The 72089-nt window shown below is 37.5% G+C and overlaps 3 protein-coding genes across 4 annotated transcripts; all 3 read right to left on the bottom strand.

Moving 5' to 3' along the window:
* Window positions 1-23267: 23267 nt before the first annotated feature.
* Window positions 23268-41552, bottom strand: RNF212 (ring finger protein 212). The gene is made up of 12 exons (XM_051619353.1): window positions 41441-41552; window positions 39848-39909; window positions 36126-36200; window positions 33369-33425; window positions 30300-30358; window positions 28509-28573; window positions 28350-28419; window positions 27430-27475; window positions 26042-26105; window positions 25173-25245; window positions 24226-24422; window positions 23268-23305 (listed from the first exon to the last, which is right to left on the bottom strand). Exons 1-12 carry the CDS (start codon window positions 41550-41552, stop codon window positions 23268-23270), a joined length of 918 nt encoding a protein of 305 aa, XP_051475313.1.
* A 3580-nt stretch (window positions 41553-45132) lies between these two features.
* Window positions 45133-50264, bottom strand: LOC127384318 (transmembrane emp24 domain-containing protein 11-like). Its single transcript, XM_051618517.1, has 5 exons — window positions 50135-50264; window positions 49137-49237; window positions 48563-48688; window positions 46130-46276; window positions 45133-45282 (listed from the first exon to the last, which is right to left on the bottom strand). The coding sequence occupies exons 1-5, from the start codon at window positions 50262-50264 to the stop codon at window positions 45133-45135; spliced, it is 654 nt and encodes a 217-aa protein (XP_051474477.1).
* Window positions 50265-54995: 4731 nt separating this feature from the next.
* On the bottom strand, window positions 54996-62090 carry LOC127383991 (spondin-2-like). 2 transcript variants are annotated; one of them, XM_051617822.1, is made up of 6 exons: window positions 61853-62090; window positions 60812-61036; window positions 60236-60459; window positions 59776-59967; window positions 58538-58712; window positions 54996-55994 (listed from the first exon to the last, which is right to left on the bottom strand). In XM_051617822.1, exons 1-6 carry the CDS (start codon window positions 62022-62024, stop codon window positions 55816-55818), a joined length of 1167 nt encoding a protein of 388 aa, XP_051473782.1. In that variant the 5' UTR covers window positions 62025-62090; the 3' UTR covers window positions 54996-55815. The 2 variants fall into 2 exon arrangements, with proteins under 2 accessions (XP_051473782.1, XP_051473781.1); XM_051617821.1 differs by having other exon boundaries at window positions 61857-62090.
* Window positions 62091-72089: the final 9999 nt, after the last annotated feature.

The following is a 72089-nucleotide window of genomic DNA, read 5'->3' as shown; positions in this document are numbered from 1 at the left end:
TCAAGTCACTCACCAACTATGCAGAAATGGAAGACTTGAATAATTTACTAGCATGAACATTACACCCATCACTGCTAATCAACATCACCTCATATGGCTGAAACGGCAGTAGAATGTTGGAGTGTCTTTGAATAAGACTAAGTAACAGAATGAACTTCAGAAAACAAAAAACAAGTCAAAGTTTTGCCAAATCCTGTTACATACAAAGGGGTGCCTGTGAGAAACTGGGAGGGAAACAGTAATAATCAACTGGAGGAACAGTTTTCATAGGATAAAAAATGAATTGCCAATAGCATGTATGTCAGACACACTAGTTCTAAAACAGAAAACTGTTCCAAAACAGAAATAAAATGAGATTATGACTGGGAAAAATAGCCTCTTTATCCTTAGAAAAGGAAAGACTCTTTCCTAAGTAAAGGATTAATTTGTTAAAAAAACTTGGGAGTTCAGGTGTCATTTATGTGACAAATTAAAAATCATATATATACAGCCACTCAACTACCCCAAAATCCCAAGCCTCTAAAAAGATACTACACAGAGTCTGGGTCCTGCAATGGCCAGACAAAGGACATTCAAGAGCCCACCTGAAACTGGATTAGGCACAACTAGAGTACAGAGCTAATTCTAGAGCAACACCTTCCTCAAGAAAGAAAATTCTGGGAATTCCTTCATTTACTAGTCACATGTGTTGAAAATGCCTGTGCCAGCTGTGTGAGGCTGGAGAAGTCATCGTGGACAATAGAAAATGGAGATGGATGCAGATTCTGTGAAGGAGACAGAGGAGTTAGTACCTTCCTGTGAGTCTCTTCCTCCCAGTGCTTCTCAGGAAGGGCTGGTAGAATGTGGAGGCTTAATTATTTCAGCTTGTGTGAGTTTGGTACTTGGGAGAAATACTGGAGTGGCTTGTAATTCTGAAAACTGGAAGCTGCTCTGCCAAAACCTTTGTTAGTTTGAAGCCAAGGAAGCCACCTCTGTATACAGCAGCTGGAGATGTAAAGGAGATATAACTAATCAACTGGATGGAAAACTTCATCAGTCCTCACATCCCTCTGATCCCATGCCACTGCATTGACCTGTAGATCACTGCTAAGGAAAGAGTAGATTGTCTTTTTTTAATAACTCTGCTGAGACCACTGCAGGACAACCACGTAATTGGAACACCTGGTAACTGAAGACAGAATGGAGGTTAATCATCTCATTTTGAATGGGCCACAAGCCCAAATAACATTTGCATTTATTATCAGGCTGGGTTTGAAAAATAGCTGGGTTTGGAAAACAAAATTGTGTCTCTCAACAAGCCCCAGGAGCCATCCTGTTCAAGAAAGAAAAAGCACTGAGATATCATGGTACTGTAAGAGAAAATATAGAATCCTCCTTCTTGAAATGTATGTCTAAAGTTCAGAGCTGTCCATCTTTGGTGGAAACATTGTGCAGGCCTATAGAAAACAAAAGCTGTGTGTGGGTGCCCAGAAACACCCCAGGAGCAGTCACAGTTAAGTCCAAAAAACAATTTCCAGAATTCTTTGAGGTAGAGCAGTGATAACCTGCATCTTCAAGGTCATTTCCAGCCAAAACAATTGTATGTTTCTATGATCTTCAGACACTCATATTGACACATCCTCAAAGATGATCAGCAGCAGTCTTGGAATCCCTCAGGACTCCTGATGTTCATGGCAAAGCCTTGTAGAACTGAAAAGGGCTAAAAAAAGAAAATATTCCTTAGAAATTAGTCTGTAAAACAATGTCATAGAGAGTGAAAGCCTTTCTATAGGAAACCTAAAATACCTGCATTAAGGATGAAATTCTGTAATAAACTCCCCAGAAGGATTTAACTACTGGTTCAAACGTAACCAGTTTGCACTGCTTGGGGTAGTAAATAATGTTCTGATGCAAAATCAGTGCTTGTGTCTGACTTCTGTAGAGTTACTGATTATTGCCTTCCTTTTAGCCAAAGTGCAGTTCCAGTGGTGGCCAGTAAAGGAAAGAAATGCTTGAGAAGCAGAAGGGCAGCTTTGTAACAAAGATTCATCCAGACAATTTGGTATCCATTACAAGCTGAAGTCAGCTCTGTATGCAAATGTGGGGAGCTAGTGAAAGGGAACCTCATACACCTAGAGAGGGTCTTTTTCCCTCATTAGCATTTACAAAGTAACTAAGTGACATAAATTTGGGATCTGATGACTGGGAACATGCTGGACATGCCCTGCATACCACAGGGCTCTCAGGCCTCTGTAACACCATGTGCTACTCTCATGTTCAGGTGCTCTCTCCATCCTTTTGAATTTAAGGATTACCTTTGTGGAAAGGGTCTATAATCTCACATCAGTAGGAGATGCCTGCTGCTGCACACAAGGAGAACCTTCGTCCTTCAGTTTCTTGTCCCTTGAGCAGAATGTTTGCACTTAGGGGAAGGCAATTAGGATATTCTCAGGTGCCCTAAATCCTTGGCCATACAGTCTATGGCTGGAAAGCAAAGAAACCAGAAAGAGGGTGAAAATCAGAAAATGACAGTGCTTGTCCCAAGCCTCTCAGTGTTTAAGAGGCATTTGAACAATGTTTTAACTGTTGGTCAGCCCTGAAGTGCTCAGACTGTTGGACTACGTTATTGTTGTAGGTCTCTTCCAACTCAAATATAACAATCTGTTCTGTCCTATCCTGTCCTATCCTGTCCTATCCTGTGCTACCTGTCCTGTCCTGTCCTATCCTACTCTGTGCTGTTCTGTGATAAGGGTGCAATCCAAGGAGTTGTTTTTGCCTTCAGATCATGTCAGGAAAACAAGCCACAAATTGCTAACAGAGCATGGCAGCAGCAATTAGTGATATAAAATCACTTCTGCCATGCTCTGTGCCCACTGTGAGTGCAAGAAGGGATGGGAGCAAGGGAGGAAGGCATCAGGCAGCCTTGCACCAGGGCTGGGGATTTTGAGCAGCTTCCAGATGGCACCAGCACAGTATGTTTTATCTATCTCATGAAGAAAGTGGATCTGTCATTCAAGCCATTCAGACAGGTTTTCTTTTCACCCTCCTGGAAGTGTTTGACTTTACCTGGAGGTTTTCTTACTGTTATCCACAAAATAAAGATTTTTATCAGGTACAGTGGAATAGCCAGAACTTCTTTATTGTCAGTTCTGTTGAAACAGGAGTCCAGTGATGACTGGAAGAGCTGGCAGCCTGTACAGGCTAAAGTGAAAAATAATTTGCTGAGCTCTGTCATTCAGATTAGGACAAAGGACCCAGTCTGGTTGTGGGGTAAGAGTGCTGCTTAAACAAAGGTCTGCAGTTTTGGAAGAGCCAAGGCAGCAATGGGGCATGGGTGGGGAGATATTTCTGAAGTGGGGATTGCAGAAACAGCACCTAAAACACAAAGCAGAGATGGCAGATAACTATAAATAAGCTTACAAGATTTTGTGCAGAAAGGAAGAGACAGAAAATTCACACTGCAAGACCCAAAGTACAAAATTTTCCCACCACTCTTCTCTAGTCCTATTATTGCACAGAGGTGCAAAAAAAAAAGGAAGGAAGGAAGGAAGGAAGGAAGGAAGGAAGGAAGGAAGGAAGGAAGGAAGGAAGGAAGGAAGGAAGGAAGGAAGGAAGGAAGGAAGGAAGGAAGGAAGGAAGGAAGGAAGGAAGGAAGGAAGGAAGGAAGGAAGGAAGGAAGGAAGGAAGGAAGGAAGGAAGGAAGGAAGGAAGGAAGGAAGGAAGGAAGGAAGGAAGGAAGGAAGGAAGGAAGGAGATATTTTGGGTACAGCTTCAGAACATACAAAATCATTTCCTTGAATTTACACAAAGAAGCTGGTTTTAATTTCTCTGCTGAAGTGCTTTCTTTTTCTTGATGTCTGTAAGTGGCCAGAGCAAGACAGCTCAGAAGAACAGGAGGAAGCTGTGATCCCAGACAGGAGTTAGCAGGGACAGTAATCTCTGTGTCTTTATACCTAATAATTCCTGTTGACCCAGGAGTGGAACTGGAATACACCATTAATAAGTGTTACATGCCATACCCGAGGAATAGTACTTATGTACAAGAAATATTTTTATAATGCAGTAGCTCCTGCCTTGGTCTCTTCATGCACAAATCGCATGAGACAACACAACTCCCACAAGACTTTCAACAAGCCAGACAAATGTGGGTTTTTTTTCAGAGAAAAGACAAAAAATGAAATCTGATAAAGGCTGGGGCAGGGGAGATGGAGGGGAAGGAGAGGGACTGGGGGCTGATAAAATGGTGAGTACTGAAAAGCACTGGCTGTGCAGAGGGATTAGCAGGGCTGTGGCACCTTCTTTTTTCACAGAATCACAGAATTTTTATGGTTGGAAGAAGACTTCTGAGATCACCAAGTCCAAACTTCCATCCAGATGGAAAGAAGAAAAAACAAACCCCCAAAAAAACCCAAATAAAACTAAGACAAAAAATACATCACAACACCCGCTAGAGCATGTTTATGCAGCACATGGTAGCATTTGGTCACTTGAAGGACGAGAAGAACCAGCACAGGGACCTCCTCCTGCATCTCCCACCCTGCAGACCCCATCACTGCTTCATTGGACTGTGACAGCAGCAGATGAACATGATATTACTGATATTAAAACATTTAAAGCCTGGATTCAAACTAAACTGCTAAAAAGCATTTCATTTTGGTTTTTAAAGTTTTTAAATCTCAAAATATTCCTTGAAGGCATTTCCTCAGCAGGAGCTGAAGGAAAATAGGCTGGTTATGGTTTAATGAACTAGTCCCAGAGAGCCCTTCATAAAATAGTTACAACATTATAAATGAGAAATGTTGTAAGAATAGCTAAAATGGGAATTTACACAGGGTATGGTGCCTTTTATTTGCATATGACCTCAATGATTATGTGCAAGATTTGGCCTTCTTCACAATAAGTGCCACATTCTAGTTGGAGAAATACGATGCCTTTGTTTTGGCAGAAAATAAATCTCTCAAGGTAATCAAAAATTCATGTAACATATTCTAAAAATATCCCCTCCAAAACTGTCTGTGCCAGACAAAACAGGAGAAAAATATTTGCCTTTGACAGGGATATTGATCTGCAAAATGTTTCTTTTCTTCTCCCTCCTTTGCCCTCTTGATTTTCTTCCAAGTTCCCTTTTTTCTGGTGCTTTCAGCAGAGCGAGGGCTTCTTCTGGGAAGGAACATCATGAAGCACAGCTTTGCCAGCTATTGCCTGATTTTTATTTACACTGAGGCCCGTTGCACTGTTCTGGCAATTTCCAGAGTGATTACATCCATTTTTAGCTCTTCAGACTTCCCCCAGCATGTATAAGGACCTTTGTAAGAACAAGGACTTAATATGCACATTTTTGCAAAGTCGCTTTGGATGCCTCTTCCCCTGCATAGAAACAAATGCAAGTGAACCTGGAAAAAGCATTTCACTTCACAAGAAAATCAATCCACCTAGAAAGGAATCCTTGTAAAGAGGAATACTGCTGGAGGCAGGGATTTCTCTGAATAAATTAAGTGTCTAGGTGCTCAGGAGGTGGATTTCCCTTTCACTGGTGTACACTAGTGGCTTTATAATATTACGGTGACACAAAGCACTTATGCTAGCTTAAAAATACCAGGTTTAGGATCACTGGAGCTGCAGTGCAGAGCAGCCTAGATGGGATTTCTGTACTGGTTGTAGAAGCTAATTTAGACGAGCTGTGGCTTCCTTACATTGGTCACTGCTCACCTCTCACATCTTTTTCAGCTGGGGTGAAGGAGAAATTGCACCACTATACCCCACCAAGAACAGGATTTTATTTGATTTCCACATTTCTTCAAAGGCTCAAGAGTGTAAAAAGAAAAATCTGCTGCAGGTCTCTGACTGATATGATTACAAAACAGGGTGTTGGGGGTTTTTTTGGGTGGAGTGAGGTTATTTCTTGTCAAGCAGAAAACAGCAAGTCACTGGGGGCATGGCATTTCCAAACAACAAATACCCCACCTGTCTCCTTAACCTGGCACCCTGACACACCAGAAAAGTGATGGATTAAAGCTTTCGTACAGTTGAGTGTTGTTTCTGAGTCTCATTTTTCCACCAAGGGCTCTATTTCCCCATTAGCAAATGTTTTTCTTTTGGGCAGACTACAATGCTTTGTTTGTGTTTGTTTGGCAAGCCCTGGATATACCTGGCCAAAGGAAGGTGGAGACACAACTCATCCCTTCTGTGACTGTCTTTTAACAGCTCTGAAATGCTGCTGAATGGGAACTGTCCCTTCTGCTCCCACACTGTGCTTCAGGCAGACAATTACTGATATAACCCATCAAGCATGAGATGACATATGGCTTTTGATGGACAAAATCAGATAGGAAAGAGTTTAAATATTGAATCTACTTGCACAACCATAATTTCTCTGTAACACCAGAGAAACTTACTCTGAACTCAGTCAATCATTTCAAAATGCAGTCAATAAAACTGGTGTAAAATAGCTGCTGCTAACCACACCCATGTTTCAAATGAACCATCATATTTTCTAGGAAAGAGGATGTAAGAAAGTCTGGTTATTGGACCATTCACTTTCCTGGAATACTAGACATCTAAAATAGCAGGTTAACAAAACATCACAAGGATCAAGGGACATTTGCTGTCAAAGAACAAAGGAAGCACAGCGTTCTGAGACTGAGGGTCCTTCAAGGTCTAGAGGAGCACTGAAAATGGTGTTTTGGTTACTCTTTCTCTCCTTTCTGGTCTATATTTTTATTTGGAATTACTTGTAGAACTGGACCTTTCATTCTCCTGAGTCTCAACTCATTCTTTCAGATGGAATAGGCTTAACATTAGTTCAAGATTCATGACATAAACTAGCATTTGGAAATCTGAAAGTTTACACCCATATCTTTGTGCATACACATAAGTACATGGAGAGCAGGCAGCTACTCTGCCAGCTGTTTCAGAGTAAGGATTTCAGCCTTAATATTCAAATAAGTCCTTCAGGTCTCCAGATTTTGTGATATGGCTTACTGGTTTCAGTGACCTTTGAGAAATACTATCATGTTTCTGGTCCTGCTTTCCCTGCAGCCCTCAGAGATGACAGGTCAGCTTCCTAATTGCTTGTGCTTTTGTATTTTATGCAGCCAAATACTAAGGAATCAGAACTCAAGTATGACCTCTTATAACCCTTTGGACTTTTTGTGGTTTTTGTCCTGTGAATAACTTTCAAGAAAATTCAATGAAAAGATGGGTGGGTCATCTGCATCCTATAACCTGCCACCTTCTCAATGCAAGACCATGTCTGGGATCCAAGACCAGGGCTAAGCACAACCCCATGCAGTGTCAGTTAGTTGGAGGCACATCACACAGAACTGTAGCTCTGCTAGGGTCAAGTTTTTGGCTTTTGATGAACGGAAAACCACTTCCATCTCCTTCTTGCTGCCTGTCATGGCCACTTAGTGGGTGGTTGGGTATCCTGACAACATAAGCTGCCAAACAGCTTCAAAGTGTAGGCCCAAGACCCAGCTGATCACACCTAAGCCTGAGATCACTGAACCATCAGAATTTGGTAGTTTCCACCTTTTTCTCATCAGGGAGAAGATGGTGCAAATTCCTCATGTGAAGAATAAGGGAAGCCATTGCTGCTGCTCATGAAAATCAGCCATGCAAGAAGAGCTGGGAATTTCACGAGTAGTAAGAGTGATTAATGCATTCAAAGGTGTTTCTTTCTTGGGGAAAGCACCCTGCATGCCATTGTTTGTCCAGTAAGCCAGTTAAATTGCTTTGAGGGACTGAAAGGAAACAATATGCCGTCCTGAGGAGAACATGAGGTCTTTCCTAATGATACCACAATTTTTCCTTAAGTATGTGTCCAAATGAAGTAATTTGCAACTTCTGTTGCAAAAGCAGGAAAGAATTGGATGGAAGAATCACCCACTGCATGGAAAAAGTGGTTTTGCACAGTTTGGTTGAGTTCCTTTCTCCACCCTCTTCTTCTTCTTCTGAACTAAAATTAATCCCACAAGACTATCTATTACTGGCAGTTCATTCCACTAATTTGGATGGGATTCTTGGTTTCGATTTAGAACTGGAGATGGTTCTACCATTAATTTTTTCATATTTGTCCAAAAAACACAGCCCTGTGCGAATGGGTCATTTCAAGCAACAAACTACCTTTCACTGACACTATTGGTTTGTTTCATCTTCTACATAGAATCACTCTCAGATTTTATTTCAAAATATATAAAACTTTCAGAGAGCACATAGAAACTCCTTCACGCTGAGTTGCTCTTAGAAGATGGGTCAAACAGTGTGATGGCAAAGAATTATGTCTGACATCCTGACCTTCACATCTCCAGGACCAGTGTTAATAAATCTGTGACAGAGACTCTCATTAATTGTTTTTTAAGTTTCTCCTTCTATTACCGGGGCCATATTTTTCTATAAATTTGCAGAAACACAGCTGTGTTCAAAACTCCTCTTTCCGAGATTTGCCAAAGTTAAATATTCTGTAAACTGTAGTTGTAAACTAGTCCTTTTTCCCCCCTGGAGACACCAGTATTTTGTAGTAGAATTTTGCATGCCTGTGTAAGATCTGGTACATGTACAAACAGAAGCATATACTATTGCAGGGTTTGCCTTTGAATGGAAATTCCCATAAATTAAACTATTTCACACAAGTGAATACAGCACAAATACAATTACACCAATGTGTTTCTTACATATTTTGGCTAATTAGTAGGATCTGGTTATCAAATTTATGATGTTCTGCTCCTGTAATAAATAATCTGTGAACCCATTAAAACTGGGTTTCTAGTATGTCATTAACTACAATAGACCTAGCACATGTGGAAGCATAATCTCTTTCCTAAGGCCAGATACTCTATATCAAAATTCAGAGCCTTCTATGTGGCCCTGTGACCAAGGGAATTAAAATGTTTGCTATGTATTTGAGACCTATAAAATAATGGGTTCATTTCTCCAAATGTCAAGTAAGTTTTCCACTCAACAGATTCAGCTGAGTTTTCATTCAGTACCTCCCACGATCAGATCTGAGTCTTAATCTGCTAATTGTCAGCAAAAAGCAACCCTTCCGTTTTTAACTTGCTCAAAATTACAGGTAGATGAAATATTTTCTACTAATATAACATCGTCCAGATTCAGCCTCAACTTACAAATGTCAACCCACATCTATCCTCTACCCTTGTATCTATCTGTTTTACAGCCACTTGAAGGTAGTTTGTAATTTCCTAGTATCCTGCAGCAGTTTATCTTCAGACAAGTTATAACATTTGCCTCCCCCATAAAAAAAGAAAAATAATAAAATTAATTAATTAATTAATTTAAGTAAAATCACCTTCATAGTGAAAAAACAGGCAACAAAAAGGTTACAATTGTTTGCTCATGGTTGCCCTGGAGCTGAGTGGTAAAGGCATCTTGCAGGAGTGCACGACCAAAAGGCACCTCTCCTTTGGGCAAGAAGCACCCACGTTTTTGCAAATACCCACGAATTCACCCTGAGAACAGTGTTGCTCTTCCCACCAGAAGCACCACCGCTCGCTGCAATAGAAGCAAGCTGCAGTTTGAGTAAAGTCTGGTAATTGTCAGCACTCTGCAGCACTGAGCAGCAGTAAAAGCTGCACTCAGGATTCCCAATATTCATCTCTCCCTCTAGCCCACACTCATGTGTGAAATTTCGTTTCTAGGAACATTTTCACCCTATTTTGTTTCTGACCAACCTCAGAGAAGAAGCATCAGTGATATTACAGCCATCTAGCAAACCATTTACTAAATAATTCTTCATTACATCTCTTGATTGTTTTCTTTGGAGGGAAACAAACATTCTTACAAACAGAGCAGATGACATATGAAATGATTAAAATGCCTATTGGGTAAATGAAAGATCTCCTTTCTTCTCAAAAACATCCAGCTTTATAAGTCTAATGTGGAGTTCTGTACTATGCCAGATACATTTGGAAACCATCCCAACTATCACTTTGAAACTCTGCCTGTTTAAAAGTTTTGGCAGCTTTAATCACAGGCACAAAAGCTTCAGCAAAATTGCTGTTTTAATGAGGCCAGCTCTGCCAGGAAGCGACAAAGCAACCGATGCCATCTGTTTGCATCTACCCACTTTTAATATATTAATGTAAGCAAAACTTACAGTCATCAGAATTGTTTTCCTGGTATCATTAGCTGGCCTAAAAATAATCTATGGGTCTTATTCATTGCTGGTGTAACTGCAATCATCACTCTTCCAACAGATAAAAGTTTGACCCAATGCATTTTTGGCCAGAAAAGAAAGCAGGAAAAGTTCAGCTCCATATGCCATGAATACAAGTGGTCCTTGGCTAAGCAGACAAATGCCTTTTTCATACATGCATTACAAGCTGAGAACAAACTACACTTGTGGGTCACAGAGACTGTATTCTGAATTTCTGTGGAGTTAAAATACAAGGAATAAAAACAAGTTAAAAAAAAAGTTACTATGTTCCTGCACTACTATCAAGTTTCTATTCAGTGATCCAATATGCAGTAGCTAAATAAACCCAAATGGTTTCTTTTTTATGCAAGTCTTAAGTCCCTCAAGATTTTTTTTTTCCATATAATTTCCACAGTTACAAAACCTTTGGACTATAGCAATGATAAAACATGGTCATTACTGTCTTCCTTACACTTCAGTGCAAAACTTCAAACTGAGAATTGATTTGACACTCGAAAGAAAGACACTGGTGAGAAGTGCCAACTTGCATTTCATAGAATCATAGAATCATAGAATGGTTAAAGTTGGAAGGGCTCTAAACCTGACCATGAGCTCCAGTTACAAGCCAGCTTTCATCCAGGAGGTACCACAGGTATAAATGTCGACTCCCAACCTCCTTATTCCACCCTCCCCGAGTTTGCCCTCATTTTCTAGCCTCTGGGACCCTGGCACATGGATTGAAAACAGGCCAAAGCAACATCCACCAAGACCCCTTCTCTGGTTAGCACCAGGATTGTGGAGGTGCCTTAAAGCACACTTGTCCTGCAGTCTATGGTAGCTTAAAATGCTACAAAGCTTCTTGAAATGCACACAAGGCAAAGGCGAAGGTTTTCAGACAGGGATGGTGTGACCTTGTGAGGAACAGAGAGCATTATCATCTTTGGTTGACAACAGACATCCTTCCTTCTGGTGTATTTAAGCTTAGAAAGAGGAATTCTTTATTATATTTTCGATGGTGTGAGGCTGTACACACATAAAGGGAGATGGACAGACAATGTCTGTGTGTTGTTTTAGACAAGATTAAAGCAAAAGAAGAGAAACTGTCAGCTTTTTAACAATGGTAGGATCTGGACTAGGACATTTCTAGTGGATGGACCAGGAAGTTTTCCTGGTTTCCTACTTGTTTTCCACACATAAGAACAAATGTGTGTGGAATCACTGTTCTCCAGAGCTTTCAACCATAGTTCACTACAAGAAAGCTGTTCATTTGCTGACTACAGACATTTCCCTGCAATAGGGATAATTCTACCCAGTTCCTTGGGCCTTTTGTGACTTTATTTCTTACTTGTTCAAAATGACTTATAATTACCTATATCCTCTGAGTTAATGGCACAATTTTGTTGTTGTTTGAGTAGTTTATGTTATGATCTCTGAGACAGTACTGGATTTAGGGATTTCAGTTTGGTCTTTAGTAGCTCATATATATCACAAATCTAATACATATCACAAGGCACAGGCTAATACAAAATGTGTAACTGAGGCTGGCATTTCTGTAAAAGCCCAGAGAGCTGCAGTACACTGGCAGGCTAATCTGTTGTGACTAAGAATTATTATATTCATAAGTCTATACCACACAAACTAAATCCTCTGATCTAAATGAAATTACACTGGTTTCATGGCAGTGCTACTTAGATTGCATTACAGTCCATTATCCATGGCGTTGTCTGGCTATAAGTAATGACAGATTCTGGTGCTCTAGAGAGCTATATTACCCATTTACTTTCAGTGTTAGAACAATGGGCATAAACAGGTGTGTTTTGTGAAGATTTGGTACAGCTTGATTCACATATCTACCTCAGCCTCCTCTCTGGCAAGTACTATATTCTGCTTTATGATAAAACTTCTTAAATATATCAGTCTTCTCTTTTTTCAGTGCTGCTCCTTTTCTTTTGTGCCTGGTTCTTAATCATTAGGATTTCACTTAGCAGTGGCATGAGCAAAATTTTACAGCATTTTCCAGCTCCAACTCATGGCTTTTACACCAGCCACTGAAGGAAAAAAGGTGCTAATGAAGGGGGTTTAGGGTAATCTCAAGAAAATTTTTACCTAACCCACCAAGTCAAGGCATTAGATTAAGCCTTTAAAAAGATGCCTAGCAAATAATTATGGAGAATGAGAATTTTAATTTATTTTTTTTTAAATGTTTAGTTCTGCATTGTTTTGTCAGTACAAGAAGTTTATGCTGGCCTTGGGCAGCATGGAAGAGGGGTGGCAGCAGCAAAGGCAAGGGAACACTTTGAAGTAGTAGCACTGAGAAAGGAAAGTACACATTACTGATAACAAGCACATTTCTGCACTTTGGATACTGTGCTGTTGTACAGCAATGCACAAATAATTCCCCTTTACCCACTGTCCCAAACCCTGCCCTCTAAGATCCATAAATACAGACTGTAGCCTCCAAATACGAAAAAGGGAAATAAACTACGATCCGCCTCATTTTAAAATAGCAGTGTAACAACTGTTATAACAGCCTCTGATATTTATTTTCCAAGGCTAAATCCAGACCACCAGCCATATTTAGCAAGCACTGGAGCATGAGCAGCCTCTCCAGCGCCGGTTCCTCCGCACGGAGCTGGAACACCGCAGCAATGAATCAGTTACACGCTGCAGACCACGCTCCAGCTGTCTCACAAGCAACTAAACTGCAGCAGCAGCTCCAGAAGTTCACAGTAGCGGCACTAATTTTTACCAGCTGAGGACTTGAGCCTTTATCTCTTGTTTAGATTTCAGAACAGACCTCAGATTTCTGCAGCGCGGGACTCCTCTAAACAAAGGGCTGGTCTCCGGGTTTCCCCCTGTGCTCAGCCACTCTGAGAGCCAGCAAGCACCCAGGACCTTTAACCCAGCAAGTGGTGGGGTGTTGGCACAGTTTGCTTGACCCTGGAGAGCACGATTTCCCTCGAACTGCACTAGCATGTAGCTCTGGTGACAAAGTGACATTCAGTACCTGGAGAAATGCTGCCATGGATGCAGGAAATGGAGTGCCTACCACATGGGTGCTACTGAAATGAAAGTGGTTCCATGAGCCAACTTTGCAAAAAGAAACACTTTGTTTCTGCCTGGCCTTGGCAAGATTTTGACTCTGGCTAATTTAATATTAAAGCTACACTAGCTGTCTCAGATCCATATTGTTAAAACCAGCTGGAGATGCCAAAAACTACACAGAGAGCCAGCTTTTTGCCTAAGCAAATAATACCGACTGTCACTTTGTATCAGGATTTAATCCTTTTAATGACCGATAGGTGGGGTAATTTCCCCTGTTGAATGCATTTTTTTCAGAGACATTTCCATTCACTGCATCCCTGTCTGGTAGCCACATGATACACACAGCAATCCTGACTTCACTCTTGCTCAGCAGTTTATTATTTAGAGTGCCTTTTGCTTTTCCATCAACTAAAACCCTGTTCCTTGTACCATGGCCACAAGGAAATGCTGTTCCTATTCATTGCAGGACTTACAAGATGCATTCAGATTTGCACCAGGCTGCAGATTCCTATTTTGTGTTGTGTAAAGGGTTTTTGGGAGGTTTTAGCTGGTTTCACTCTAGTCCCACTCTGCTGTACTGCATACTGGAAATTTTATGAGGTTCAAATAAGAGCAAAGAAAATGAGGCAAATTCTCTGGTTATTCCACTTCACTTTCTAAGATCTCTCTTTGTGCTGAATAGAAGCAGTCTTGTGGATTAGATAAGTTTATCATTGGTTTAGATACAAATATTAGTCAAGAAATGCTATTAATGCTAACAACAAAACACATTTTTCCTTCTCTTGTATGTTGCTTTAATACGATCTCACCACATTTTAATGGATGTAGAAGCAACAGAGAGAGTTTTTTCTTCATTTCTGAAAACAAATGGTAGAATTTATTTCCCTATTTATGACACATGGAAAACCTTGGGAGGAAAATCCTGCATTACCAAAGGAAAAGATGCCACCTCAGACCCCTGGAAACTGGGGGAGTAGCTGCTCTCCTAGTGATCCTGCTTAGGTGCAGCAGGCTGGGTGAGTCATGTTTTGGTCAAGTTTTCCTATGTGACATCCTGACTTTCTTCGGTCCACTTGCTCCCCCAGGAAGAAAAAGATGGTAGAGGAATCAGCCAGCATACCTGTTCACCTGTCCTCTGTATAAGAACACACTAGTTCAGTAAAAAACATTTTGGGCTTATGATCTTCCTTTTTTTCATTGTCAAGTGGAAACATCTGGAAAAACCTACATATTTTGGAAAACTCTTCAGATTTACTGTGAAATCCAGTTCTGCTGCTGAAAGCTGCTGATTGAGGGAGTGGAACTTCTTCCTGATGAGGAAAGGCTGAGGGAGGTGGGTCTCTTTAGCTTGGAGAAGAAGAGACTGAGGGGTGACCTCATCAATGTTTACAAATACGTTAAGGGCAAGTGTCAGGAGGATGGAGCCAGGTTTTTTTCAGTGATAACCAGTGAAAGGACAAGGGGCAATGGGTGCAAACTGGAACACAGGAGGTTCTGTGTAAATATCAGAAAAAACTTCCTTCCTGTGAGAGTGACAGAGCACTGGAACAGGCTGCCCAAAGAGGTTGTGGAGTCTCCTTCTCTGGAGACATTCAAACCCTCCTGGACACGTTCCTGTGTGATGTGCTCTGGGTGATCCTGCTCTGGCAGGGGGGTTGGACTAGGTGATCTTTCGAGGTCCCTTCCAACCCCTAAGATTCTGTGATTCTGTGTGAAAACCAGATAAAGAGCAGTGCTAGTTCCACCTAAATTCCCTGGGCTGTACTGCAAATCGATACCATAAACGGTTGCTTGTTTTTAAACTAAGTACTAGACAAGAAGGGCTATTTTGGGTTAAGTGAACAAGCACCTCTTTGAGTACAGGAGCTAATAAAGGGCTGGTCTCCAGCAAGCAGCTATCTCAAGCTTTGTTTGTTTTTACCTGCATTAGATTAGTGCTGCAGTGCAATTTCACCCTTATTAGACACTGGGAAGGCTACACAATGTAGCACTAAGCTCAAGGAAAAGTTCAGACAGAGTTCATGGTTAATTAGACATTCCAGGCTCCTCATGGCAAAGCAACCTTGATGGTGCAGTAGATTCTTGCTTGTCTGATATGACTGAGCAGCACAGGCATGGATTCTGGCTGTCACCAGCCCACAGTGTTTCTCTGGTGCCTGAACACTGTTGCATCCAGCTGGTGGCTTTCCCTCAACAGTGAACTTGCAAGTCCTGTCTCTCCCCCCCAAGTTTGTACAAGATGTTTACTGTGAAATCACTGAGAACTCTGTTAAAAATACCAGAGTTATATGTCACATAAATATTTATGACAAAATAGCATAAAGAGGCATAACTGGGGCCCCAAGAAAGGATATATGGAGCTACTACTATTTAGGATAACTTTTGTCTGACTTTTCTAAATAAATTGTAAGGCTAAAGTGAGATGTGATTTTTTGTTCTCTCTCTTTTTTTTTTCTTTTTCTTTTAATACTATTTTTAGGCTAAATAATCAGATGTTAAGGATATATTTAGTATTGCCAAAGAACAATATCAGGTTTACAGAAAAGAATTCCAACATAACCCCTACGTTTGTCAAGCAAACGTTTGTATTAGTTACTTTCCCAGTTACAACAATCCGATTGCCAGAATTTTGGTTATTTATGAATTTATGGGACCCAATACATGCACATATCCCTTTTTAAACCACCAAAACCCAGGATGTGGGTAGGAACTGTGAGCGTGGCCAGCAGCGTTTCACCCCTGTTTGACTTGACTAGAAATTGTTTCTTTCCCTTCAGCATAAAGGAGACTTTTTGCTCTATTTTAATAGTAATTGTTGGCAGCAAAGAGTTCTTTTTTCAGGCACCTCTGCCCAAAAAAGCTTCATGGAGAATGAAATTCCCTCTTTCTCAGATGCTCAGGCTCACATATCACTTCTGCCCTGCTTGGTTGTGTTTTGAGTGGGAGACCACTGGCTGACAAGCTGTTTGCTGACAGTCCTTTTGGACTAAATTCACTGCTGGGTGCTGGGCTCTTCGATAGCAAAATCTGGTTTGTGCCCACTGATTTATCTTTAGCCATGCTGGGTTAATACACTCTTTTAAGGTCTGCTTATTATTGCTTAAAAGGAAAACATAAGAGGTTGTACTCCCAGAATAGTCACAAATTTCACTGTCTTGGGGTACAAAGAATGTGGATTAAACATTACATAAAGTTGGGGAAAAAATAAACTAGTAAAACAGTATCTCAATAACCATGATCTATGCAGTAATAGGACATTACATATGGTGTATTCCAACAGTTCAATACTGTCAAATGGCAATTCAGGTAAAATAAAACATCAATTAGCATATCACAAGAAAGCTGTCAAGCACTCTACACAAACTTCTCTGTTTGTTGTTTTTTTTTTTACACAGGAACTAATTAATTTTTTGGAACCAGGCTGCATTTATGAATTTTGGAAACAAAATGAAGCACAGCAAGGATTCCACTTTATTGCCTAATAAAAACTATTACTCCTTTAACAGTTCTGACAGGCACCATCTTACAAGACTATTATCTTTTTTCCAACCCTTTTTTTGTCCCCTCAAAAACTGTCACCATATTAACAATCAATGTAGAAAATGTAGAAAATTTGCAGTTACCTCATCAGCATATTGTAGGGAGCTGATTTTCTGATTTGTATCTTTCCTAACTGATTCTAAAGGAACAGTGTATGAATCAGCTATTGCTTTACATGCAGTGTACATATATCCATGTCTTTTTTGTTTAGCTTGCTTCTTTAGGGAGACAAATTCATAATATTTACAGTTCCATCATCAAAACCCAAGGCTTTTATGGGCATAGCAGTTTGAAGCAAAAATTGTCCCAAAGAAAGTTCACATCGATACATCACATCAAGTTGTGACGTATTAAAATGTTTGCTCATGTGAAAAATACTCATGAAGTCACCCCTTGGTCTGTGTCACAGAGCCAGGATGCATGGAGCAGATTTCACAGTGGAAGTGTTAAAACAATTAATCATGGGCTGTGGGAAAGTCACTCTGAGTGTTACAGGAGGAGAAGCGCAGGGGGCACCACCATGAAGGACTCCAAAGAGGTTTTCATATGCACGGAGAAGACTTTCTGGCTCATCCACACATTCCTACAAAGACTGCCAAAAGCTGCCAAATTCAGCCCACCAGTGAGACTCTGAACTCCTTATTCCTGAACCCCAAAAAGCTGCTGTCTTGTCCAGAATGCCAAGAGACTTCAGCATTCTGACAGCTCAGCATTAGTATTAGTAGCTGGCTGGGATTTGTGGTGTGAGGGAGAGGGACTATGGCAGGCATGTGGCTTGCTGCTTTCTAACTGGAGTTGAACTGGAAATACACAGCAGCTTTCCTCTAAACCTGCAACTACAACATCAACATTTACATGAGCAAGTGAAGATACAGATCCACCATGTCTGTGTGCATCCATGGCAGGGCACCAGTTCAGCGCTAGCAAACCCACTCCTGCCTTATGCATGTCCTGCAAAATGTGAATGAATGAGCTCTTTAACAAAGGAATTACTTTGGGGACTCATGTAATTCTTTTAGGAGGACAATATTGTACTACCCAGCACACACTGCATGGCACAGGCTGTGAGAACACTTAGGTTAAAGGAAAATTCCTCCCTATATGTAAAACCTGCTTCATATTTCATTTACACATTTTCCACAAGAACTATTGAAAGCCCTGACAAAGTAATATATGAGCAAATAAAACGTGAGTTTACTGCATACAGACTCAGACTTTCTGATGCTTTTTTTTTCTCAAAACTCAGTGCCAACTGTTTCCCTTGCCATTTTTCTCAAAACCCACTGTGCCAACCAAATGTCATTGATATGTGACTTTCCATACAGATAGATAGTATTGCAATTTTTCAAAATACTAAACTAAAACTATTAAGCATATTGCTTTAGGCTTGCACCAAAACCAGAGGATATGCAGGAGGCAGACAATTGGCAGCACTAGCTTTTCCACCACATATGTCAGTAAGACCTAGAGCTTGGGAAAATGATGCTTCCTGGAGTACAGCACTGATGTATTTACCGTATGTGGTGCTAGAAGCTTTTTACATTCATGCTAATAATCTGCAAATTTGGTAATTTCACACACACACAAACTAGAGCTCTCTTTTTATGTTTCAGCAAGCATTTAATGTGTAGTGCTGTAACATTACTGGGCTGTGTTCTTTTTATCCACACACTCTATAGACTGTATTGGTAAGCTGTGAAATGCTGTCAGAAATTAACAGTAACTGCACTATGCTTGTGAAAAAGTGCAAGTCCTATATGTTAGGAAGGTTATTGGCCTTGCTTCTTATGCCATTATCTGTTTATTCCTTAATTAGAAAAGCTGCATGGTTTATAAAAGACCTGCTAGCTATTACTGGGAACTTTTGAGATTTTAGGGAAAGGAGAAATAAATATGTAGGAAGGTGGAAATGCCCATTACAGAGCTCACAATGAAATAAATAAATAGGGAAAACTATGTCTGCATATCTATTCCAAGAAGAATTATAACAAAGCACAAAACAGCAGAAGCCTTGTCCAGGGGCATTCAACCAACTCTCCTTTAGGTATTCCAGAAGTCTTCTGGGATCAATCCACCACTACAGTTGCATGAACAACAGCAAGTGCAGGAACATCTGAGTACACACAAGGAGAGAAGCTGAGCAAGACTGGAATGAGGTTATTTACACTGAAAACATCCCTTGATGCTACTGGCTGCTTTTCTTCTTCCTCCCTTTATCCATCCCTCTATCTCCCAGCAAGGGTTTCCTGCCCCTCTCCTGCACTGTCCCCCTGTTTGTAATGCTCCCATGTTACAGAACACATACCCCATAGCGAGCTGTCCCCCATCCCAGGCTGGCTCCTGTTTGCAAATATAGGTCAAAAACATGGTTGAGACTGGACTGGGTAATCCCAAATGGCCCATCTGTTTCTTACTCCCACCACACAGAGCCTTGGCCATTGTCACCCACTGTGAGTCTTGGAGTTCTGTCTTGTCTGTTCCAAATCAGCTGAGTTCAGAGGACCTGGAGGTGGCCGAAATGTTTTTTTCACCATATTCTGCACAGCCAAATGCATAAAGATGCAGATGTACTTAGACCATCTCCAAAGTCAGCTTCTGTTTGGCTCTACACTGAGCTGGGCAAGGATGTCAAACATGGCTAAAATGTGCACTTGGTTAAAGCAGTGGCCAGAAAAAGCCTTTAGGAATGTCTAGTGGGACTGTTTTCCTCTTCTCTTTTGTGTTGCTTCCTCCAGATGCCTTAACACAGACAGACAACACTTGATCTCACTGTGGAAGCTGCTCTGATAGGAAATGTGTTGTTTGCCTTGCTCTGAGGCCCCGTGTTGGTTCGGACAAACCACCCTCTGCCTGTGGTGATTCTCCAGAGTGCCAGAGCTGAAGTGGATTCTCTCAGCTTTGCTGATCTTCTGCAGAGGTTTTTTTGCATACAGCAGCACAGCTGGGGTAAGTGCTGGTGCTTACTGGGGTAAGTTGCAGAGCACTGCGAGGTGGACCAGGATGTAGAACAGCCTCTCTGGTGGCTTCTGAACAGCTCTGTAGCAGCAAGGTCAGGGGACTACTGTTTGCTCTCGGCAGGGCTGTGAGGGACCTTTCCCAATCCTGCTTAGAAAAGGAAAGCAGCTCTTCCATTTGAAGAACAGGAAGAGTTTTCCTCTTCTGCTGATGGTAAATTGTGAGTAACTTAATAGCACAGCTTGTTCACTGATTCCTAACACTGAAAAGCCTTTAACACACACAGTCACATCCTTCCCCACCTTGACACCACAAAAACATCCAAGAAAGTTAATTCCTTCTTACAGCTGACACCCTAGTCCCTAGTACTACTGCAGCATCATGAGTCCAGGACAAACACCCAGTATCTTTCCAAGGGACAAAGCGCCAGGGCTTTAAATGTAATTGAGGAAAAAGCTGACCAGAGCTCATGGGGCACACCAGCCAAAGGAAGCTTGGGGCAGGACACCACTGACCTTCTCCATCCTTTTGTTATTAAGGGCATTGGTGCATATTGGTGCAAATTGGTGCAAATCAGGCACATTGTCCTGCAATATGTTGTAGCAGTCAGGGGTGCTAGTGATGCAGGTGATTTAGTGATTGCACAGTGCTAAAGCTTGCTGGAGATAATGGGATATCTAGAAGTCCTGAAGGTGCAATGTGAAAGAACCCCAAACACAGCATGGACATGAACAGTGTCCTCCTATCTGCACAGATGATTCTATCTGCATGGAAGACAGCCGTAGAAAGAGTCTGGCATAATGACACATGTCTGACCTGATGCTCTGGAGGCACACAAAGCTGATCTACAGACTGAAGTAGGTTGGCACTTTTGACACAAAGACCACAGAAGAAGAGAATTATCAAATTGCATTTCCTCAAGTCATGAGCAGGTTAAATTCTAGAACTATCGTAGATAAGCTGACAGTGCTGCATCTTGATGAGTTGTGGCATTCTTTCCTGACTGCCAGAACATGAGAGTTCAAAAATAAGTGGTAGCAATTTCACATTATAATTGGCACAATTGTAGAAAATGTTACTTGGCAAGTATCAGGTATTATGTCTAACAGATGAAGCATTTGCCTACAACAGACTGCCTTTGTATAAATAGACACGATGCTACCTTATATGGTGTGTCACCTTGTGAAAAGATAAGTGACGACTGTGAAATGAAGCTGAAGTTGGCAATGATAATACAAACAAGAGGATACCTTCAGCATTGCTGGTGACTCCGTTGCATGGACTCAATAGCATTATTTTGACTTGTAATAGGACCTTATCCCATTGTCTGTGTGTGCATAAAACTTTCTTATAGGGAAATATATACTCAGTGTTGTCTCCTAGAAAACTGCAAAAAATTAATTAATACCCTCTTATGACTTAAAGCCAGAAAGCTGCAGACAGAAACTCTGAGAACTTGAGGCAAGTTCAGTCTCTGTGTTTCTCAAAGCTGTACACCACAGCTTTAGCACTGACACCTTCCTCTGAAGTCACTGTGATGTTGCATTGACCCCAAGAGACTGGTGCATTGCCCAAGTGTTCTGTTAAGAAAGTTGCCCAATGTCAAGTCTAAAATATCTCTTCCATCAGACCCCTTCTGCTTGTCCCACCCGTGTGACTGAACCCTGCTTGCATTTTTACTTTTCACATATCTGTGTGATCTGCTGCCTGTTTTAACTTCATTCAGACTCTCACATTTGTTGTTCTTCTGAGGGTGCTTTTCTGATGTTTTACCTTCAGACTCCGCATCACTTCATTGCCCTTCTTTTACTAAATGTAGCTTTTCTATATCAATTCTAAACAACATAATTCTTTATATATATAATTTCTAAAGAACTGAAAAGGCCAGAATACTACAGATTTTACTCCACTTACCCAAGAATGATGACCAAATAAATTTGTTTAGAGGTAAGTTGGCACCCTCTGGTGCATCATTAGTGTACTGCAAATTTCCTTAAAGGACATTAATTCCTCATGAAAGCAAGAAAAAAATCGGTGAAAATGGATGGCAAAGAGATGACTACAGAGAATTTTGTACTTATTGGCAGATAGAGGAAACTTTGAGGATTTTCCTTCTCCTCTTCTTAAAGAACAAAACAAGCAATGAATTAAGTATTTTAAACTTCTTTTTTTTTTAACAAATAAAAAAGCATTAAGCTTGGCAAATTACATTCTTCAAATGGCTTTTTTCCTTTTTAATTATTTTTTTTTTCTAGCGATTTTTTTGCATGTTATGAGAGCCACTCAGCTGGAACTTCTGAAGCATAAGAATATTGGGGAGGAGAAAACACAGAACTTTCCCATGTTAAACAAAGTAAAAGCGGTTTTACATTGAAAGAAAGGAAATGTGAAGTGTAAAATTTGTTACAGAAACCCCTATTCCAGAGACATTTACAAACCATGGCATTTCTCCATCTATTTTAGTCTCATTCAAGGGCCACACTTGCCAGATAAAACTCATCACAGTAGCTACCTAGGGACATGATGTGAGAACCATTAAATCCATTTCAGAGACAGTGAGAACAACCATTCACTCTCCCCTTTTTTTCTGGGGGGGGGAGGGTTAAATTAACACTTTGTCTCAGCAACACAAAAAGCCTCCTTTATACTCCCCTTTCTGATTTAATTTTTATGCCAAGCAAAACATTTCAACCCAAAATAAAATATTTAACTTTCTTAGGGGACTTGATCTAAAAAAAAAAAAGAGCTTTTAGTTTTATTATTTTAAAATAGTCCAGGTGACTTTAGGGCCAAACCAAAGGTGTATATTTGATGACTTGGTGATACCCAAATTTTGCCATACATCCATAGTAATGGTGGGAATTTCAACATCAGAGTTATTCTCAAAAGAAAAATGTGTTCTGATGTGCTCTGTTCAGAACCTCCAGTTGCTCTTCCTGTGTGAGGGTAAGAGTTGTCTCCACTGGGTTCTGTGTCTTCAACCCAGTTCTCCCATGTCATTTCATTTTGGGAAGAAATCATTGCTACTTAAATCAAATAGTAAACTTCTTGGAATGTGGGATAAACACTGTATGATGAGCTGGGCAGAGCCTACTAGAGTGTAGCATCCTTCAAACCTTACTGCTGTCAACTGTGCCATCAAAATGTGACCTATTAAGTAAGAACCAAAATGTGGAATTCTGCAAGCAAAAATCCATCCATTACAAATTTTTTGAAGACTGGGGCTTATCTCTAATAATATGCAGGTGCAACCATATAAAAACAGAGTTCTACTGCAGCTCAATGTATTCACAGCAAGAAATCCTCACTGAATATATAATCATGCTCTGTCTTAACACTTAGTTAATAAAGGCTGTTTATTTACACAATATGTTTCAAGTCAAGATTTCTAAAAACAAGAAAAGGTTGTACTCCTCTGTAAAACTACTGTAGATATTAATCAGCAAGATCAGTGATGAATAAATACATTATTCATGCTGAATGGTTAGATGTTTTAGGCCAATTTGAGATTTTACAGAAATTACAACTATTTTGATATCCAAAAACTTTGTAGGGCTTCTCCAGGTGTTGACTGACCAAAACAAATCACAGATGTTTATCTTTCTGTTGAATGTCCTCCAAAATTAGTTGATCCTAGAATAAGAATAGAAGTACAAATGGAAAAAATTAGTAAGACTAAAGGAAAACCTTGTTTATGTAAATTATTTTGGGAACTTATTCAAGGAGGAGAGAAAGTTAAAATGATCAAAAATTAAATATACAAACCATACATTTTTATAAGAACTTTTGTATCTCTCATTTTATGGATCTAAATATGTTTTTTTAACTTAAGTTTCTACATTATTACAGATTCTATCAGGTTCATGCACTATTTCACAAGCTATAGCACTGCCCAGCTGCCTAATACTTCACTTCTTACTCTCAGAATATTGCAGTTTCCTTTTATGTTCCTTTTTTTCTCTGCTGGACACAGTGAGATGTCAACTGTCACCCCCTTTCTACCACACTCTATTCAGTCACACAGGAACTGTCTCCCAGTCCTTCTTTTCATTAAAGATCATGTTTTCTTTCTTTCCCATGTGTCAACTCTACTATTCTTCTTTATTAAAGGACTCCCATTGAGTATCTCAGACTTGCTATTACTCCCACTGAGTTCATTGCACTTCCTCCACTGAAGCTGTTCTTTTCTCTATTCCTTTGTTACAAGATTAGTTTTTTTTCCATATTATTACATGTTTTGGATTATTTAGAACTGGTATTTTTCTAGAAAATAATTATGGAAAATATATGATTAAAATGTTATCATGAGGTGAAGCCAGAAAACATTTTCACAGCAGATATTCTAATGCACAAAAGGCAATGGCTAAATACTGACAAGAAACATCAACATTTTTCATTTTTTGCTGATAGCCTACTTCCAATTTTGAATTGTTTGTTGTTGGTTTTTTCTCAGTTAATTTCTTATTTACTGTTCCTCAGCAAATAAGCAATAGGCATGTTATGAAGAAAAGTTTTCAGGAAGAGCTGAATGTTATTTTACAAAATATACTTGCCTAAATGTTGTCTTTGCAGAAGTCCAGAGATGGTGATTGGATGTCTTGATACAGATGGCTGTGGGGAAGGGGATGTAAAGGGATACAGCTGAGGGGTTCTGAAATCAGAAGCAGCCCATGACCCTCTTCTACTGCTTTGTGAACCAGATGATGATGTAACTGAACATCCACTATGTGGTAGTCTTATGGGTGTGGATCTGTGAATGAAATTAATGCATGGATATGATTTGAGGCTACTTTCATAGTACGAGAGATTTCAGACCCCCTTAAATTCATAATGCTAATATTTTAATAGAAAATGCTGTAAATTATTATTTTCTACTATTATTATCTATATTCCAGCTGTAGGACAAAAAAAATATAAGACAATCAGAGATGGAAAAATCAAATATTTTGTTCTATATGTTTTACATTGGTGTCAGGAAGATGCATTAGGCATTCTGATTATAGAGAACAAGAGTTCAGTTTTTCTGGAACCATCTTATGTTTTTTCTTGGTGCTGATAATTCTCACAGTCTGAGATGATTTCAATGTTTAGATGAAAAGCCTGAAACACCTGCTACATACTGCATGAAGGTGTTAAGGTTATTCAGAGAACAGCTCTTGCTTTGGTATTGTGTTGTCATCTCTGATTTTTAGAAGAATTATAAAGCAGACATGTTGTTGCACTTTCATACTAGAAAATTGCTTTTGTATAAAAGTCCCATGACTGTAGATATCCCCATCTACAGGGACACAAATTACCTCTGCACATTTTTTAAGAAAGTGGTTTCAAAATCAAACCTTCCAACAACAACAAACACAGTCATATAGGTGACAGCTGGACTGCACAGTAACATTTCTTCAGATATAGAACGTAACTTTAAGTGTACAGATTAAAGCAGGGCAGACGAGACATTTCAATCTCTCCTAGGAAACAGTAACATCTCTAAAAGATATTTAACTACCTTGTAGATCCTGCTCTACTGTTTTGACCTGACATTAGTCCAGATGACTGAGAACTTCTGTAGGATACACTACCTGTAAGAATCAAATTTTTGAAAACAGGACCAACATGAATTACCTATTTTACTTATGTGATAACTTTGGAAAGAAAGATTAGTACTTTAGTTGCATTATTTGGGACAAATTCATAATCAGATTATTCAAGAATTAAAAATGGTGCACAATTACAATAGACAATGAAAGATAATGTATTGGATGAGCAAATAAAATTACCATATTCCTTGAGGAAATATTAAAATAATGCATATTTACAATTTAGTACACACAAGACATCTGCTGAGGCATGAGTTGTCTTCCAGTACCTCTTACTGGAAGAAGATCCAGCAAAAATGAATGCTATCAAAAGGCCTCAGCAGTATTCCAACAGAGGGTAAAGTTTAAAAGTTATGAAGGTTAATAGAAGGTCTACAACATGCATTGCAAGCCTGTTCTGTTCAATCATACACATGGTTACTGCATTTTATTTGCAACAGTTGACTATGATTGCACAGCAAAAATTATTTTGGTTACAAGTAATTATTCACAGAACAAAGTAGGTCAGTACCAGAAAGACTTCTTTCATTTTTAACCACTTGTTGTCTGCTGGATTGATGTCTACATGATAGGTTTTCAAGTGTTTTTTCCAACAAAAACAATTCCATGATTGTATGATTATAAAACTGGATCCAGGCTGAGAGCTAGCATACATGACTGAGCCTGTGATTGTACAATTCAAGTTTGCTCAGTAAATTTTTAATGTATGGCATTTCATTTATTAACACCCTTAACATAATTCAACTGTTATCCAGTTACAAACTTTATTTTTACTCACCCATACGTCCATCTTGTGGTGGAGTTATTACAGATAATCTTGCTGGACCAGTTGGTGTCTCAGGCTAAATGAATGGCAAGGTATTAATTATAGTGTAATGAGCATATTCATTACTGAGGTATTTTGAAAAATAGTGTTACATTCCTGAGGTTTACAAAGCCTGCAGATTTCTGACACGCTCTGTTGCCAGGTTTTTTCATAGAGTTAAAATGCATTTAGAATTAGGTTCCTGCTATTTTTATATTATTCTTTTTTGGGTGGGGGTGGGCAGGGAGCATATGTATTTTAGTTTTATTTCAAGACATTTTCTCCACCACAATCAGATGAGAAAAATATCTGGCACTTCCATAATTTTCTGTGCTGACATTCCATTCCTAAGCTAGCATCTCTTCCTGGATGTTACCTCACCTAATCACAGTACTAATACTGTGAAAATCTCCTGCCTTCATTCTCATCTTAAAGATGCCATTGAAAGCTTGCAGTCCCTACTCAAGTATCAGGGCAAAGACCATTGACTTCTAAACCCAGTTTTTTTGTTAACACCTGAAGATACTATACACACTTTGATGACCCTGAGCATAGACAGAAGTAAGACCAGATGGTCAAGGAGTAAAGAAAATTGTTATGAAAGGTGAAAGATAATGAGTGGCTTGAAAAAAAAAAAAACAACTTGTATCTATAATAAATGAAATTTCAGGAATGTTTTGAAAATCAATACAATGTGAAGTTAAAGATACTAAGTTATTCACCTCTAAGTTCAGACATCTGCAATGACAGCATTTATATCCAGCCTGACCCCCTTTATGGTCAAGGAAGAGAAACAGTAATGAGATCAATATGTGTCCTTCAGGATGATATGAATCAAGCATACTAACCCATAGATTATACCTATGGATAGAACTCTAACTATGGGTATAACCAATCCATAGGTTATAAAGGAAACCCTTATGTGCTAGCACAGATGAAGTGAAGGTGAAAATCTTACATGTATTTCTATTCCCAGATCAATTAGATCTTAAATGTAATTGCAACTCTCAATATCATGCATTAGCAACTTTTCTTTTGGAAACAGTTACAGAATTTTACAATGTTAAAAACATACTGAGATATCAGGAATTCACCATTTAATTTAGTATCAGAAGTTTAAAAGCCTATTATGTGGAGAACATCATTCTGGAAATCAATGTGATTTAATTTCTTTTTTGTTTCTAATAAGGATTAAGCATGGCTGAAGTCAGCATACACATAAGTTTTGAAACATATACATCATTGTTTAGAAAGAAGGGGAAATCCTATGTTTTCCAGTGTCAACAGAGTAGGAGAAATCAAAGGCTTATATATGAATATATACACATTTATAAATACATATACACAAAAATCCCACTTACTTTCCTCATTGGTGAAGGTACAGGATCAATGTCCATTGGCTCCATTCTTATGAGAAAGATCAAAATAAGTATGACATTGTAACAGAACTAACAAACATTCATTATGACTAAAATTACATTCTATGCTCATGTTAAATTTTACTAATAATGGCAAAGTGCAATACATAATGCATAACACATATGAATATTTAAGACTTGTTCCAAAACCCACTAGCAGTGAGAAAAATCTATTAATTGATTCTAAGCTTTGATTTAGACATTTACGGAGAAAGTTATTTTCTGATTAGCATTGTTATTCTTATATATAGGTCAGAATAAATATGCATATTTATACATTTGTCATTTGTTTCCACAAGGGATTCCTGAAATTTTATTTTTTTATCAAAAGTAAAGACAGTCATAGGTATAGAAAGCTTTTAGATTGAGCAAGCTGGCTGTCCAATTTATTTAAAATTTTATTAGCCTTACTGGAGCTCATCCCATCTAACTTTAGACAATGATATACATAGGGGTGTCCTTACAAGTAATTTAGTTCTCTGCAGTCAATAGAAAGAGTTCCTCACTAAGTTATCTATCTGTCTGTCTTCTGTCTGTCTGTCTATCTGTCTATCTATCTATCCATCTATCCATCTATCTAATCCATTTTATCTATCTAACCAGAAAGTCTTTAGAATAAGGTGCATCATGCCTTAGAATTTTTTCCAGTACCATGTCAATGTAAACAAGTACTTATTATGTACACTTGGCTAGATCAGACCCTCCCCAGCTCTTTAGTGTGCAGAATCAAAGCAGAAAATCAGAGAAATACTTATTTAAAACTCATTACAAAAAAAAATAAAAAAATACTTTGTAAGTAAAATATCAGTATGTTGTCACTGTTATGATTTTCATTGAAAAGTAGCAGATTGGTTTGTACCTACATTTCAGAAGTGGAAGGATGACTAGGATGAAGAGAATATGAAGAATAAGCATTCTCTTTTCTTGAAGGAACTAAAGTCATTAATAAATGTAATATTAGAACATAGCTACATCCAGTGATATATATTCCATAGTTAGTATCTTAAAACCACACTTCTTACTGGAAAGTGGCTTTCTACTTGTACTGGAAAATGGTAGTTGTGGAGTTTGTTCAGGAGGTTTCATACTAAAGGGGAAACAGAAGAAACAACAGATATAAATTGAAAGCTGGTTTGGCTAGTTAATTTGTGTAGTTGACTAATAAAGCATTAAAGTAAAGCATTTTATCCATCAATAGCTGATTTTGACATGACACTATTTGCCATGAAGCAAAACAAGAATCTTTTTGATAAGGTATTTACTTCTTCCTTGTATAATAATGTCTGTATCAGTCATTAGATGCCCAACAATATCCATGTAGGATAACATTATGACACAGTCATTTATGAAACAACAGATGTTAAAATACAGCTACAGCTGAGCCAAAAATCTTCATTTTTATATGTATATTTCACAAACTTTAAACAAATCTATTTATCAAAAGAAATGTTGGTACATTTATGCTGCTCACCAACAGCTACGTAAAACTGATACCTTTGTCAGTAACCATAAATAGGAGCAATATATCTACAGCCTGCAAAGAGAAGCCCCAGGTCACACTGTCTTGGTCAAACTCTGAAAAATCTGAAATTCAGTAAGAGTTCTGTATTTGATACGACCTGGATGCTATTTTTTGGAGATGCAGAAAACAAAAAGGAGGGAGTGGATAAAAATATATAAACTATGACAATCCACCAAATACACAGTTTCCTTTATACTGTTTTTATTTCTTTTAGAGAGCACAATACAGTGTCATGTGCATCTCTGAGCCAAACAAAATTCTATACTAAAAAAACCCACAAAAAAGTAATAAAGATCAACACAACTTTGCAACTAAATTGCTGGCTTCATGAACTGGCTTATTAAGGAGATTCCAGAATCCTTGATCACTGGTATTCATAAAGTGACATTCATGAAGGGTTTCTCTCAAGAAGACAGATCTACAGGGACAAGTGCATTGTAACTATACACTAAGTGCTCTTAATACCCATATTCACTGAAAGGGAAAAGCAGATCAAGCCTGGTGGATTTTTTTCCCCAGTACTTTTTGAAATGTTAGACAATGGGAAGTCAAAACAGGACATAGAAACAAATGTTCTGAGGATAAAGTTGCACACTACTGAAGAGAACTGAGTAATTATTTTGCATATGTGACATTTTCAAACAAATAATTGAAATAAAATGTCGTGAAAGGGAAAGTAGTAGCACAGAGTGCACTTAGGGATCAGTAAGAACTTTGGCTTTCAGTTTGAAATAAATAAGATTAAAAGATTTAGGTGTATCAGACAATAGGCAGGGGGATAACGATGAGGTATCTCTTGACTATTTCTTTGATGCATTTGTAAAAAAAATTACTTGAGATGAGTCAATAAGTTGATTTTTACCAGAAACAGAGAAGATGAGAATCATGTTATGAAACTCTGGTAGTTTTGAAAATGGGCTAAATACTAGGAAAGATATCACAGTATTTTCCAGGCAGATGCTGGAAATCACATTGGAAGAAACACAAACAGGTTCATGCAAATAAAAAAATTAACATTGAATATCTATGTGATAGAGATTGCTAAAAGCCCATCTTTAGAGTAACTACTGACTTGAATTTAAACATAAAAGGATTCCTTCCTGATAAGCTTGATTAATGTGAAGAAAATGGATCTCATGAAAAAAATCACTATTTATTTATTTCTGTAAAAATATGCTGCTTCTGTTTATACATGATACTTGAGAAAGGCAAAGACATGACTTTTTTTTTTTAATCAATTACATTTACTGTTGTTTGATTACAAAGACTATTTGCTTTTGCCATCTCTTACCATTGTAGCTGATGCATTTGTTGTGTTACTTTCTTGAGAGATTCTTCCAGCTTCGCTGTCTGTGAGACAATCACAGATTTAAACAAAAACTATTGGTTTGATATACAATTTTGTTTTCATACAACTAGCATTATAAAGTGCTGAAAGGCTGTTTTCTAACCTTATATACCATTGCTATTACAGATTTATTGGGACAAGACTATACTTGTAATATGGATCCATTAAACAGTAAGACTGAAAAAGTTATGCATCTTTTTGGAAGTTACAGACTTAGTTTGATTACATTTTGTTAAAGTGTACTGGTAATGTTGGATAAGTGAATAAAAAGAAAAGCGTTTTAAATAGTTTGCTTTTATTTTTCTTCCTCTTTTCCATATTTGATATAAAAGTTACATTGCATTTCATATGGAATTATCTGAACAAATACCAATAACTGTGCAAAATACCTAATACCATGTTCTCATATTTTTCATTTCAGACAAAATATTTATTCAGTTCTTTGCAATATCTATTTGTAATAGGCTTATGTGAAGAGTGTTTCTCATTTTATTTTATTTTTTATAGATAGCCAAAAATATCTCCATTAAAGAATGTTAGGAGCTTGCAAAATCAGAGAACATCAAGGTCAAGAACATTAGGTCAGCTCCCTAGTATAAGTATTTTTTAGTCTTTTATCACATGGTCATACATTATATTTTATGAAGGATATAAAAGCTTACTCAATAAACTCAATACTCCATCCATATCCTTTTTCTGAAGTTCCATTGCATTACCTTAGTACTTCACAACTTCATCCTATTCATATTTTTATTTCAGATAAATGATTAATTTTCGTGTTAACTTTTCATGCTTCTTCTCACAATACTATTTAATAACTTTATCTGATGTACTTTTATAAAATCATACTGTTTGTGGGAGACATTAAGCTGTTTTTGCAGATGTGAAACTCTACAAAACAGATTCAAGACAAAATCTAATTTACATAAGATCTGATTTTTTGCATTCTTCTATTCACTTTTTTAAAAAGTAAAAGAGAAAGCTGGGTTTGACTAAGAAAGTGACCAGTACAGGTGTCACGAACAAAGCACTTTACCCTGTCACTCCACAGAACTTGATTCTTTTAAGGCCAAAATGCCCTAAGAAAGTTGAATAACTATTTGATTTTCAGTATCTTTGTGTCCTAGCACAACATGGGGTCTAGACTTGCCAGGAAAATGGACAGCAAGTGTCCACACCACACACCATCATGAAATACTGCACGAGTATTTATATAACTCAGAGAAAGAGCAACTAAAAAACCTTTTCTCAAGGTCATGAAAGTTTTTGGTTCACAGTGACAAGGATGACACACTAGAAATAAGGAAGGGGACCACAAACAAGATAGCCAAGTGTTAGAACCTGGTTGTGAATCTCCTTACGCAGAACTTTTCCAAAGGCGAAGACCTGCAGAGTGGAGAGTGACAGGAAGAGGCACTTGTGCCAAAGGGCAGATTAATTCTTCCTCCTTGGGGGGTCACTGCACTTTGCCATACTGTTAATACTGTAAATAACTTCATCCTTTCCCCACACATCTTCATCTCAAAACCAGTGGTAGGAAGACTCAGATGGAGATTATAACCCTGACTGTGAGCATCTACTCCCACTCTCTCATCCTGTGTGCCTCTGCCAGCTGTGACCTATCCTTCCCCAGATCCTTCAAACTCCCTCCCATTAATCCTGAAACAGGGAGCATTGCTAACTGAAATTCACAGGAAGGAGATAGGCATATAATTGCTCAGAGAAACTCCTCCTTGCTCACCTCAGCCTCACTGTTAAACCATTCTTTCATCAAAAAAGCCTCATCAGTGTCATCATAGCTGCACATAGAGTGTTTAAGACAACCAGCCTCTTCTGACCCTGATGCAGCGCAAACAGTCTTAAAATATTAAAAAATACATAGAATGTACAAAACAACAGCAAATACACCCAAATAGCAACCAACTAAATCTTTGGCTGTTTCTATACTGTCGCCTAAAAAGCTTCCTGAGGTCTAGCAGTGTCCTTGACTTCTTTACAACCACTAGTCAATTAATATCTCAACAGTAAATAACTTAGAAACTTATCATCAAAATGTATCAAAACTCTGCACAGGTTCTTTAGAGATAATATTTCTGTTTATGAAAAATTCTTAGAGTTTTATTTTACTTTGTCTACAGGTTTTCGTTTTACCATCCAGAGTCAGTACAATAGATTGGAAAGGGGCATAAAATCAGGATTTCTCCATGGCCTGGGTTTGAAAGCAGAAGCACAGGACCTTGAAAGAACTACCCACTCGACAGTACAACAGGACTGATGCCAAAATGCAGTAATGAAAAGCAGGGGGGAATGGGACACAAAACACATTTCCACAGAAGCACAGTAGATTCTCTCATCACACACAAGATGGCCAATTGGCCAGCTGTATGAGCTTACCTCTGTCATTTCATACATAGGACACCTACTGATAGGTTTATTAACCAGTAAGGTCAAGCACCTTTAAGTAATTTACCTGGCCATGTCCTTAGACATGAATGAAACAATCAACTATTTTATCAAATACTTAGAAGTAGCTGGGAAATGAAAAAGAAATTTTCTTTCCAACCTACAGAGGAAGAGGCATAGTCACAAATTCAGTACCAGTTCTCCACAGAATAATTAATTATATTTGTCTTCCCATTGAGCTACCCCTAATTCAGGGTACTAGCTCTTGTTTTCCATTGCTCAAGCTTCTCGTTTTGTTTGTCAGCCCTGCTCTTTTTTTCCTCTAGCCTTAACCAAATGAGTACCAATCTCCTCCCACTTTTTCTCCTTCATGCAGTGAATTTGTTTCTCCTCTCCCTGTCTTTTGACTCTCCTTTTAATCTCTGTCACCCCACAACTAAAATCTGCTTTATTAAATAGTAATCAGGAAGTCCTCACAGATTATAAAGCATTTTAAACTGGTATTTTTAATAACAGAAATGATGCAATCTGGAAAAATAATTCTCAAATAAACCATAATAACAAGGCAAACATAAGCAACAAAAATGAGAATATCATAACTGGAGTTACCTTTTGTCTGTGGTATGCTAATAAATGTTTACGATGCTTTTCTTGGAATTCTGAAATCTAAAAAAGAAATAGTTATGTCAAGCTTCCCCTAGTTACATTTATGCAACCTCAGAAAAAAAAGATTAAGATCTGCTTCACAATATTCCAGTTCATCTATGTTTTAATAATTATTTAACATATCTTCTTTAAATATTTTGTAACAAAATATTCCAAGTGATTATCACTGAGAAAGTCCTATAAAGTTTACATAATCTAGCATGACCTACTCTAGAGTTAGTAGATTTATTTCACTGAATTTATATTTTAACACTATGTTCAGTAACAAGGTAAAGGTATTGGAAAGCCAGTTTTGATGTGGTGTTTCTCATTCATTAGTGCTAAGCAAACACATAAAATTAATGGCAACATAAAAAGTAATGTGTCTTACTGGCAATTATAACTTGCCTTGTAAAAATATACTGTTAATTAAAAAATAATTATTAAACACACTGTCTGGTGGTGTGCAAGCACTTCTTGTGTTCAAATGAGGATCATAAATCATGACAGGTTAAAAGTAAAATCATATAAAGTAGGTAAGACAAGAGCTTGAAGAACATATTACAATAGGCAATAACTCACTAATAAATCTTTCTTCTCATGTTTAAGAAAACTGCAGGAAAATATGCAGGGATAGAGACAACCAAGAAGAAAAACTCGAAGAAGGAACCCCATTCTGGAGTAGCGAGTTGAAATAGTTACTTTTTATTCACTGGGAGGTTCCTATTGGATACTTGTGAAAGGATCAGAAGTGTCTTCAGAAGAACTGATGGAAGAAAGAGCCACTCAGAAAGTAATGGCTCTGAGCTGCCTTCCACCACACAGATATGAGGCCTTGGACGTTTAAAAGGTGAAATCTGTGAAAATGTAAATTCAGTGCTCAGGACCAGTCAAAAAAATCAAATCAGATCTTAAAGTGGTTAAAAAAGGAAGAGAATAGAACAGAATAGAGAACACCATTATTCTACTTTAAAAAATGTACTATACCCTCACTCTGCTTAACATGTCAGAAAGGATATAGTAGGTTTGGAAATAGTTCAAGTAAGTCAAAGGTACATAAAAGCCTCAGTGAAAAAAAAAAGATCATACAAAATATAACCCTCCATAATAGAAAAAAAGACAGTTGAAGAAGGGGTTCATTAGCAGTCTAAAGCTAATGATCATAAAAGATGGAGTGTATGGGAATGGTTGCTTTTTCCTCTGCAATGGGATTCAAGAGTACCAGACGAAACTAGCAGGTGAAAACCTGGAAAAGGAAATCATCATCACACAGGGTAATTATAACCTGTGGACTTCCCTTCCATAGTGTGTGATGGATGCTAAATATTCAGAAAACAACCTGACAATTACATGGGAACAATATCCACCGAATCTTTTAAATGCAAAGGCATCATCCCCACCTTGAGAAATCCCTGTGTTACAAATTACTGAAAGCTAGAAGGCTGTTCTGAAGATGTATCACTATGTGCCAGCCTTGCTTTCATGTGATTTCCTAAGCACTCACTGTTGTGACAAATACTAGATAAACCTTTGTCCTAACAGAGCAGAAACTGCCGTTACGTCTTCTGATTGCTAGTAGAAGTTCTGAACATACTTTAATGCCTTAATTGCACTTTCATATGTTACCCATGGGTTAACTCAGGCTACAGAAAACCCACCTTAGTCTTTTAAGATTGTGTCTTACTTTTCCTTTCTTTGACACATTACAGAAGCTTATATTCACTTGTGGTTGGTGATATAGCTGTCTGGATTTGTTCACTTTACAGAATAACTGCTAATCACTGTATATGTTTTTTAAAATATGTATGGAAGGATGGAGAAAGGCTTCTTGTTAACCTTTTGTCAGCTATGCAGCTGAAGAAAGGAACCATGCTCAGGATTGGAGAAGTTTGTGAAGCATAGAGTAGAGTAAATGTGAATCCATAATCACCACTGGGTTACTTTTGTACTGGATTGGTAAGCTCTTCACAAGATCAGAGAAGTACCAGCCCAAGGGTACACACACAATGAAGGTTACAGGAGTGTTCAGGGAGGGTGTACTGCCACAGTTCAATCATGAGTGGTTGAAACTACCACTGGAGTGCTCAATAAGAAGTATGAGCACAAGGACAAGTCCTCAAACCAAGCTGAAGAGATGCAGAAAATGAGGAGGCTATTGGAGTTTAGATAAATTTGTTTAACCCAGACAGCTACTGAAATTCTGGACTGGAAACTAAGCCTAAAAGAAGGGATCCTGCCTAGAGTTTACAGAAGGCAGGGAGGGAATTTACCTTGAAGTCATTTATTGCATCTGTATGAAAAATAAAAGCAGATCTGTTTTGACTAGAGGAAAAAAAAATAAAAAAAGAAGAAATTTAAGACTTCAGCCAGCTCAGGTTTTCACTGTGTAACCTTTTCTTGCTATAACTAGGGCATGCTATGTGGGCATGTTTAAGGCTCAGGCAGATCTAATTTTTCATTTCATGGCACCGAAAATGATTTTACACTATTTAAATAACCAGACTAGTGATCCTCAGAGAGAATTTGAAAACATAAGCAGTGACCATAATGAATAATGTAGGGTTTCTCAAGAACTTTGTAACTGTGGAACTAAGGAAGTAAAGACATTAACTGGCATACATTAATTTTCAGGCATTAACTCATATATATTTCTATGTATATAAAAATCAGTAGAAGTTAGTGATTCTTGTTTAGAGTTAAAAAGTTTTAAAGCAGATTCACCTGTGTTACTTCTTTTGAATATTTCTTGCACAACGTGTCTATTCCCATGAACAGGGATTGAATATCAGGATTTGTCTACCAAGAAAAGAAAGTATATCAAGGTTAGCATTTTTATTTGCAAGTTATATTAACTAAAGCATTTTGTGAAGTGTTCCTTAAATCAATTGCTGTATATAAATAAAAAATGGACAGCTCAAGAAGAGGATGATACAGAAATTTAAAACAATCCTATTTTTATGTAATGCCCTTATTGTAATATAAATTGTATGTAATGTGTAAAGGTGAATTTCAGAATGATAGGAACATTTGGACATCTGTTCTGGTCTAGAAGTCAATGTAGGTAGCTTACTTGAGTGTTACTTAATCCAGAATCGTATCATAGATTCATAGAAAGATTTGAGTTGGAAAGGACCTTAAAGATCACCTAGTTCCAGCCCCCCTACGTGGGCAGGGACACTTCCCACTAGACCAGGTTGCTCCGAGCCCCATTCAACCTGGCCTTAAACACTTCCAGGGATGGGGCTTCCACAACTTCCCTGGGCAACCTGTTACAATGTGTCACCACCCTCACACTAAAGAATTTCTTCCTAATGTCTAATATAAATGTATTAATAATTTATTCATAAGAAAAACAAACCAAATGCAACCCCAAAATAGTTACACTAGTTATAGTGCTAAGTTAAAATACTTACTAACATTGATCACATTTATGTACAGTAATCTATTCTAACAGTAAACAGCTTTTAAAATTAAGGAATCTAACAAAAAACCCAAAACTACAAACAAAAACAAACGACCCATCAAGATCTAAACTACAAACTGAAAGTTCTCTTTGATATATCATGATTGTATAATAGAAGGTAGCTTTACAAGTAGCCAAAAGTTGAATAAAAAGCAAAAACAGTATAAACTTTCTTAGATGATGGAAGAAAATTGTCCAATAAAAAGGCATCTTTCATGTAAGGAAACACCTTTCAAAATCCAATCAAAGAGAACTGAAACTGTTGCAAGCAAATTGTAAATTAATCCTAAAATAGTAAAAAAGTGAAAAATTAAAGAAAGGTGCATTGTTGAAAGAAATAAGAAGTAGGCCATCTGTGAATGAAACAACATTTTTCTAGACTACTAAGAAAACGGAAAGATAAGTGTTCTCACTTAACTTAAAAATACTGCATTGAAATACAAAAGAATTAGATTTTGCTCCATTTGGAAATGCATGAACATAGAGAAAGACAGGCAGTATTTTTACCTACTCCAAAGATAGTGTAACACTACCATGAAATCAAATATGCAAGACTAAATAAAACTGCATTTGCCAAACCTATTAAAAATGTGTGCTTACATTCTATAGTTTTAATAATGAGAATTGAATCCTGCATGTATGAAAAATAATCATGTGAGGAGCTAAATTCATAACCTGCATTTGAAACAGATTTCTATTTTTTCCCCATATTCTGACATCAGCTATTTCAATATTCTGTAAAACAACTCCTCTGATCAAAATGGCATGAATTTGGTTACTATGCATATGATGGCCAAATGCACCTCTGATTATTGATGAGCTGTACTTGCATTTCCCTCACCAGGGGAACTGAACTGCTCTTCCTTACTTTCCCCAGCTACTGATTTTTAGACAACTCACAGGAGGAAATTAATTGTATTTGAGAATTCCTCTGCTCTTTTTAATTTGGTTGACACTAGCCAAAGCATTCCAAAATTTCCACAGTGTGAACTGACAGACTGAGCAAGACAAAAGCAGACAGACAGCACAGTCTAACCTGTCTACAGTATTTAAATAAAGAAAATATGAACAGGATAATAAAACTTCATCTAGAAAAATCAGTGTATTCATAAAAGTGCATTTGAAATCTTCTTAATATATTCATAGTAGGCAAGCTATAGAAACCTACCCAGGATCCTAACAAAGCAACGACCTTGATTTAAGAACCTATCATGATATTCTGAAATAATGAACAGCAGGATTCTGATTTATCGTAACACTTAACCATCCCCTTGGGAAAAGCAAGTGGGGACTGGGAGACAGAGAAGGAAGATAAAAAGGTGACAAGCACGCATTACCATAAGGATGGAAATATTTAATGTGTAGATGTTGATTGCCCCAATATACAATTTAATGAGGAGTTTTAACACATTTCTAGGACCTCCCACTCATTGGAAATTCTTCCGTAGAATCACACTCATAAAGGTTATCAGGTATATTTCCACTCAGGTTCCTGAATTATAGTGCCATGACTTTTTTATATGCATCTTTAATTACCATTCCAATCATTTTATCTCTTCTTAATCAAGGCTAAGCAATCATCATTAATGTCTTTTTTTAAAGAATATGGTAATGTGCTTCCATTGAGTGCTCCAAAGCAGTGGTAGGTTCTAATGAAACATCTAATATTTTTGTTAGCATCCAAATCATCGCATTTTTAAATTCCTTCAGTATTTTTTTAAGCAAATCATGAAGTTCTGTTGAAATGCTGCAATTTAAGACTGAACTAGCTTCAAAATTAGCTTTGTTTTGAGCAAAGTGTTGGACAATATGACCTCCAGAGGTCCTTGACAACCTAAAATATGCTGTGATTGAAATTAATAACAAAACTCGTAGCCAGGATAGGTTGATATTGAAAGCTTATTAAAATACCTCCTTTCAAAATTTTATGTGGGGCTTTCTGGTTTTAGTGGGGTTTTTTTGTTTAATTACTGTCTTCATTGTTCCTTTGTGTTATGTTTCCATTCTGCTGTTTTGCTACAAATTTTTATACTTGGTAGCATTGTCTTCTTCACCCTGCTTCAGTTCTACAATATTCTGTGTTTATAAATATTAAATACATTGTAATGGTTTCTTACTTTTTTATATACTGTATGCAGAGATAGAGATTTCTGCATTTAGATACACACCAGCTCAGTTTTAAATATATCTAGAGAGGCAGAGGAATCATGGTCTCCTTCAAGGCCATCGCTTCAGGGTTAGTCCCAAATTGTCTTCTATTTCATAGACATGGTCTTGTAGCCTTGTAGAACTTAATGTGTTGGCTGTATTGAATGCTCTTTGTATTTTATTTCCATCATTGGAAGGCAGGTTTGTCTCTTAGGCAGGCACCAGTTTAGGAAAGTATGTTTTCACAACTCATTTATGAAATCAGCTTAGGATAAATGGGAAAATTAAATCTCTCTAATGTTTTCTCAAAAGAGAGAATGAAAAGCTATTCAATCTCTAGTGAATAGCTAGAATTTCCAGCAGTATTTTGGATCCTCTTTTAATCACATGGCTATGAGGAAAACAGTTAAACTTATGAGAAAATGGGGAAATAAACCACATACACTTGAAAACATTGATGAGCTACTATGCAGATATTTTATTCAGTCCATTACATGAAACAATTAATTACAGTTCACTTCATGTGCAAATGCAAAAGTCAATAAACATTTTTCCACATTTTTGAAGTATTCACTGATGTTACACAGTAACCCATCATGTTTTTTGGTTGGAGTGACTTACAGTCCAGCAGAAACTGTAAAGCTAGAGTTTCCACAAGCTTTTATTTGGAGAAATCCATAAAACTAAAAGCTGTATAGTACATAAGTATCTAAGTCTACCAACCTATCATTTTGTTTGTCAAACAAAAGGAAAGTATTTTGTAATGTCAGCAATTTAGCTGTTAAGCAAACTGCAGACTAATATAACACAACAATACTAAAGATTTATTTACCTGTTTTGAAAGGAATAATGTACGACAAGGAGTTCTACAGATCAAACATTCATCTTTTTTGCCTGTAAGGTAAATAGACATTTAAAATATACATCAAACTCAATAGATATTGAATGCATTTTTAATAGAATTTGGTGCCTAATCTTTTGTTTGAAGCTTATGGAAGGAATCCAAAAGTTCCGCAAGAAACACAAATAAACACGAAGAAAGAATTTGATTCTATAACCATTACACACAGTTGCACAGGGAAAATATGTGTGAATGTCATCAGGTCTTCCTCCTGCAAATAAGCATTAATGTAAATGATTTTATGAATATCATTAGTGTCACTGAATGCAGGTGACTTTTAGTTCCTTTGATTTAAATAAGACTACTTGCCTGGTTTAATTAAATGTGTGCCTTAGTGCACTAATGAGTTAGACTCAACCAGATATATGACTTTTTAGATTGGGGCCCAGTCTGGCTCTCTCAATAAAATATATGAAAGCTTAATTTAAAAGAATTAATAATTTTACCTTGTGATTTTTTCCAGTAAAAAATTTATCACAACACTTTATAAAATTCCATCATTTTCTAAAATGCCTCTTCGATTATTTGGAAATCTATTAGCAAATCTTTCTAATAAATGCATATTATTACAATATTTATAATGTATAATTTTACTAGCTGCTTCCTTTCTAAGGATTCTAAGGATTCATATTTATAAAAAACTTTAAAGCATAAATACATTTTAAACTCAATATTATTATTACTGAATTAATATATATATAATGTCTCCGCGTTTTTTCTGCCAAACAGTATTAACAGCAGCGAGGAAAGCTATTGTTTAGGTTCTAGGATTCTGCAAGTTGTACTTAGAGGCTGCATTTTCTGATACTCTCTCCTCAACAGCAACCCTGTGAAAAATGGTAGCCAAAGGTTTTTTAATTCTGAAATACAGATCGATCATTTATTCTGTGTGTCCTTACAAAAAACAAGGCATTTAGCATGACCTCAAAGGGAAAAACAGCTTCCTCATTCCACTGTCCTTTAAACAGACCTTCATCTAAGCACATCACAAGGAGTCCCAGAATTTAATTCAGGAAAGGCATACCACACACTAGAGCTTCAAAGCATCACCTCCTGTCCTCCTAACGCTGCTGAAAATTTTCTAGAGTTTCAGTGGCTGAGATTCAAAATCTCGTAAGACCACTAGCAAAACCTGCTCCAAACAAATTCTATGTTTTGCAGAATTGCTCTTTCCCTAACGAAAAGCATGCCAGTTCCAAAGTTAGAACAGAGTGCCATCTCATTTTTTCTACAGTGCAAAAACGGATCATAAGCACCCAAACCCAGTTTTTATTAAAGCCTCCAGTTTTCCGAGCCTAAGGCTTCCTCTCAGAGCCCCATTACTCCAGCCGTACTCATGTGGAGACAGACACAGGCGGTTTTATTATTTAAAGAAAATCAATGGAGAGGATTGAAAAGGTTTATCGATAGCATTCCATGGACAAGAATGATTTTGCTTCTACAGGGAGTCAGAAACGCTAACGGTTGGTGTGCACCCGCCAGCGCTGCCAGGCCTGCTGAAGCAGGGGGCTGAGCAGCCATTACCTTTCTGGAGGCAGATCTCGCAGATAACATGGCCGCAGCTGGTGAGGCTGAACCGCGGGGTAGGCTTGCGGGGCTCGCAGTAGCAGGCGTTACAAAAGACTGGGACAGCCATGGGGCGGAGGGGCAGGAGGGCCTGGGGAGGAGCAGGTGGCTGAAGCAGACGCCAACCTTCCCTTCAGCCCCCCCACCGGGGCCAGGCCTACAGGCCGCCCTCTGCCATGGTGCCCCTGCCTGAGGCAGCCCTGAGGCCAGGGCTGGCAGCGCCCCTCCCGCGCCGGGGGGGCCTGAGGGCCGCAGGGGTGACCCTCACACCCCCAGAGGGGGGAAAAAAAAAAAGGAGTCTTTCTGGCCCCTCACTCCCCAACTGGAGGAGGGGAGTGCAGTGCAGCGGTTCCTCTCTTGAGAGGTTTCCCCCTCCCTTCTCTCGACTGGATGGACCATGGAGGTGTTCCGGGAGCAGCCCCGAGGCGGCCGAGCAGCAGGGCCGGCCAGCAGGACACCAGGTGTGTGGAAAATGGCACTGGCTTTCCCACGGCTTTAAACGCAGGAACCTGGGAAAGTTATGAAGTTACTGTCACAGGCTTGTTGTTGCTCCCTGTGGTGTGGGGGAAAAAAAAAAAAAAAAAGTGCAAAACAAGGACTTCTACTTTTCATTTTTTTTACACGGAAAACCATCCCGGGCTTGGTAGTTTCCCGTGATGAAAATTTTAAGGGAAAATTCCCTCACAGAACGGCTTGCTGTGCAGGTTGTAGTTGAGTATGACAGAGCCACAGACTGCGTAGGAGAAACCTCTGGCTTTTAACTTCCTCAAGACTGCTGCCCCCAAAGTGCTCCCTGAAAGAACTAGGATTCAGATTCTGCTTTACAGATTAAATTTAAAATCTTGAAGGAGACTGAAAGCATTTCATCAAAGCAAATATATTTTTTTATTATTGCTGTAGATAAAGAATTAAGCACTCCCAAACTATAGTCAAGGCTCCAAGTCTCAGTGCTGGTTTGAGTATAAAGTTAATGATTACTGGGGATCATAATTAGGTCTTTTATAAATTCTGACATGGTACCTGCCCTGTTGGTTTAAAAGCTTAAATGTATGGTAGATTAGGTAAGTTTGTCACTGGGATGTAGTTAGAAGCCTTACACTAAATATAAATCACAACCTTGTAGCAACCCTTTATTAAACTTTTGTCTTAGACTTCATATACCATATGGCTGTAACACAACTTTCCTTCTTTCCCACCACCAAAGATGTTATTACAAGACATGTTGTGAGTACTTTATAAAAGTGAATTTAATAACATATTTACTGGGCATTTCAAGAGACAATTCTGAAGTCTCAAAACTTTTAAATGCAGGACAAACCTCAATGAGTGGATTTATGAGTTTTTATTTTTACTGATTTAGTCTGCAGGTGATAATATAGAAAAAAAGCAGTGCCTTTAAAACAACAAATATCAGGAGATATTTCAGCTTTCTAAAAGGTAGTCCTTTTAGACCAGCATAGAGTCTGGAAAGACAAGTAGAAAGCCAGACCACAATATTCACCTACTGCAGTACTCTCCAGAAATGTTTTCAAGAATGTCATAACTACATCCAGTTCCTTCTTCCACTACTGCTGCTTTGTTTTTAACCACAGTTTTGTGTGAAAAACACAGTAATTGTGTGAAACTGCAGCTACTCTGCTAGGTGTACATAAACTAGGTAAATTAAGGAATAAAGATTTATGCAACTAAGCTGCAATAAGTGAAATGGAAATGCACAATTAAATAAAAAATGGGTAAGTTCTGTAGACAGGCAGGTTACAGTTACTGAACAATTAAAATAAAAATCATTTTTCAACACAGAAACAGTCTGAAGAATTTTGTGTAGGAATTACTTAAAATAAAATATTCTGGTGCAAATTCAGTGTATAAAAAATCCTGAAATTTTGTTTACTTTGACATACTTCATGAAGACCATAATTCATATAAACGTCTCTGGGAAAGGTCAGATCTCAGCTCTGTAGCCCAATATTTGGGGCTTATCTGAGAGCAGAAAGTATGTATAACTCCAAATTGTTGGGTCTCCATGCTGCAAACACTGATCATAATATTAAGAGTGAGCTCCACTGTCACTTACATCTTTGAATATTTTCAAAGAAAACAGTCACAATTCTATTTGAGGAAAAGCCAGGCTTATGTTGAGTTCAAGACATTCTCACCAAAGTAAGCACCACAGAGGGTGTGCTTATTTCTCTGCCTACTGCCTGAATCATAATGAGCCTGAAATGCTGGACTGTTCATGCTTATACAGAATAAAGTTACTAAGCAAGCAGGTATTCTGGTTTTTGCTGGGAGAGAGTTAAATTTCTTCATAGTAACTTGTTTGGGGTATGATTTTGTTTTGCCCTGAAAACAGTGTTGGCAACACACTAATGGATTAGTTCCTGCTGAGCAGTATTTATGTAGCACCAAGGCATGTTCTGCTCCTTACACTGCCCTGTCAGTGAGTTGTTTGGAGGTGTACAAAGAGTTGAGAGAGACAGCTGACCCCAAATGATCAGAAGGATATTCCATATCATAGAATTATAGTATGATTTGGGTTGGAAAGGATGTAAAGGTCATCTAGATCCAATCCCCCTGCATTGCCCAGGTTGCTCAGAGCCTCATCCAACCTGGCCTTGGACACTTCCAGGGATGGGGCTTCCACAACTTCCCTGGGCACCCTGTTCCAGTCGGTCACCACCCTCACACTAAAGAATTTCCTCTTAATGTCTAATCTGTTTCCCCTTTTCAAGTTTTGAGCCATTACCCCTTGTCCTCTTGCTGCATGCCCTTGTAAAAAGTCCCTTCCCAGCTTTCCAGAAGGCCCAACGGTAAGACATCATGCTCAGAAATAAAACTAGGAGGGAGGCTGGGACAAAGACTGCTTTTTGGGGAGTGGCTGAGCATCAGTTAGTTGGTGGTGGACAATAGTTTTCATTTGCATCACTTGACTTACTTTGGCTTTATTTTTCTGTCTTTTTGTCGCTTTTCCCTATTTTTCTAACAAATTATTATTTGTTGTTGTTATAGTTATTAAATTATTAAAATATTTTTACCTCAAATCATGAGTTTTCTTACCTATATATTTCTGATTCTCTCACCCATCCCACTGTGGGTGAGGGAGAGTGAGTGAGTGGCAGAGTGGTACTTAGTTGTCAACTGGGGTTAAGCTGTGACAGTAGAGAACTTTGAAAACTTAGGGAACTTTTTTTAATTTCTATTTTAGATGTAATGATCCTGAGTTGGGTTTAAATGCTGCCTTAGTCACTGAGCCGTTCTTGTAGATTAAGATTAACATACCCCATCCCTGGAGGTTTTTAAGGCCAGGTTGGATGAGGTTTTGTGTAACCTGGTCTAGTGGTAGAGTTCCCTGCTCATGGAAGGGGGATTGGAACTAGATCATCTTTAAGGTCCCTTCCAAACTTAATGATTCTATGATTTGCAGAGGAGAAGAAATGGATAAAAGATGGGATTCAAGGGGTAAAATGTAAGGGGATGCCAGAGGCTGCAATGCAGATGAAGAAACCAGAGTTAGCGTAAGAACCAGAGTAAGAGATGAGAGAAGCCTGAGAGTTATATACAACCAATTTCCTCGTAGGTACAGGGTTTCTTTGGATGTTAGGTGTTACAATTTGTACAATTTTCAAATTTGTGCATTTACTTTATAAGACCTAAACAAGCTTCTTAGATATAAAGAAATCTCTGAGAGATTTGATTTGCCAGATTCCAATGAAGATGAGGATCAGTGTTTGTACAATAGCCCACCACAAAATATTGCTGTTGGTTTCTTCACTTGTCTTCCGAAATTTTTCTTCACGCTCCTGAAGAAACAAAGGAGAAGCATGATTATGACCTTTTGGTATCTGTGTGTTTCGTGCTGCTATCTAGGTAAGAGGCATCTCTCTTCTTCATGGTAGTGAATAAACGTTTCCTTTACGTGAATAAAAGTGCAAGTTTGTTCTTATCTGTGAGGTGGATATCTTTAAAATCAAGACCAAGAAGCAGACACACTGTATCATGAAGCAGAAAGGCAAATAGAGCTTTTCCTTGTTCATGAAATATATATTGTGCTAGATATATTTATTAGCACAGGCTTACAACTTTTTAGTTTCACAGTCACTTTCATATTGCAGTCAAGAACCTTTTTACAGACAAATTTCTATTTTTAGGTAACTAGCTGATGTATTTCAAACACAGTCTCACAACATAATAGAAAAGTTAAGGCAATTGGGTGTATGTTTGTCTGAAGAAGGACTTAATTTCTAACTGCATGTAGGTAAATAAATATACACTCAGTCATTTCCTTGCTCACTCCAATAAAGGTTATGCACACAGATCAGCATGGAAACAAAAGCTGGCAACACCACCAGCAGTGGTACCTGCCACCTGCTCAGCTGCTGTTGTTGATTCTGACCAAGAAAACTGTAGCTGGAAATTCCTGCGTTAATAAAGCACCTGTTGCTATAAGCATGAGATCACAGTGATTGATTTGGTTTTATGTTACAGCTTAAAATATTTTGCAAGTTAATGTAGGTTATATTGGTTAAATGCCAATATATTTTTTGAATTAGTTAAACACTGCAATTAAATAATAAACCTCATAATATTCGGTAAATCAGTAAGCCTAGGTACAATATTTTTAACATTTTCATTAAGGAACATACATACTCTTTCATAGTTTTGTTCTTTGGTTACGTGATGTACTTGCTCAATTAGATGTTCTAGTCTAAGCTTAACTTCATTCACTTTATCTTTGGCTTGAACAGCTGATTCATCAAAAAAGTGTTCTCCAACTCTAATGTCCAAATGGATACGCTGTGAACAGAACAAAGATTCTCAGTACTGTGTCTTCTGTGTTTTCAAAATTCCTTACAAAAAAGAGACAATGGATCATTTCCTTTTAAGCTCATGACAGGAAAATAATTTTCACCACTTATAGAAATCCTTCCTAAAATTAGAATCAGGTGCGATATTTAAAGTGTTTCTTAATTTTATTTTTAAATTGATTATACAAAATTTAAAACTTCACTACTGTTAGGGCATTATTTTATGCTAGTATTGAGTGAACCACCATGAAGATGTTTTCTGTTCTTTGTCTGAAACTCAAAAAAATGAGCACCATTAGGACAACACATTGTATTTCACATTCCATCCTAATACTGCAGAAATGTCATTCTTCAGTAGTACTGCAGGAAGCTTTTTATAGAGACTCTTCTAGGTTTCTTCCACTAAAACCGTGAGGAATATAAGACTGGAAGAAGACCAGCTGAACCATGATTTGCATTTTATTATATTTAAGCTTTAATAAGCAAGGTATGAAAGCGTAAGATACCTTTTCTTTCTTTCTCCATACATGGTCTATCTGTAACTGTAACTATCTGATATCCCAATATCCTGTAAACTATTCTATAATCTATAGCAAAAAATTCCCCAAACCTGCCAAGCAGTAAACCCATAGAAAGAAAAGAGAAGAATGCAACTTGCAATATTATGCAACATATTGGCATGAATTAAAATTTTTACTAAAGCTAATGGGAGAAGTTTCTCCTAGAAGCAAATTTGTACCAAAAGAAAATCAGTTTTACCCAAACAGATAGGCTGCAGAAATACTAGAGCTTGCTATAACCACGATATATGTTTGGTCTACTGAGACACCAATGACAAGTGAAGAGCAGATCTTTTATCTGTCTTACAGTTAGCTGACTGGAAATCCTGAAGTCCATCTCACAACCTTGGGGTAGCCTTTGTTTTTTAATATATTAAACTTTGTTTTGAAGCAGTTCAGATCACCACAACTACATCTGATTCTTACAGAAGACTAGTTTAAGGTTTACCTTACCTAAATAATAAATTTCTTTTTTCGATCTTTATTCCTGCAGGTATAATTATAAAAAGCAATATTTTCCATATTTAGTTCTGTGTTCTTAAGCTAAACAAACAACCCTAATTAATACTTGTGCTACTAATGTTCTGCTTTCCTGCATCTGTTCGCTTCTTTTAAATAGGATGACCAGAACTGTAAAAGATGCCTGCATAATATAAAATTATATTAACACATCTCCATCAGATAAAAAACCTACTGGTGTATCCTCATAATCACATTCATGGAGTGTAGTTAGCTGTAACTAACCAATGCGTTACCCTTCTTAGCCTCTCTAATTCATGAGCTCCATGATTATTATTTTTTTTTTATTATTGTTAGAATCTAAGTGCTCTTGCAATGTTTATGATTAAATTTCCACTCATTTCCATAAATCAATCCATAAGAACACATAGTTATTCCAGGATAATAGTCCCACTTCAATACTGTTAACTCTTCTTGGTTCTTTGTCATCTACATGTTCCCAAAGCATACACCTAGGATGAAATCTCACTTAACATATTTAGGACATGATTATATCTAGCAGGTCAACATACTCTTTTACAGTCAACTGGAAAAAAGAAAAACACCAGTACAGAGTAATTCTCCCCATTCAAACTAGCTTTTAAAAAAAGGCATACAGGTAAAATTTTCAAAACAGTATTTACAAATTGTATTTGTAAAAAAGTTTACAATTGTAAAATTGTAGACTGAAATATATTAGACCCAAGATAATACCTCTGATGGCTTCTATTTCTTTTTTTTTTCAAAACCTTCATTAAGACTGTCTTAGTTGGTATCAGACAATATAAAGTATGCTTAGATATTCTTAATTTTAATATCTTTCAAAAATTAAAATGTTAAATTTTCTTTAGGAATTCAATCTAAGTTAATGAAGACATGGAATATCTTTATGACAAGTGTTTGTGTAAATCAATCTTACGTATTTATCTTTTTGAACCAGATATTTGTTCTGATTCATCTGAATCTTTCACAGCAAAGCACTATACAAACATTAAATCACTCTAGTTATTAGTCTTGCCTCTTTAATTTTAACTTCTAAAATACCAGAACAGTCTTTTTATCTCTTCTGCTTCATAATTGTAGGTTTATTTTCTTTAAGCACTAGGAAATGTTGAATTACCTGCTAGAAGTTAAATCAACTTCTAATCTATTTTGTAATTTTTGCAGTTTGTAAGCAATAGATGATACTACAACAAAGAATAAAGAAATACACCTACCAGTTTACTTCCTGCAAATGCCACAAATCTTGTGGAGTTGGACTGTAAACAGATAATATGCTCCCCAGACATTTCAGATGTAAAAGAAAATGTTCCTTGTGGCCCATACAGTTTTGACATTTGCACCTGTAGTTTAGATATTATATATGGTGGATATGTATGTTATAAATATCAGTAAAACAATCAAAACCAGTACTGTGAATTGGATACAAACTTATCAGCCTTCCTTTCTGCTGCTCACCTACATTCTGTACCATTTTACATCATTAGATTCTACATCATTTTCTTAAATCTAACCTATTTTCCTCAGTTGTCACTTGCTAGTCTTAGTGACACACTTTCCCAAGTCCAGTAGTAATGTAAAAACACATTATTATCAAACATTGTAATTTCTATTTAGTTCGATAGAAATCACAAGGTGCTTATACATTTCAGCATCAAAATACTGAAGTAGGTGTTAGACTGTAGATTTACTTTTGCCCAAAAAGCACATATTATTTTGAGATAGTGCTGCCTGTCAGTGCCAAAAAGTCAACTCATAAATCCTACAGAAACATTCATAAAGCACATTTACCTCAGCAGAAGGAGCTGTGACAGTCACAAACATTCCCAAACCAGGAGCAGATTCAAGAAATTCATGTTGATGTATATCCCAGCGTTGTACCTTGTAATTCCCTGAAAAAAACCATAGATAGAAATATGTTAAATAAAACGTAACTTTATATTAAACATCTTTATCAATTTTTCAGCAAAAAATAAAAATAAAGATCAATTATTAACAATAAAACTATATATGTATTTCATTTTAATCATGTTATGATTAAAATTTCTCAGGGGAAACTTTGTAACAGTCTGAACTGCTGTTTCATTCTGGAATGAAATTCCAGAATACTACAAGAATGGTTGATTAACAAGTAATGTGTAATGATTACTGCTAATACTTTGGCAAGTTTTGCATACAGAAAGCATGAGGATAACTCCAAAAACATGTGTGCTATATTCAAATTACATATTTAGGATTGCCTTTTATTTTTATCAATTTATGTATTAAAAATAAATATATATTAGATATTATTTTTTACTACCCTCTTTCAATGTTATAGTCTTGTAGATTAATGTAATGTCCTCGTGATATACCAGGTGAAATGGAACTATAGTGTTTATCTTGTGTACTTCTTTCCAGACCAGTGTTAAACAAAAAATAACTCTCCCCCTCATCTAGGGAAAACCATGTTACAGAAATTCTGGCATGAATGAATAAATCAGTCAGAATGTACAGAAGCACTCATTGAAGCATCAATTACACTGCTGTATCATTAGAAGACAGTCTTGGGCTTTTTTGTCTAGTCAGTTTAAGCACTCTGGAAACCTGCATTTCTTTCTGTGATGAATACACATGAGGTGTGAGGACATTATGACTAGCTCCCATTGCAAGGAATTATTTTCACTGTGCCCTCTTTCTTATCACCATGGTCTTATCATATTTATCCTTCACAGATTTTCCTGTTACATTACAAACTATTTTTGTTATTGCATAGGTTAGATCATCATGTAGCATATACAGGTACCTACCAATTACCAACGTGTCACTGGGAACATCTTCAATTATACATTTCTCTTCTCTTTCTGCACTGTGAAAATATAAAGCAAGTGAAAAAGAAATCCAGAAGTTCACAAGAAATCCTATTAATTGGCTTTTCATGGTTTCTATGTATCTGAGTTGTACTGCTTTGGGAGATAACCATTTACAAATCTATGTAGTCCTGTGGTTGTTTCTTGTTAGCTACTTATCAGTGTATTTTTGAGGGAGAAAAAAACCCACAAAAAAACTGTGAGAAAAGGCAGCTGGTGATTACACGTTTATAAATAGCTACAGAATGTTCTGCAGAATGAGATAACATGAAAAAGTTAACTTGTAATATCTTTCTTCTTTTCTAGCAGCTAGATTAAAATTGTATTTTACACACATAGAAGAAAATTAAACTGGAAAGACCTCTCAGGTACTTGAGATCAATGCTTTAGATTATTATAAGAAACCACACTGGCTATCCCTTTCTGTAAACTGCTCATTTTTCACCTTCAATGAACTTGTTAATTTATATTTCACATTTAAGCTGGATGATTATTCCAGAGCTTCACTTCTTTTTTGTTAAGAAATCTTTTAATTTCCAACCTAAATCATTGGACATAGGTGTACACTTGTACAGAACCCATAGGGGCTACATAAAGGGCTGGGGAAAAAAAAAAAAAAAAGAAGTAGTAAGTCAAAAGAACTTGAACAGTAAAAGATTCTGAAATACTAATGAATATGATGCAGTAGGTAAAACATAATAAAATTAACAAGTTCTAACTAGGATTTTTTTTTTACATAAGAATGTATTTCTCTTTGATACTGCCCAATAAACTCTCTAAAGAAAGTTACAGTGTAAGTCAAACAAGGACTGGGGTCTTTATGATTAGCCTTTGTATGAATATAGACAAATCTATAAGCCTGATGATGAACTCAGTTACTACTCAAGTGTTATAAATCCTGTATTCTTATCCTATAAACTGAAATCACTGTATCTGAAAGGTTAGCCTTTTTGAGAGGATATCTGGTCATTTTTTAGCAGAGAGGACCCACATATGGGATCATTTCCAGCAGGGAGGAGCCACCTTTGAGCACATTTTCTACACTCCTGTTGTGAGACTTTAGTTTGATGGCTGACTCTCTCCAACCCTGCCATGTTCCTCAGCAGCTCCTGGCATTTGCAGATGAAATTATCCAGTCATGTCCTTGAATTTGTCTTTGATCAAACTCTTAGTTAACTTCAGAGTTCTCTGATCTTGATTTCAGGATATAGGATATAAGCTACTGCACACACAGATCATACAGGAGGTACACAGTGCTATAGACATGGAAACTGCCATCTCCTTGCCAGAATTTTACCTGCATTTATTTTGATTGAAAAGGTGATGGTTGGATTCTATTTTATGTTTTGTTTTTATATAGCTGTCAAATGCTCAGCTGTGTGAGTTGCATCCTCAATACTAGGCATGTACAAAAGGATCATTATTAACCCTTTTGCCTTATTGTTTAACACCTCCTCTGAATTCTTCTTTCAGTTTCATCACAGAATGACCCATCTGCATTTGCTGTTTTTTCTGACACCTATTTATTAGTAAATAAAACTATGTTGGTCTTCCCATCCACTTCTGAGCAGCCTTTTTGATAATATACTTTAGCAGAAGACACATTCTGTCGGCACTGGCAAGTGTAGAATTGGCTCCAACATAATAAAAACACATATGTTTTCCTAGTATCAAGAAGAATTATGAACAAGAACTCATTCTCAATGTTTGTAATCTAAAATTTACTGGTTTATTTCACCTCTGCCGGTTTATTGCCCTTCACTGTACCTGCTATCTATGAAGCTGTCTCAATAAAAAATGTCTGTCTTCCACTGACACAGGCTCACACCCATCAGAAGTTCAGTTCATTCCACAGAATAAAGTATCTTCACAGAAGTTCTAGCAGAGTTATTAGTATACCAACAGCAAAATACGACATCCCTGTACTAATAAAGAGATTTTCAGTGATGAGAAGCCTTGATTCCTTAAACATAATTTCCTTTTCTTTAACTCCATATGGTTAAGGATAGAGGGATATAAATTCCATCTCATGGCCATTGATGCCTTAGGAGTCTCAAGGGTGATTTATGACTTTGTTACTACTTTAGCATCAGAAATTATTTTAGGTTACCTGGAATCTCATCATATAATTGGACTCTTAACCTTCACCACAGGGAGATCTTGACTGACATGCACCTGCATAAATACTCATGCCATACTATTCCTGCCAGAAAAATAGGTTTGTCTGCAGATTGTGAACTACTTAAGTAATCATCCTTTTAGCTTTTCGTTGACTACCTGAGGTTTCCAAAATTCTGTGTTTTAATGGTAGAACACGAGAGGTACAGGGGAATGCTTCTTTATCCTTCATTTTGCCTGGACTAGTTGGGACAGACAGATTACCTCTGTGCCTGTGGCTAGCAAATGAAAACATAGTGGGGCTGATGGACTTGCAGGAAACAAAAATAGGTCAGATTCCAGGTGATCAGGTGTTCATGCAACATATTGAGAGATTTTTTTGTTTTGTTTTAGTCATTTACAGTGTCTGTAAAGTACCATGGACACAAGTTCTGCACACTACACCCTATTAAACAGGATTCTGCAGCCTTCAGGATTGTTAATTATTAAGTGTTAGATTTATTTTCTAAGCAGGTTAAATATTTAATTGAATAGTCTGAGAGTCTTTATTATATTGGCTTATTCATGATGGATCAGATATACCTTATGTATTTTAATTACCTAGATATGGAAATATCATTAAATGGATGTTTTTTACCTTCAGTACCACCAGGTACTCTCAGACCTTTTGCTCACACTCCAGGTATGCTCTGGTGGGGACAGTACCCATCTAGTGATCAGAAAGGCTGGCATATGTTTTCCCTCCTGTTCTAGAAGTTAAGCACATCTTGGTTTCCGTGACCATGCTTAACTCGTACAGTGTTGCTAGGATATTAGAGCTACTTTTAAATGAATCTAAGACTGTCCCTCTCCCAAATTGTTTATAACAGCAGACCCTGTGCCATTTTGACAACTGCCTACAATGCTTCATAGCAGGCTTGGTGGGTGAGATTTGGTTGAGTTGGACCATTTACACAGTTCACTTGTACAGTTGGCCCTCTAACACAGCTTCTCCTCAGTTGTGAGAAATTGTATTTGCTTAGCAACATGGAGCAGGCCTCAAACTGCAGTTAGTTTGTTTCACACACACCTTGGTGCTGTATTGGATATCTGCAGAGAAGCCATCCCATAGAAAAGCAAGAATATAGACACAGTTTCAGCTGGCCCTCCCGCCTGCTAGGAGACAATAGGAAAAGCTTTCATATGTTCACAGCTACTGATCCTTAAATTCCTTAAGGTACTGGATAAGTTCTTCTCAGTAATGATATACTCTGATCCACCTTAAGAATTTAATTTGGTGTTGGTGACTGCTGGCCACACTATTCCTCACACAAGCCAGGATGCCATTGGCTTCTAGGCCACCTGGGCACACTGCTGGCTCATGTTCAACCAGTTGTCAACCAGTACTCCCAGGTCCTTCTCTGCTGGGCTGCTCTCCAGCCACTCTTCCCCAAGCCTGTAGAGCTGCCTGGGGTTATTGTGGCCAAAGTGCACAGTAAGTTGCACAGGAGATGGAGTAAACACTGGGACTGCTCCACTATCAAATCGTTCCCTGTAGGACTGAAATCCTATGTTTGGGTGATGTATACAATTACAGATGCAGGTACTCTTCTACTGAACTCAGCCCTCTAGCTGTTCTGGGCATGTGAAGAAGCAAAACTCTCTTGTTGAGAGACTTCCAGGAAGGTTCCTGCAAGGATGCCCTGTGGTTTGTGGACTTATTTTCCCTAGGTCGTAATTCTGACTTGCACCTGATTTCTGCCCATTATTAATTCTTTATTATGTTTAGTCTATCACCAGCTAATCAATCCATTTTAAATTAGTTCTTATCCACAGAGAATAATAAAAATATATACTTAATTCATGTTTAGTTTTCTAAGATGGTGATAACTGTGTACCTATATAATAAATACATCTTTTTTAAAAAGCATGGAATGAAAAAAGTTAATATAGAAAGAAAAAAATGGAAAGATGGGCAAATTAACTGAACACAAAATATGAAAAGTGTAGTGTAACAACACTATTTCCATTGTAATATGGAAACAAGGGAATCTAAAAAAAAAAAATAAAATAGGTATAATAAAAAAGTCAGTGAAGCAATTTTGAAAAACAGGCAACAATGGGAATCTGAAGAATGCAAGATGTAGAAATTCCTACACTTATCTCTGACAACTGTGTGTTTATCAGTATTTGGAGGACCAGCTGAGTCTAGTCTGATAAAGTTTCAAATTTCTATGGGTCTTTACAAGATTTATCTCCTGGAAGAAAATATAGAGAACCTTTTAAATGTTTCAGCCCTACAGAGAATATAGTGTGCTTCTATAAGTACAGAATAATGTTTCTGATATTTGGCATATTCAAAAAATAACTTATTCGGATCAGCTCTCTTGTTCAATACCTGTGCTGGATGTTTGCAGTGCACTGTACAAGTTTGTGATCTGACTGTAAGGATATTCTACCAAACAGTTTGATTCCCAAATTCTTCTCCTAGTTGGTAGCCACAACTCCTTATAAGCCATATGTTATGTTTGGTTTATGGTTATTTGAGCAATAAGACTTGCAGTCAGTTTCTGACATACTGTGTTGTGTTATATCTGAGTGTACCTCAATTTTAGATAAAATTAAAACACTGGTGAGTTTTCTCTGTAAACCAATTAGAATGACACAAACAGCAGCAAACATTTAAAGAAACACACACTGCATGTAGAAAGACAATTATATAATTTATGGTATGGTCAACAGTGTTAACTTTTAGATAGTTGTCTATTGAGAGACAAACCCCAACAATCAGTTTTTAAATCTCAGCCAACACCTGTAATTGAGTTCAGAGGTTTTCTACCTAGTATCCACACTTCTGATCTTTTCTAGTGATTTAGCTGGCCAAGCGTCCTCATGACAGATATTCTTTTCACTTTTGAGAAAAAAAGAAAAAGACATTTCCACGTATTCATACATCTCAATACCAATTTACTCAGTTGTGCTCTTGTCTTAACCACACTGCAAACACCTGGTGTCTCTTATTTATGTAAGTAGTTTCTGAAGAAATGCACGTTAAACACATTTAGGAAGACAACAAAAGTGCCAATAAATTATAAAAAACATAATTTAGGGAAAAAATTAATTTCTAGGTATAAATAGCTGTAGGTCAACAAATTACAGTATTTAAGAAAGTTGTTAGTTTAGATTTTGTGACTGAAAGGTTTTTTAGTATGTGAAGCATGTTTCAAACTATCTTCTTTTCTGCCACTAGAGGGTACTCCAAGAACTTACAGTATATTTATAGCAAGAATTTATGTGGGGGGTTTTGTCTGTTAATGATCAAGTACTGTTGTCACACTAAACCTTAGGAATTTAACTCCCCAAAATCTTGATATTAAAATACAACTTTCAAAACCAGTCTAATACACCTTTCCAGCAAAATAGTGCAGCATATCCGAATTATAAGGAACACTGACATGTAGTTTAGATTTAGTTAAACTACTATCCTACTTTTAAATTATCTAAATTGTTATATTTTCTTTATTTCAGACACAATTCTCTGGTTCACATCCTGTTTCTTCATCCAGATTTGGACAAGGCATTCCGTTATTGGCAGGGTGGAGAAGGACAAAACGAGTTCTGATCTTGGTCCCTGTTTGTCTGCAAAGACCTCTACAGAGACCCCAGGAAGACCATTGTGAAACCTCACAGTCCAGGGGTGTTTCTGCAATATACACCAAACAAAAAAAAAAAAAAAGAAGAAGAAAAAAACCATGATTTTACATAAATTTGATCTCAAGGCAAATACATAATTGGCAAAGCATTAAGGAGACAGCTATTGTTTCTATAGTTGCTCATATCAAATTCCATTTAACTTTTCCTCCTCTTTGCTTCAGAAATAAAGTCCCATTTTTTTAAACATTAAATCAGATTGCTATTGTTTGGTATGTACACTACAGTCCCCTTTGCCAATAAAGATATTCTGTCCCTAGAAGCTTTCTAATTCTTAAATCAATATAATTGTAATATGCTGCAAGTAGACAGAAATTCTAAAGTATTCATAATGTAATCTTGCCTTGAAAATATCTCTCATAAAAATATAGATGACTATTCCTTTGTAAGTTAAATAAAAACACTTCTTGTCACAGGAAATTGCATCAAACCTGTGTATGACTGCATCTGTGGGTAAAATAGGTGTGCACAAACTCTGCTTTTAATGCTGTACTAAATGTGTGACCTCTGTTATAAATTTCTGATATTACTGCAGAATTCACTACTTCTGCTGTGATCACTTATTCCTTCATTTCTAGAGACTTTCTAGAGTTGGATCTCTGGTAACTAAATCTGTCCTTTTGATTCTGGAATAAGTTTTTTAAGTCGCTGCTTTACAATTCACATACAACAAAGTGGGGATACATGATTAAAAATCACATGTGAAATACCGTACTTTAAAGCATGGGTTTACATTTATATCCTAAAGAAGGCCAAATGTTCCTTTCAAGTGTTGTGGGAAAGGCATAGAATCATAGAAACATAGAATCACTTAGGTTGGAAAAGACCTTTAAGATCATCTAGTCCAACCATTAACCCTACGGTACCAAGTCCAGCACTAAACCATGTTCCCAAGCACTACATCTAGATGACTTTAAGCACATCCAGGGATGGTGACTCAACCACCTTGCTGGGCAGCATGTTCCAATGGCTGAAAACCCTTTCAGTGAAAAAGTTCTTCCTAACACCCAGTCTAAACCTCCCCTGGTGCAGCTTGATGCCATTCCCTCTTGTTCTATCAACACTTATTTGTGAGAAGAGACCAGTGCCTGCCGCTTTACAAATGTCCTTTCAGGTAGTTGTAGAGGCCTATGAGGTCTCCCTTCAGCCTCCTATTCTTCAGATTAAATTGCCCCAGTTCTCTCAGTTGCTCTTCATAAGACTTGTTCCAGCACCTTCATGTCTTTCTTGTATTGAGGTGCCCAAAACTGAACACAATACTCCAGGTGTGGCCTCACCAATGCCGAGCACAGAGGGACAATCACCTCCCTGGTCCTGCTGGCCATACTGTTACTAATACAGGCCAGGATGCCTTTGACTTCTTGGCCACCTGGGCACACTGCTGGCTCATATTCAGCCACCTATCAATTAGAACCCCCAGGTCCCTCTCTGCTGGGCAGCTCTCCAGCCACTCTTCCCCAGGTATGTAACGTTGCCTGGGGTTGTTGTGGCCCAAGCACAGGACCTGCATCGTGGCCTTGTTGAACTTCATACCATTGACTTTGGCCCATCAATCTAGTCTGTCTGAAATGACTGAAAATGAGATATACAGCACTCACTTTAACTATGTCTTGCTTACTAATAGAAATACATTAAAACACTATAAATAGAGAAATACATGTATACAAGTATAAATCATGCTTTGTTAGCTGTGTAGGGAAGGAGATTTATTTTATTGATTGTGAGGTGACTTCAGCACAGAGTTAGAGGCATGAAATCTTCAGGTACTCTGAAGAAGCTCTTGGTACATGGCAGCTTTTCTAGGAATACTTTGGGGACCTAGCATATTGCTGTCTCTCAGATAGTATTTAGGATGTCAGTCTTATTCTTAACCCTTCCTCTTTGTAAAAATCCACTAGAAAAGTGTAAAGAAAAAATCATAGTGGATACTGTTGAATTGCTGTCTTTTCCTTAAGCAAATATTATGTTAATTATGTATTTGTTAATTTGGAGATTTGAAAATTACCCTTAAGGCTGACTTGAGTCAGTAGTTTGCATATCTTCTTAGCTAAACAAGGAAAATAAGCTAGTATTTCCACAAATATGTCCAAATCACTTGAATGATATAAATTCTTTTTGCACACAACCATCAAGCCCTGTGATACAGAAAGAGACAACAATACTAGCTCTTTTGCTCTATCATAATGTAAAAACTTTAGGATGAATACTTACTTTGAAGTTGCAAAGTATTTGGGGACAGTAATTCTGACCAAGTGTTATTTATTTCTTATAAAAATCACTGGTCCATGCTGCTATTGGGCCTTGACGAGCCCTTGCTGTGGATATAAACCAAACCTTTGAACCATAGCTCAGATATGCAATCCTTTCCTTATTCTTTCAGTTTCTCTTTTATGTCAACTGGCTTGTTTTATTTCCTCTGTGTGTCTGGAAACTATTCCTGTGCAGGTAGGATATTATTCTGCCTAATCACCTGTTTCATCCACATCACCTACCATATTTCCACATATCAAGCCTACAAAAATACTAATCACTTACCTGAAACAGAGTCTATTATTTCATTGCTTTTAGGTGGAACATCAAGAAAAGGTGGAGGAAGACCAGGCTGGTTTTTCTTTAATTTCACCATTTTTACTTGAGCGATAGGTGGCAAAATTTTGAGTTTGGGATAATAAAACGAGTTTGCTGGGTGACTTGGAGAGGAACAAGTGATCTGTGAAATAAAAAGGGGACCCTTAAAGAAACTACATCATATTAGTAAGAAGACAAACGTAAGATCAGGTTTACACAGCATGCTAATACTTTCAAGCAATAAAAATGGATATAACCAGTTTCTATGAACCTCAGTTCACACAAGTACTGCTGGTAATCCCAGTATCTTTATGCTTTAGGACTGGGCACAATGACTTGTGCCAACTTTAGGACAGAAGGCTGCAGTGGGAGGTATTGCAAACAAGGTAATATCTAGAATGATTTGATTGGAAGAAGTGGATGATACTACAAGGGAGACTACAGGAGTATTAAATAATAATATTAGCTATGCTATAGCAGCTGTCATCCTGCTAAGCATAGGAGGCCAAGTGTATTGTTTTACAGCTTCTCTGTCCCTTTTCTAATTACTCATTAGCACAGCATTTGGCTCTAGAAAAAAACTGGCCTTAAAGAAAGGATTAAGTGAATGCTTATAGTGTTCAAAAAATACGAAAATGCTCTGTTCCCCACCACCTTTAAAGGACAAAAAGTATGAGACACATAGAGTATTGAACAAACTAAAGAGTTTGAAAGCTGGGTCATTGCAGTTGTGAAGTTGCCCTCTGCCTTCCCTTAGCTCTTTTTCCTCAAATGTAACATGTTCAGGTCTCAGCAATGCTTTTAACTGCAACCCCTCCCCATATCAGTATTCCCTACTAAGAATTTTCCTGTTCATATACACATTTTGAAATGCCAGGAGTTTTGTGAATACTTTAATTCTCCTGTTGTTTCAAGAACTATAAAAAATAATCCAAAACCAGTAAGATTTTACAGAAAATATATTAAATGTAGAGCCAAATATTTATGAACCATCCACATTTACCAAATTTTAAAGATACAGAAAATAAACAAAAGTATTAGGGTTATCAGCTATGTAATAAATCCATAGAGAGAGAGCATCAGCAGTCTGAAATACTGAAATCAGCTTCACAAAAGTCTACTGTGTAGTCAGAAGAAAGTTATCTTTTAAAGGGAGGACTCAAAAAATGTAGATATGAAGTGCTAAGCTATGTATAAACACCTACCTCTGTAACTGTGTCCTGTGGAATAGTGGCAAAATTTGGGGAGGAAAATGTGAAACCACTGTCAGTTCCAGCATCATATGGAAATAGATCTACTGATACTTCTTCCATCCAGTGATCTCCTTCACAGAGATTTAGACTGTCAATACCCACAAACCAGTCAGGGCTTGGAACAATTCGTACAACAAATGAAACCTAATGAAACAAAAGGGCCCATCAGGATTGCATCACGTATTTTGAAAGGATCCAGTAGTGCTCATAGCCATTTTAACTTAAAATTTTTGAAAAAAATATAATTATGCTCTTCTACTTTGTAGAACTTGCACAGTGCTCCCTGCAATGTGACATGCTTTTCAGTAACTCTTTGCATTATAATATTCCCATGAATGAGAACTCAAATATTTAATTTTGTGTGCTAGTGACATAAAATCAACTTTTAAAATTAATATGTACAGTTACTTACTAAAGGATGTCTTGGGTGCACTTCTAATTCAGTGGAGGTTTGTCCTGTACCACTGGAAATGGCAGGAGCAGAGAAGATTCCATGTACACTCTGAATTTTCTCGCCAGCTTCTTCTATTTCTTTCATTAACACCCATGCTTCACCCTTTTCAGCAAAATCACGTACACCATTGCTGGCATATTCATTTTTTTTCCACATGCTGTAGTCAGAACTATGAGTAACACCTATTTGAGTGAATACATGGCATGACATAAAAGTCTGGTTTAGATTGGCCCTATTTCTTCCATTTCTCTGTTTTATTACTGACTTTAAAGAATTCGTGTATAAAAATGAGTGAACACTTAAACATTTGGCTTATCACTGTTTATTTCAACTGCAGCCAATTGAAAACAGAAGTCAGCTGGAAAGAGTTGTTGACTTTCGATACTTCCATTTCTGCATTTCATTCTTAGCAGCTTTTGCTAGTTATTTCCCTCTTCATTAGTTATCTTACAATTGACTATTAGGGAAAAAAAAAAAAAAAGCCCACAGTGGTCAAAAGATTTGTATGGTTTTTTAAAGCTGTACATCACTTACCTAACAGTGATGACCACTGTGCTGGGGGCCTGTAAAGTGGATACTGCTTAGGGAAAGCAATCTGACTCCATTTCCCTGTAAAGATTATGCTGTACTTAGCAAGATCCTCTGCTGTGCAAAGAGAATCATCACCCACAGGCAAGCTGTTGGCATGACCTAGAATTGTTACAAGTAACGTCCAGATAACTTTACAGGAGCAGTAGACAAACATCAGGTTTTCCATTTCTTTCCAGACAAAAAGAGAAAAAAAGAGAAAAAAAGAAAAAGAAAAGTGTTAGCCACATTAGTCACTCTAAACTCAAAATTGAATAACAGTTGCCTAATGAAATGTAATGTACTGTAAGTTATAACCAAAAAGAAAGCATATATCTGAAACACTAAAATTTGGTATGCTTTTGAAAACCTTATTATAATGCTTTCAGATTTGATATTTCCATCCTATATACTATAAGCCTGTGACTCTACCTGAGACAAGTGTTTCTACTGAAAATAAAAATATCTTAACCTTGTCCATATTACTGCCTCTGAAAAAATCTGTTTCTGATTTTCTTTTGAAATCTTATTAGAGTCACATCTTGAATTAATTAGACTAGCAACTGTTTCTGTGGAAAACATTAGTGGTATATTTATTCTCCTAAAGATTAAATTGCAGCTTACTTTGCCAAAAGAAATGATTTATTTTAAATTTGTGTTCTACAAAGGCTGCTTTATGGCATAGCATTTAAAATCAAATACATTTCATATTTATATGAATTACTTTGCTGTCATAACTAGTGCATTAAAAATACATTGTAATTGTCTCAGATTGTTTAAGCTATACAGTTGCTAAAGACTAATATTTTTTTAAAGTTGCTGTCATAGGTTCTGTAAATTTTATTTTTAAATTAATATGGTAATTGCATCAGACTATTGAACTCCAGCAATTTCATGAAATAACAGCCTTAGAAACTTATTTTTAAATGTTTTTGTCTGTTGAGAAAGCTAAACAGATGTAACCAAAATGCTAATAATACATTAATTTGTAAAAAGAGCTGTGAATACTCACTAAATATTTCCTCTGGAGCACTGGCAGGGGGAGAGCACCTGCTTTTGCTGGCAGCTGAGTTGGTCTGCAAGAGAAGACAGTAGGAGTCTTGCTATTTATGCCTGAAGAGGGTCCCTTTGGTCCAACAGTTATTGTAATCTTTAGACTTTCCAGGTTTGCAAAAAGCATGTCATCTTCTTGTTTGCAGTCTTTTTGGATGGACTATCAGAGGTTTCCTGTTAGCCAACTGGTTCAGGTTCCTATCAGAAGACTGTGATGCCGAAGAGACGAAATGCTTTTAAAAAAAAATACCTTGGATTCTTAGAAACAGCTTGAGTTTTCTGGTGCCTTTACAGTTCTCTGCTCTTATTAATGCCTCCAAGCTACACAAATGAACGGATTCCAACACTGAAATATTTCTAGTGAATACACTTTAAATGAGAAGCATGTTTTCTTGTAAGTTTTATTGTCTGACAGATGCTCCCTCCAAACGTTTACAGAGAGCTTGCTCGCTCTCACACACCATATGTATGTGTTCAAATAAAAAGGGTGAGGCAGCTAAAAAAGTCAAGAGGGGAAAAAAAAATGTATTTCATAATTGCACATACTCACTCAGACTGTGTCTCCTACAAATATGAATTCATTTAAAGTAGTACAGTATATATTTTTGTATCCTACAGTCCTGTGTGCTGAATGATGAAAGGGCTCTGTAACATTGTGGTTTCTTTGGAAAGAGTGGTTTTGGGAAGCTCTGAGATTTTTCTTAGCTGTCTTCAGAGTAAAAAACCCAAATGAAAATCTTATTATTGCAGTTAAATCATAAATCCTCTGTAGCACATATATTTACATCACTAAAATTATTTACATTTTTGATGAAAAATTATATATAATACAGTGACCTGATTAAGAAATAATGTTTAATATTTATTTTAAATTATTTTTCCCTGCTACCTTTGAAATAAGGGAATATAAGGGCTTTATGCCATACCTGTAGTGTTAACAAATGCTACGGTGGCTGATCAGCAAAGAAGTTAAGTTCAAAAGTTTGCAGGGAACCATGAAAAAAGTCTTTCATAGAGTTTTCTTTTAAAACTGTGAGGAATGTCACTTAAGTACTTCCACAGATCTCTAATACAATGGTATAGTATCTGTGGAAAAAAAAAAACAATCCAGCATTTATTTTTCAGATGAAACTCAAAAGCCATCATAAATATACAGCTTAGGTGACAGACTATCGTCCACCAGGAGATGGTTACCAAACAACCAGTTTGGGCTTTGTGGCACTTTACCTAGAAATTTATCTTCCCTTCTGCAACGCGCCCACCCCCCCCCGCCCCCCAAATCCCTCCATGTTAAATCAACAAGAAAAGCCAAGAGATTCATAAACTGGGATTTCTGAATGAAATTTCCATTGATTAGTCTCCTGGCAAAACAGGACCTATTGCAAGTTTCAATAAAGATGGATTCAGCACCCATAACTACAACTGCAGTCTATCTGGGTAGATTACGGGAGTTCTGTAGTAGGTTAAGCCTCCTAGACATGGACATACCCTTTATTTCCAAGGTCCCTTTCACCATTCTACAGTAAAGCAACGTTTTCCATAATTTATTTCTACTCCAGAAGCCAGATTCCACTAAGTAAAAGAGCAAAGAGACTTCATGGATATTCCTATACCAGCTCTTTGAGTGTTTGTTGAAGGATGATGTTTGAATTGCATGCAGATCTCTCCCTCCCATGCACAGAATTCCAGATACACAGGTTCATTAGGGAACTAAGTCTATTTTGATCAGAAGTCGGTGAGCTTTCCAGTCTATGCAGCCCTTTAGAAGAACTACACAAAGGTCCTGCAAGCTTTAAAGTATTTTGCTCAGAGTATTGTTAATATTAATTAAGGCTTACTTTGTTATTACTAAGAAGCTTTACACTTCAGTAGGTTTTGTTTATTACAATTAATGAACCAGCTAACTTCTGTGACACTTGAAGAACAACACTTAAAACGAGAACAAAGCTATTAGCTCTGAATCCAGCACAGAATTATTTAATGTATCAGACTAGCCTTTTCCTTTCGAAGAAAAATTACTGCCAAAAGGCACCTCACCAGACTAGATCATTCTGGTTCCATGACTACGTTACAAATGTATCCAGAAACAGGACAATACATGCAGGCTGCATAATTTGGCACAGCTATTCTAAGAAAAACTTTCTAAATTACAAAAGAAACTGCATCATTGGAAGTCATTAACTTGGGAAGTCATTTGAGGTTTCTAAGTACAGAGTAGACAAACACATATAAAAAAAAATCACAAAAGTGACAGTTGATTCTTCCCTTGGAATGGAGGGCGTGATGCTTTGTACTGCTCATCCAAGAGCCTTTCCAGTTTTACAATTCTGTGTAGTCGGTTTCTCCTTTTTCTACAGCTCCATTACTCCAGTTCCTTGAGGCTATCATACTCTTCAACATCAGATATGGAGCTAATGGATTACAATTCAGTCTAGATCATTGTTTTCCCACCTTACCAGTATGGGAGTTAGACACTTTGAAGCATTTCAGTTTGAAAAACCAAAGAGGTATTCTTTCCTCAAAGGCTGCAAATACTCACAGGGAAACTGGATTATAAATCCATATTCTTGTTCTCTGATCCTGGTCCAAAATTGAGGTTTTCCTCCTTACCATTCCTATCCTGGACCTTTGCCTTTTTACATTGATGTCTCTGCAGTGACAGATTTCTCAGGATTGAAATCTCCAGGACCTACAGCTTCATTCTTATATTTGTTGCATTGACAATGAATGACAAAACACAGTGACTATACATATAAGTAGGAATCTTCTCTCCTCCCCCCGCCCCCCGACCCCTGTGACTGAAGGAAGGGGGAAACAGGAAAACACACCAAGCAGTGTTGTCAGAAAATACTAACTCGAGGACTCCCCAGTCTGATTCTTTAAATAGAAACTGTGCTAAGCATAATCAATATCTGACATTGTGAAGGACATCAAAACATCAAATGTATCTCAAAAATGAGAAGAAAAAAAAAGCCAAACAACAAATTCAGAAAAAAAAAAAAAAAATCCACTCAGTGGATTACTTTCATGGCTGGGAAACCAGAGGGCAAATTTCTGTGGGCCAGGAGTTGGAGAAAAAAATTGCTGTGGGATCAGAACCTATACTTTCATTCCTTCTTCAGTTTGTATGTCCCATTAGAAAGCAGCTGAAAACTCATGGAATACTGGGGAAAAAAAACCCGTTCCATTTATAAACCATTCTGCCTGTATATAAAATAGGATTTTTTTTACTTTCTCTTTTACAGCAAAATAGATTTTGTTTTTCAAGTTTGTGTGTCTTCAGATACACCTACTTTCTACCCACATGCATATCTCTGTAGACCCCCAATGCTAGAGGGAATAGGCATACAAAACTATTTTTACTGAAGTAGGAGTGCCAAAGGGTGTCTTGTGTTTAATTTTACTTGCAACTTCTGCTGTTTCTTGTCATTAAGAGAACAGTCTTACAGTTTTTGAAGGCTTTACCAAGATTCACAGGATGAAAGCTGAAAAGTACAAAACAAAAATGTTGTCCAGAATTTTTTTTTTTAAGTAAGTCATAATTGTGTCTAAAATAGTCTGTATTCTTGCTAAAAAAAACACCTATAAGTATATAAAAAATAAAAATAAAACAATAAAACAAAGTGAAGTCCCTACTTTAAAATATAGCAGTACAGCCAATATCATTTTGATTCTTGAATCATTTCCAACATATGAAAACATTTATATGAACATGTTTAGGCTATCACACAGGATTACAGCACATTAAAAGAATGTAAATTCCATTTTGAGTAGTCAGAGAATTATTTAGCCCTTTTTCTGGTAAGCAACAAGATTGCCATGATTAGTTATGACTTTTCTATTAGACTAAGATTAAGAGAAAGGAGATTTAACTAAAATGATTGCTCTGAATTCAGTTTGCTCACCTTTATTCAAAACAGAAACTGCAGAAATTTTGTGGGTTTATTCCTGAAGTATTACCACATGTTACAATTGTATTAAACAATTTCCATTTTGCTGGTGAGGAGTATGTGTGCAACTTTGATATTCACAGGCTGTTTAATACACTTATGACAAGCTGGCATCTCTTTGTCTACCAAGAGCAACATAACATTGTAGCACTTAAGAAGGATTATACAGCCATACTTTCTCTCCTGTAGTTACCATGGATACACATAGGATTATGGACACTCAGCAAAGCCAAAAGGTTTACATTGAGTCAAAACCCTCTGAGCTCTAAGTTGTAAAATCTCAGTGCCAGAGTGACAGGCAGCCGAATGTTTTACCATGGAGAAACTGGGGTGCTGGTTTGGGAGCTTTTATAGAATAAAACATTTACATAAGAGAATAAAGCATTTTCGATGTTGGATGGTAAAACAGTAGTGAAGACAGCTTTAATCTTTATTTACCTTTTAGGATAAAAATTTAGGTTGCAGATTAAGGTACCTAAATTGAGTGTACACATACGTAAACTGCCACTACACATAATGGAGATCTAATCATTATAGCTGATAGAATCTAGAGAACTGTTCAACTTTATTCCTTGCGTACATTTGACCAAAGGAATAACTGCTGAGTAGCTCTCTGGTCTCTGCTAACTGTATTGAGAAGCTCTCCGTTGGTCAGACAACTATAGCTCTCAGTTTTATTGACCACAGTGACACTGGTCAACCAGAAAAAGCTCTTCTGTCATCTTCTGCATTCTTCTATCATCTGTATTTAAGGCACTTCTAGTACCAATAAGCCTAATATGAAAGCCAGCACTAGCTAAGCAAATCAAGGTCCCCTGTAGCAGCAACCAGAGACTGTGCTTCTTTTTGGGTTTCTTCCCCTGCCCACAGCTTAGTTTTACCCAAACTGTGCAACAACAGCAAATGTATCATCATTTCTGCTTTCCAAAATAATATGCAAGAAGATCCTAGAATCCCATCTTTTTCTGCACCACTTCTTATTTTCCTCTCCTTTGCACTAATAGAAGGTGGCTACACTGTGTGACAAAGTGCAGAACTGACCCAGTTAATTGCAAATCTTTCTAAGTTAACTTTTAGACAAATGAGATCCTTCATTGACTCCCTGTTTGACACAAGAAACACACTAGAAGAAGCAGCTCCCAGCAGAAAAGATGATGGGAGCACCCACGTCAGTGGCAATACAGGGTTCAATTTACATGAACCTCATGCTTCAGGTAACAGCAAAAAAAACTTTCACCTGTCTGATAATCTCATTGGCTCTCTCCACACCTGGGATTACTCTTTCATACCAGGAATGTAATTGCAAAATTAAGGTTTGTAAAAGGAGGGGGATGTAGAGCTGATTTCTCTGGATGACACGAACACATGCTTATGCTGTACAATTGAATTCAGTGCAGAATTCCCTGGGTTAGCACCAACCGACCTCTCTCTGAAACTCAAGACACTAAAGCTAAATGAACATGGAAACATGAAGCTAATTAACTGACTGAGAGATGCGATCTATAAATTCAGAAACAGGGTCCCACAAACACAGTTATGTTGCTTCTGAGTTCTGACGACAGCTTCATGCAGTTGACTCTGCACTCTTAACACTGACAGCAGCTTCCACACAAGTGCTCATGTGCTTCTGGAGGATCTCAGGATGAAACACAAACAATATTGCAGAGAAACCCACACTGTTTATCATGGGAAACTTCAAGTCCTTTGTGACCCTCCTCACAATACTTAATATTACCAGGCTTTTTATGCAGTCTTTTATAAATCTTGGGAGGTCAACCTTATTGAATGGATGTTCTTAATTAACAATACCTCTATCATTGTTCTGAAGGAATCAAATAGTGAACCATCCTCATTTGAAACTTTTGGAACTGGAAGGTTATCCTAGAGACATTGTGCTTCATATTTAAATAATTGTTTTATAACTTGGCAATAAATATGCCTGAATGCACAGAAATAAACTTTCAACAGAATTACTAGCTCTGACAGCAGAAAAAAAAAAAGTAGCTTTCATGACATAAAAGCCTATGAGAACAAAAGGTCTTAAAAGTAGCATAGAGCAGAAGAAAAAAGACTTATGTATAAGACATTATTATTTCTGACCACAGGCCAGTATCTCTTGTCTACAAAAAAAAACTTGCACAGAAATAATGTAGAAAATGGAATGTCCTATTTGCTCTTTGATTAGCAACAGAACTCAAGGGAATGCAAATTCAAAGAAAAAATTTCTTCAAATCAGTATTTTTGCCAGTATTGCAGAAAGTGAAAATATTAAAAAAAAAAACCAACAAAAAACGGTTTGTTGTTTTGAAATTGAAGAAAGATGCTGATTAAATAATGGGTTCTCAAATTTGTTGTAATTGTTACTGCTGTTTCAGATCCCTACATTATTAATAATCATAAGTGCCTGACTGTGAATTTTATTTATTAATTATCACAGTGAAAAAGTGAACACAACAAAGAGATGATACATTTAAGTTTTCTTATATTCTGCATTAATTGCAAATTAATAGAAATTTATCTCAATTTCTATTTCAGGAAGCTGTATTAGTCGTTTGCTTCTTTTACTTCTAAAGCTAATTCAAAGTCAAGTGTCCTGCTAGGAGGCACTGCATTGCTTAAAAATGCTTGACTAGATTTTTAACTCTGAAGCATCAGTAGAAATATCAACTGGCATCAACAGAAACACTCTATGACTGTGCCAACATGAACATAACCAGGATCTGACTTCTTTTAAACATGTAAAGCTCATATTGTAATTTGTCTTTGTCCATAGAAAAAACATTGCCCAGATCATATTTTAATCAACCACTCTGAATTCTGTTTGCAGATTTAATTAAAGAAAGATATTATTCTTCATTTCTTCTCCTGACCTGTTAGTCAAAGTTAAAATGCAATTTATTGAATATATTATAATTCATGGGTCCTGAGAAACTGTTCTAGCTGTTGTTTGGACATCTTATCATTATGAATAAAATGCTTTATTAGAAGAAAAAAAAATATATAATTGTGTTTAATTATTGCAGTTAAGCTTAACACTAAGGGTAAATAAGCACAGAACTGGGGAAAGACTTCACTGATAATTTACATTTTTCTCCTTCCCAGTTCCTGCACTTAGTTTGCTGTATGAGCAATAATAGTCCTGTATGATCTTTATAATATGACACATTTCTAAATGTCTCTAGAATTACTATAGTACAAAAAAGCCAGAATATTCAAAACCAGACCTTTAAAAGTACAGATTTACTCATCTAAATAACAAGCCAAATATTCTGTAATGAATGAATTTATTTTTGTATGTTTTGTAAACATTATCTATTAATTTATTTACAGTTATTACAAACATCAGTTGGGAGGGACGTCTGGAGATCACTTGTCCAAGCTCTTATTCAAGCAGGTCTGTCACCTAGCTAGGTCAGATCAGCTCTTTGTCTAGCTGAGTCACAAAAAACACCAGAGATGGAGATTTCCACCACCTCCATGAGTAACCAGTTCCAGTGTCGCACTTCACTCCTCGTGGAAGAGCTTTTGCTGCTCAGCAATCTGAACCTCCCAAGGTGCAGTCTGTGGCTGTTGTTCCATCTGCCATTACGAAGCAGGGTTTTGGCTTTGATGTCTTGGACAGGAAGCACACTTCAAGTGACTGCAGGCTGCTATTAGATTGCTCTTGACCTCCTCTTCAGGAGACTAAACAAGCTCAGATCCCTCAGACTCTCCTCATACATCATGTAATTTAGTCTAGCTTGTCCTCCATTGGACCCTCTTGATTTGGGTAACTCAGAACTGAATAGAGTATTCAGTGTTGCCTCACCAGCGGTGAGTACAGGATATAAGAACTTCCCCCAGCCTACTGCTCTTGCAGCTCCTAGTGCAGCCCAGCAGGCATGTTGCTTTACTCACAATGAGAGCTGCTTCTCATTCAACGTGGCTTCCAGAGGAATCCCCAGGTTCTTTCCAGGGTTGCTGCTATTAAGCCAGTCAGTTCCCACCCTGAGTTGGTGCCTGGCGATATTTTGAACCAAGGGCAGGACTATGGACTCATTGTTTATTATGTTGGCTGCCCCCTCAAGGTTAGGAAGGTCTGCCAGGAGAACAGACTCAAACACTCTTGTCTTGCTGGTCCCTCTGTTGATTTAGTATTGTCATCAAATTTGCCAACAGTACCCTATTTGATCAAGTGCTATAAGTTTATAGCCCACTCCAGTATGATATAAAGAAATGGCTCTTACCCTTTTTCAAGTGTGCATCCTCTGCCTTTTCTGGAAATCCTAAAGTCCTTCTCTGGGACTTCTCCCTTTAACAAGCCCCTAATAGCTACAAATACTCTGTTTACACATTTATTTTCATGTTCACTCTTTTGAAAACTGCAGCAAAATTTGCTTTCCCTGCTGTTCTAATGCAGAAGCAGATGTCTTTATCTTAATAGTGATTTTGACATGTCTCTTGGCTAAGTAACTTTTGGCAAATTAGATTGTGTAAGGAGCTTACTACTTGTGAATAAAATAGTCAAAGATACCATGATGCTGACAGTGAAAGAATTCTCTGAAGCATCAATCTGCCAAACATTGGACCATCTCCAGCAACAATATCAACATTTGTCCTTTAATAATCATCTCAGTGTTATAAAAACTGATATAAATACAAACAGGCACTTCATTGCATCTTCAGGTAAGTAGATCTTCTCTGATTCTTAGCATGAGAAGCTACTTTTATAGATGCTTACAATGTTGAGAGTAATGCCTGGCCTGCCCTCTTCCCCACAATAATATAAGAAAGTAGCATAACTCTGAAAACAGCTGTTTATAAAATCTGCTGTGAACTGCATAGTAATTTCTGAAGGTAAATCTGCACATGTGTTACAGTTTGGAAGGGCCCAGGATAATTTTATGGTACAAAGAGAAGAGAAGGCTCTGGGGAGACCTCATAGCAGCCTTCCAGTACCTGGAGGGCCTACAGGAAAGCTGTGGAGGGACTTCTTACAAGGGCTTATAGTGAGAGGACAAGGGGTGATGGATCAAAACTGGAGAAGGGGAGATTTAGGTTAGACATTAGGAAGAAGTTCCTTAGTGTCAGGGAGGTAAGACACTGGAACAGGTTGCCCAGAGAAGCTCTGGCTGCCCCATCCCTCGAAGTGTTCAAGGACACGTTGGATGGGGCTCTGAGCAACCTGGTCTGGTAGGAGATGTCACTGCCAATGCAAGGAAGTTGGAGCTTGATGATCTTGAAGGTTCCTTCCACCACAAACAAATTCTATGATTCTATGATTCAATACGAGGATTAGAGAGATCTGGGAACTGAGGGATCTGGAGTGGGGGTAGAACAGAGAGGAGTCAGTATTCCCTCCCATCTTCTGCCATACTGTATAAAAGACAGGAGGATGAGAAGTCTGCCCCTTCCTGCTCCCTTCTTTCTTGCTGCTTCACTGCACTCAGAGGTGTTGAAATGGAGAATGTTGAGATGTGACCAGCTGGCAAGAGTGCACACCAAGCCTGTGCTTATCTCTAAGGAGTGTCTGTCCAAACACTGCAGTGCAAAACCCATTTTAAATATTACTTACTTGCTGATGGATCTGTTGATGCAATCCATTCCTTTTGCTGCTGGACATGGTTTTGTCGTCTTTATTTTTGGTTGAAAAGCAACAGGCCTACAAGGAGGTTTTGCCAAGTTTGTTCTGCCCTAGAAGTGGATCAGGTCAAGAAATTGTCAAGGTCTTGGAGGGAGACTCCTGCTTTTTCAGCAGCTTGCCATATGCTCTGCAGGATCCAAATCCTGCGGGTGCTGGGAAGACCCATGGAAAGGTCCTGAGTCAGCTCTGCCACAAGGGACCTTCAGACACTTATATCTGTGATCACTGAGATCAGTTTTTATATATAATTGTATCTGCTTTTTCCTCACCCCATGTGTCCCTTTCCTGTGTCAGTAAACCTGTTCCAGTTTTAACTTCCAAACCTTAAGTCTCTCTTCCTTATTCCCTTTTTATCTTCCCTTGGGAGGGTAGAGGTGGGCAACAGAGAGCAATTCTCTTCCCTGTTTTTTTGTTCAGCCTAACCACTAAACCAAGACAGCAACTTCTATTACGAGCCTCAAACCATTATCACAGGAATCCCATCATTTTGCAGTATCAAATTATTTACACATTTTATTCATAGAATCATAGAATGATTTAGGTTGGATCATCAAGTCCAACCTTTAACCCTACTCTGCCATGTTCACCCCTAAACCATATCCCCAGCCATTACATCTAT

This window comes from Apus apus, chromosome 4 (assembly GCF_020740795.1).
Source record: "Apus apus isolate bApuApu2 chromosome 4, bApuApu2.pri.cur, whole genome shotgun sequence".
NCBI lineage: Eukaryota > Metazoa > Chordata > Aves > Apodiformes > Apodidae > Apus > Apus apus.
Note: the sequence above shows the minus strand (reverse complement) of the source record. Positions and strands in the feature narration are given on the sequence as shown.

What these genes read in the sequence shown, in the direction of transcription:
- RNF212 (XM_051619353.1), bottom strand. Translation starts at nt 41,552, where the DNA reads ATGGCTGTCCCAGTCTTTTGTAACGCCTGCTACTGCGAGCCCCGCAAG. An exon ending in CATTATTCCTTTCAAAACAG is followed by an intron (nt 36,201 to 39,847) that starts GTAAATAAATCT and finishes TTTTCTTGGTAG; the next exon opens with ACAAATCCTGATATTCAATC. An exon ending in TACCTTCACCAATGAGGAAA is followed by an intron (nt 26,106 to 27,429) that starts GTAAGTGGGATT and finishes CCATTCATTTAG; the next exon opens with CCTGAGACACCAACTGGTCC.
- LOC127384318 (XM_051618517.1), bottom strand. Translation starts at nt 50,264, where the DNA reads ATGAAAAGCCAATTAATAGGATTTCTTGTGAACTTCTGGATTTCTTTT. An exon ending in CATTTGCAGGAAGTAAACTG is followed by an intron (nt 46,277 to 48,562) that starts GTAGGTGTATTT and finishes TTCTGTTCACAG; the next exon opens with CGTATCCATTTGGACATTAG. An exon ending in AAGAACAAAACTATGAAAGA is followed by an intron (nt 45,283 to 46,129) that starts GTATGTATGTTC and finishes TTGTTTCTTCAG; the next exon opens with GAGCGTGAAGAAAAATTTCG.
- LOC127383991 (XM_051617822.1), bottom strand. Translation starts at nt 62,024, where the DNA reads ATGCTTTTTGCAAACCTGGAAAGTCTAAAGATTACAATAACTGTTGGA. An exon ending in CCAGAGGAAATATTTAGTGA is followed by an intron (nt 61,037 to 61,852) that starts GTATTCACAGCT and finishes TTGTCTGGAAAG; the next exon opens with AAATGGAAAACCTGATGTTT. An exon ending in AATAATAGACTCTGTTTCAG is followed by an intron (nt 55,995 to 58,537) that starts GTAAGTGATTAG and finishes TGTATATTGCAG; the next exon opens with AAACACCCCTGGACTGTGAG.